This window comes from Macrobrachium nipponense, chromosome 27 (assembly GCF_015104395.2).
Source record: "Macrobrachium nipponense isolate FS-2020 chromosome 27, ASM1510439v2, whole genome shotgun sequence".
Lineage (NCBI taxonomy): Eukaryota > Metazoa > Arthropoda > Malacostraca > Decapoda > Palaemonidae > Macrobrachium > Macrobrachium nipponense.
The window spans coordinates 40,434,683-40,498,656 of NC_087216.1; the positions used below are offsets into that span (position 1 = coordinate 40,434,683).

The 63,974-nt window shown below is 37.8% G+C and overlaps 3 protein-coding genes across 4 annotated transcripts; 2 read left to right on the top strand and 1 right to left on the bottom strand.

The window, feature by feature from the left end:
- Nucleotides 1-14,234: 14,234 nt before the first annotated feature.
- Nucleotides 14,235-18,035, bottom strand: LOC135200681 (uncharacterized). The gene is made up of 3 exons (XM_064229289.1): nucleotides 18,018-18,035; nucleotides 15,616-15,805; nucleotides 14,235-14,869 (listed from the first exon to the last, which is right to left on the bottom strand). Exons 1-3 carry the CDS (start codon nucleotides 18,033-18,035, stop codon nucleotides 14,235-14,237), a joined length of 843 nt encoding a protein of 280 aa, XP_064085359.1.
- An 11,058-nt stretch (nucleotides 18,036-29,093) lies between these two features.
- On the top strand, nucleotides 29,094-45,466 carry LOC135201043 (uncharacterized). 2 transcript variants are annotated; one of them, XM_064229891.1, is made up of 5 exons: nucleotides 29,179-29,243; nucleotides 31,756-31,842; nucleotides 35,339-35,879; nucleotides 40,894-41,436; nucleotides 41,934-45,466. In XM_064229891.1, exons 3-5 carry the CDS (start codon nucleotides 35,348-35,350, stop codon nucleotides 43,742-43,744), a joined length of 2,886 nt encoding a protein of 961 aa, XP_064085961.1. In that variant the 5' UTR covers nucleotides 29,179-29,243; nucleotides 31,756-31,842; nucleotides 35,339-35,347; the 3' UTR covers nucleotides 43,745-45,466. The 2 variants fall into 2 exon arrangements, with proteins under 2 accessions (XP_064085960.1, XP_064085961.1); XM_064229890.1 differs by lacking the exon at nucleotides 31,756-31,842 and having other exon boundaries at nucleotides 29,094-29,243; nucleotides 41,934-45,465.
- A 1,839-nt stretch (nucleotides 45,467-47,305) lies between these two features.
- On the top strand, nucleotides 47,306-47,668 carry LOC135200682 (uncharacterized). The gene has a single exon (XM_064229290.1). The coding sequence runs from the start codon at nucleotides 47,306-47,308 to the stop codon at nucleotides 47,666-47,668; it is 363 nt and encodes a 120-aa protein (XP_064085360.1).
- Nucleotides 47,669-63,974: the final 16,306 nt, after the last annotated feature.

Sequence of the window (63,974 nt, forward strand, 5' to 3'; positions counted from 1 at the left end):
CTCAAAGAACAGGTAATCTTTGCAATTAAAAACATTAGTAACAGATTACATTTCAGAAGACTTAGAATATATTTTAGGCCTATAAATCATTTTGCTACATACAGCCAGCTTAAACGCAGTCTAAAACTTCAACATTCAAAGAAAACTGGTTGTAATTCATATTCTATCGTATTCATCAAAGAACAGGTAATCTCTACAAATAAATTCATTAGTAACAGATTAGGCTACATCTCAGAAGGCATAGATTATTTCTTTAGGCCTATGAAACATTTTGCAACATACAGGCAGCTTAAACACAGCATAAACTTCAACATTCAAAGAAAACTGGTTGTAATTCATATTCCTACTTTGAAAAGGTTGTCATGACTGTTGAGCTTATTAGGTCTACTGTCATAATGCTGCAGACGTACTAGCTATGTTGACCAGTCCGAGGAGCATGTTAAGTGTGCTTTCATTGATGGCACCGCTAACCTTATCACACCGCACTTTGAACTAAGCAACGTAAAAAAAATCAGTTCATATCACACAGATTACGAATCATACAAATGCATAAAAGGGATCATATTTATATAACCATAAGGAAAATAGGGCTAGCTGTAAATTCGCAAACTTGTTGACATGTATGACATTAGAAAAAAAAAGTTTAACACTACTTGGCAACGTCACGTTGAGTCTGAGAATCTGGACGATACAAAAAGAATCATGTCGCATGAGATTTGAGCCCCACTGTACATACGACCAAAATCCGGCCAAGATGCCATTCCGGGCCTTCCCTTTCTGGTCGACGCTTTTTACGATTTATGGTCCTTAGGCTAGGTCAGGAATTTCGTTCTTCACCTTCCTATTAATGACATTATCGAGGTTCATGGAAAATAAGTTGAAAGCTAAGTGTACAATTTTAAGTTTCAGTTGAAAATTTTGTTAGCTTATAATGTGGAACAATGATTTTAGTGTGAAAACCTTAAACCTCGTTTTTTGCCAGTGCTCGTCAGCACCAGCGATTTAGGAGCGTTATCTTAAAGAGTTTCGTTCTTCGTTTATTGATTTCATCATCGAAGTTCATGCAATCTTCCAACTTAAAAGTTGAGTATATAATTTCAAGTTCCATCTAAAAATATTTTAGTTTAGACCGTGGAACAATGATTTAATGTGTGTGTAAAGCCGTAAACAGGCTTTTTCGTCAGTACACGTCGGCACTTCATATAATCGGCGATCATTAGCAGTTTGTAGAATCAGAAGTTAGTAGGCTGTAGGCCTAGGCAGTAGCCAAAGTTTACACAAAAGACCTTACGATTAGATAAAAGGCTACAGTAATTTTCTCTATTTATATAACCTGTGTATTTAAGCATTGTCTTAATACTGTAGGCTATCATGTGCATACCCTTGAAAGGAAGTTAATAGATTTCAACAATAACCTAGGCTAGGTGATAGGCTAGCCTAGCTTTAGTAGACCAAAAACTGTTAATCGGGACTATACTGTTTTTTTCCATCTGTCCATCCGCCTGTGATGTTTTCGCATGGTAACACTGCGTCCGGGCTTTAAATATTTTTGCTATGTGTAAGTTTTAGGTAAATAAAAGGTATCTGGGTGTATATTTGCAACTGAAAAGTGTTTTAATAATTTACTGTATGCAAGTCACACTGTTAATATTCGAAATAGTATATTATTTAAAGCCCGGGGCGCAGTGTTACCATGCGCAAACACCACAGGCGGATGGACAGATGGAAAAAAAACAGATTTTTTTTTATAGACAATAACCTATATTAGGTCATAGGCTAACTATAAAGTTTCACATTAGTAATTTACTGTTTTATGTAGAACAAAAACAGTACATAGACTAACTGGACTATGAGGTAGTAGCCTATCAGGAAGGCATGTATTACCTATACTAGGTTATAGGCCAGCTATATAATTTCACATCAGCGAGTTTCATATTAGAAAGTTACTGTTTTATATAGGAGACCAAATAGCCTAGCGCTAGGTATAAACAATCTGTTAGACAAAAGTTGTTATCCTAACTATGAATTTACATGTAACTCTGTTTTTATATAGCCTTTATATATTAGCTAGAACAATCTGGCATAGGCAGTGCTGTGTACTGGGCTGAGAGAGAACAATTTAAGAAACATCACACTGTTGGTGTAGTAAGTGTTAGTTTAGCCCCAATAAGCCTAGGATGGGGTGCAAACAATAACGTAGACATAATTAAGTAACCAAAAGCCATTTTAAAACAGTGGCCTGGGCTAACAAACGAATTTGTCCATAGGATATTAGTCCAATTGGTATGACAATTCAAATTAAAATGTGCTATAGCTAGTACATGCACTGGGTCTTGGTTTTATTGTAAATTATATCAAAATCCTATGCAAATTGGCGACAAGTGTCGATGAGTCGTTGGAGACCTTGCGCTGATGGGGAAATCAGAACCATATCATCAGCATAACAGAGGTTGTTTATAGTTGTTTCATTGAGAGTGCATCCGATTGGGAGTGAGTTCAATTTGACATTCAAGGCAGCTGTGTATGCATTAAACAAGTATGGAGAGAGAATGCCCCCTTGCCGAAGCCCCTTTAGGGAGCCGAAGGTGTACGATAATACATTACCCCATTTGACACAGAACTGTTGTGTGGAGAACCAGCAATGTAAAATGCCAATTAGATATAGGGGTGTGCCTCTTTTATTCAGCTTCAGGTTTACTCTGTCAAATGCTTTTCTCACATCCACAAAACAAAGGAAAACAGGAGAGAATGATGATAGGTAGCAGTTCAGCAATTCTTTCAGTATGTAGATGCAGGTGTCGGTTGAGTGGTTTGCTTTAAACCCGAACTGGTTGTCGGTGGTGTGCAGAAAGGGGAGTAGTCTCACTAGAAGAACTGATTAAAGTATCTTTGATGTGATAATTGTGATTGCAATCAGCTGGTAGTTGCCAGGGTTAGCTGCATCCTTTAGCTTGTTTTTGATTAATGGTATCAAGTAAACTAAGAATAGGGAGTCTGGAAGAAACTGGTGAATTATGCACACATTGAATAGGGCAGCTAGCAAAATGTAAATTATCGGATGGCAGAATTTGAAAGCCTCTGCAGGAAGACCATCACAGCCGGGTGACTTATTATTAGGTAGGCTGTTTCTGGCATTGCTGATGTTACCTGGCGTAATACAGTCTGCAAAATGAAATTGAATGTTGTCAGTAAGGAGGTTATCTACATCCCTTCGGGAATCTTGATCATTTATGCAATTCAGGAAATTGTTGCAGTGATCGCCCCACATATTTGCGGTAACCTCGTCTCCGACCGCTTCCCCTGCTCTCTGTGATAGCTTTTTAGTTTTGAGATTTAAGGACTGGATATCTTTCCAAAGACGAGGATAATCACCAGATTCTAAGTTTCTAGACATTGCATCGGCTCTTAGTTGTTTTTCATTTAATCTGCAGTGCTTAAGAACAAGTTTGAACTGCGCTCACAGTAAAAACATTTCTCGTGAGTATGTATACATGTCTTTAACCAAGTCATTCCATCCATGTATATTATGAGAATTACCTTGACGAAATCTATAGGCAGCCCTGCCTGAAGCGAGCATAGCGGAGATTATGCTGGAATAGAATTCATTCAGATCCCTCCTGTGATGGTCATTTCTACAATTTGTGTCAGTACAAAGTAAGGTGTCTGCTGGTTGAACTATTGACTGCAACCTGGTTTCCGTGGTCGCCCTAAAGTATCTGGTTTTCTGTTGGTTTGTAAAATCCCAGTTTACCGCTAGTGGGCGGTCAGTTAGGGGGTTCACAGTAGGGAGGGATGGGGTACTGAATGACACCTGTAATGGGATGTGATCTTAGCCCATTGCAAGATCGCAGCGAATATTGCAAGTTATAATAGAATCATGTAGTTGTGGAGATGTGATGCAGTGATCCAGCCAGGAGGTTGTAATTGCATCCACTCTATTATGTACATATGAATAGGAGGAGGGAGGGAGGAGCATTACATAGGCAATTTGGAGAGCATGCCCCCTGATCCCAACTCCTTGACGAGGTGGGGGGCTTAGGGATCCACTGTAGAGAAAGTACGCCCCTTTATCCTTACGCTCTCTGCTGTGGATCCAACTGAACATTGGGACCTTTAACTCCTTTACTCCTCCTCCTCTAAATTTTCCCCCTTCCCTCCTTCTTCTTTCGTAGACGACCTTTGCGTGGTTTTGGAGTATTGAATTGACCACTCTTTTAACTTGCTTGATGGAAGGTGGAGTTGGACGGCATGCCACTCCACCCGTAAAACTAGAGTACCTGATGTGGTTGAGCGAGGGGAAATTTTTTGTCAAGCCATGCCCGCAGGGCTGGGTTCGAACTCATGGGACTGATGACCCTTAAGGCATTGTGGGTATGGCGTATATCCAGGGGAGTTAGCACTCTGTAACAGTATTGCTCCTCCCCCAGTTGGACCTTCCTAGTGAGAGGGACCTCATCCTGGACGAAATTTACACTTTTTATTATATGGAAAATTAAAAAAATATCCCCACGACTTCTGCCACAGATTTGGACCATTGTAAAGGATGCTCAACTCACAAATACCAGGTTGGTATTAAAACGTTAATACCATATACTAAACCTAGGAAACCTCAGTACCGTCATGACCCAACCTTGACTCACTTTGACTCCCTCTTTGGGAGTGGAAGTTGGTGAAAGTTTCTAACTATAGAAGCTGAACAAAATATTTCAGTCTTGAAATTAGAAAATTTTTTACTTAATAGACATCCAACGGCAGGAATGTCGTTCAGAAAAATAAAAGAGAAGACTTGGCTTATAGAAGCCACAACAAAAAGCCAGTCAGAAGACTGTTTGTCTCTAAAAATTATAGATACCATTAATGTAAAAGTGGAAAAGCATGATAATATGAACAGCATTCAGGGTACCATTGTACTTCCTGACAATAATGACGAACCAATTAACAGGAAAATGCTTTTAGACTCTCTCAAAAAGAGATACCCAAGGTTGAGGATTGCGAGGTGTATGATATGACAAGTAAAAGAGGCAGTAAACAAGTAGTAAAAATAACAAAAATAAAATTTGAGGGTTCAGATCTACCTCAAAAAAATAAAAATTTTAGGCCAAAATAGAGAGTTAAGACCCTATATTCCAAAACCACTATAGTGTCAGAATTGCAGGAATGAACCTGTATGTGCTTACTGTGGATCTACAGAACACACCACACAATGGAAGTGCGGTGAACCTAAGTGTGTAAACTGTGAGCAGAATCATCATGCAAGATCCAAAGAATGCATGTATTACATATACAACACTGAATTAAACATGTTAAAAGAAAGAACAAGCATGTCTATAACAGAGGCTAAATTAAAATTGAAAGTGAGAGGAATTCAAAATCCTGCTAAGAAGCATATGTATTCTATAACAGGAACCAATAATGAAACAAAAAAAACATACAGATAGAAGTAACAAGATGCAGCAAAGTAGGTCTCAAGAAGAAGTCAGTAATATACAGTCAAAAACTAAGATAGTAAAGAATCAGGAAATAGGTGCAAATGAATTGGATAATATTCTATCAAATTCATTTGAAGTGTTAATGCATATAGAAGCACAAGAAGATACTACCCCAGAGGTGGAAGGAGGAAGTTGTGATGTACCGGAAATTTAAAAAAAAAAAAAAAAAAAAAAAAACTTTAGAGAGAACACCACCCAAAACAAAGAAACCAACTATAATTAGAGAAACATCGGTCAAACCAAAAATCAAAGATATGAAGAAAGAACAAAAGCAAAATGAGAACATACATTTATCTCCTAAAATAATAATAAAACCTATAGATACAGAGATCCAAAGCACCAAAGAAGTGGGGGAGAACCATACCATGGATGATGGTGACTATGTCAAGGGTGAAGTGATTACTCCATCACCAATAATCGGTACAACAAGAACAAATAAGCAGTAGCTATACATAACACAAGTGGCTGCAATGATTGCTTCATTGCATTGTGCAATAGTAACAAAAATATAACAAAAGATTACTTAACAAACATCATCAGTAATTTTATGAAATATAAAAAGAAAGGCTACCGATTTAAACACCCAAGAATAAGGATGTATGTGTATTGAGCTCTTAAAATATTATGAAGATAAACAACTGAATGTGGTAAATAAAATTTTTGAAAAAATTCAAGTTGACTATAATACAAAAAAAAGAAGAAAACAAAACACGACCGATATAACATAATATTTTGAATATTTATATTATACAATGGAACATAATGGTCTACAGACCAGATTACACCTGGGAGAAGTACAAAGGTTATTAAAGGAATATGAACCAATGATAGTATATTTACATGTCAATAATACAATACCAACAATAGGTAAATATACCTTAATATCAACATCACAGGAAGAAGAAGGAAATTTAGGTACAGTGGGGCTCAAATCTCATGCGACATGATTCTTTTTGTATCGTCCAGATTCTCAGACTCAACGTGACGTTGCCAAGTAGTGTTAATTTTTTTTTCTAATGTCATACATGTCGACAAGTTTGCGAATTCACAGCTAGCCCTATTTTCCTTATGGTTATATAAATATGATCCCTTTTATGCATTTGAATGATTCGTAATCTGTGTGATTTGAACTGATTTTTTTGTTACGTTGCTTAGTTCAAAGTGCGGTGTGATAAGGTTAGCGGTGCCATCAATGAAAGCGCACTTAACGTGCTCCTCGGACTGGTCAATATAACTAGTACGTCTGCAGCATTATGACAGTAGACCTAATAAGCTCAGCAGTCATGACAACATTTTCAAAGTAGGAATATGAATTACAACCAGTTTTCTGTGGATGTTGAAGTTTATGCTGTGTTTAAGCTGCCTGTATGTTGCAAAATGTTTCATAGGCCTAAAGAAATAATCTATGCCTTCTGAGATGTAGCCAAATCTGTTACTAATGAATTTATTTGTAGAGATTACCTGTTCTTTGATGAATACGATAGAATATGAATTACAACCAGTTTTCTTTGAATGTTGAAGTTTTAGACTGTATGGTGCAAAATGATTTATAGGCCTAAAAGATATTCTAAGTCTTCTGAAATGTAATCTGTTACTAATGTTTTTATTTGCAAAGATTACCTGTTCTTTGAGTAATAAAAGATGCTGCTGATTTTGATTATATGGAGAAGATGGCTATTAATCGAAATATAAGTAATTATTAGCTGTCAAGACGTATGGGACACTCGTTTTTCAACTGGTTTAAAATATTATTTTCTTAAAATTCCTTCTGCTCGCTTTTGGTGTATAATTTATTCTTTCATAAGGTAACTTGAAGTGCAAGAATGTGTAGATAACCTCATTTGCTTTCTGGCCAGAAATTGTTAATAAAGAGATGCGACTGTTAAGTGTAAAGTAAAGAAATCTAACACCTAGGCCTAGGAACAATATCTTGGCTTTGACAAAAGAATACTTGCATATGCGAATATTTGCAAGTATGCCATCATTTTTGAAAAATTTAAGAATTATAACAAATAATTATGTATGAAAATCATAATATTCTTCTAAAACATATGAAGTAAATGTTTTCAAGATAATTTCATTGTCGCTAGTCAGTGTAGACCTACTTATGTTACACTGGGTGGTTGTTGTTGCACCTACATAATGATCCATCACACACGCTTCCTCACACGTTGATATCGGTGGGCGCATTCTACTTTTGTGTATACATTTTTACATTTTTTTCAGCACTGAGGTGTAAAAGCAGTCAAATAAGACTAGTTAAAATTTTATGCTTGCTTTTGAAACATTGTTAATGCTATGACAATTTTTTTTCATTTTTTTATTTAACATTTGAATTTTGGTCAAATGCTTCGGCGATGTGTGAACGAAAGTTTTGAAAATGTTTTGAAGAGAATTTTCTGAAATTTGCTACACGTAACATTTTCTTACAGTTTTGAAATATATGACAGATTTCACTCTTAAGAAGCATATTATGACCTCATTGTATTCAATAATCGCGTTTCCGCATTGAAATAATAAATAGATATAGAGTATGTTAGGTTGCCAGTTAGTGAATTTTGAACGAAATCCTATGGAAACATGTCGCATGAGATATGAGCATCACTGTACAGCCATATATGTACATAACAAAGTATGTTATGTTAAGAAATTCACAGTTTCGTGAAAACAAATTGTTTAAAAAATATCCACAATTATATATAAAAAAATTCAAATAGAATAAAAAGATTTATGTCACGACTTAATTAATAACGTTAACGTTTTATGTTAAAGCAGGCTCCTTATAATTTGCGTAAAGCCGTTACATAAAAAAACAATAGTATTTTGCACAACCTTAAGTACCTTTAACTACCAGTTATAATTTATAAACAATGATGGCAAAGGACAACGAGGGAGTATGATATGAAAAAGGATATATAAATATTTATTTGCAAAAGAGAGAGAAAAAAATTAAATAATATTGGACCGAGGTAAGTTTCAGGTCACTTCAGCGTAAACTTGATGCTCCGTTGTAGTGGAATGCTGTTAATTGCAGCTCTAAAAATGGAGGACAGTTATTAATACCAATACTTAACTCTTCGTAAAGTTTTATTAACGGCGCTGCAGTTGCAGTAATAAATATGAGAGACCAGGTGATAAATCTGAAGATCCTTTAAAGGCTGTCCAAGGCTGATATCCTCTCCCGTGTTCGTAATGTGTCCATCGCAGATTGACAGGTGTTTGAATCCTCCAAATAAGGAACAAGATTGGTATCGAGAACTTGATAAAAACACTTGATCACAGCTGCTCCTCGAAGACAAACATCCATGTATCAGCAGTGGTAGAAAGATCAAACGGGCGTGACAGTAGTATAAGGGGTTGAAAACTCAAAAGCAGGCGATGATGTCGAATTAAGGGCGCCAATAGATACACACCATTGCAGCGATCCAAGGCGAATCTGCTACTCTCAGCAGATAAGTACCTCTCATAGAAATATATTTTTTATATATAATTGTGGATATTTTTTAAACAAAGTATGTTATGACAAAGTACCTGTAAACATTGCTGAACCTCCAAATATCGGGTATTAAAATTCGAATTAAAAACGATAATTATATAATTTATAATGTATACAACCAACCAAATAAAAATTACGATATTGATAAACTTAGAGAATTAATTAAAAATGCCAAAGAACCAATATTAATATTAGGGGATTTTAATGCTCACAACCCAATATGGGATTGTAACTGTTCAAACTCAAATAGAGCAGGAAGTAAAGTAGAAGAACTTATAGATTCAAGTGACATGTCTTGTATAAATGATGATGAAGTTGGCACATATTATTCAAAAACACATGGAACATTTTCCTCTGTAGACTTAACTCTATGTTCAACAAGTATAGTTGACAGATTAGATTGGAACACAATTGATGACTTGTACACCAGTGACCATTTCTCAATATTAATTTCCTTTTTACAAAATAATCCAGCAAAATATGTTCCTCAATATAACATTTATAAAGCAGATTGGGAGCGATATGAAATGCATACTAGAAGTATACCACCATTTGAATATCTAAAAGACGATAATGAAACTAATAAGTTTCTTGTTAAATTCATCAAAAATGCTGCTGATAAAGCAATACCAAACTCAAAACCCCATCCAACAAAACACAAAGTTCCATGGTGGTCCAATAAGCTAACAGGATTAATAAATGTAAAACACTAAATACGGAGACGATTGGATAATTTGAATAGAAAAAATTACTATATTGTTGCTAGAAATTGATTCATTGATACAACAAAATATCTGCAAAATTTAAAAAGGAAGTAATTCAAGGAAGAATAATTTCATGGATGAAATATGTATCAGATCTCTCTAATAATACTCCCATACAAAAAATATTGGAAAAATTCAGGAAAATAAATGGTACCCATGTGAAATCACCCAGACATGCCATATTAAAAGATGGAAAAAGAATACTTGATCCAAAAGAAATAAGTAATATAATAGGAGAAAATGTAGCTAATGTAAGTAGTGATAGAAATTTAGATGACCACTTCCGCACAAAGAAAAGTAATAAAGTACCTAATAACAATAAATTTCGAAACAATAGAAGATATATATTATAATAGAAAATTTAAAATGGAAGAGTTGGAATATGCTCTCACGAACAGCAATAAATCTGCTCCTGGAGGTGACAATATTTGTTTTGAGATGATCTGCCACTTAGCACCTCTGGTGAAGACATACTTGTTGCAATTTTATAATCATTTATGGCTTAGAAATTTATTTCCTAATGAATGGCATAAAGCAATAATAATTCCTATCCCCAAACCTGGAAAAGATCCAAGTAATGCAAATAACTACAGACCAGTTTAACAAGTTGCTTATGCAAATTACTAGAAAAAATGATAAATGCTCGATTAACATGGCACATTCGAGAAAATAGAATCTTGACTCCCACTCAATTCGGGTCACAGTGCAACAGATCTACGTTAGATTCTCTCTCTAACCTCGAAGACCATATATGTAGAGGATTTGAGCGAAAACAAATAACTGTAGCAGTCTTTTTTGACATTGAAAAGGCTTATGATACTACATGGAGGTACCCTATATTAAAAACTTTACAAAATAACAACATCCATGGACATTTACCTAGGTTCATCCAAAACTTTTTAACAAATCGCAGTTTTCAAGTGAGAATTGATGATGTATTGTCCAGAACATTTCCACTTGAAAATGGTGTTCCACAGGGAAGTGTCCTTAGTGGCACACTGTTTACCCTAGCAATTAATGATATTAATAAAAATCTACCTATTGGAATTAAAAGCAACCTATATATGGATGATTTTACCATATATTATTCAGCCTCTCGTATTAAACATGCAGAACGCATCATTAATAAAAGTATAATAAAAATAAATGAATGGACCTCATCTGTAGGATTTAAGTTATCCATACATAAGACTCAACCAGTAGTGTTTTATAAAGATAAAACGTGGATGAATGGTGAAGTAATAGATTCAAAAATAAGAAATCATAGTATGCCAATTAGACAAACTGCAAATATTTTAGGTTTAGTGTTTGATACTCACTTAAACTGGAAACCCCACATAACATACTTGAAATCAAAATGTAAAAATCATTAAATCTAATTAGAAAATTATCAAACACTACTTGGGGATCCGATAGACAAACCCTTACAGTAGCGAAATATATGGCTCGGCGTCAGACGCAGCACTAAAAACGTTGGACCCAGTTCATAATGAGGATCTTAGAATACGTTCAGGAGCCTTTAAATCATCACCGACCTCCTCTTTACAGGTTGAGTGTTGTGAACTACCTCTCTCTCCATAGAGAGCCTGTAATATTGAAGTGCTCTGAGAATTAGGACAAGCGATTCTCCAACAAAAAAAATTATTTGAACTCAGAGATATATTTATAAACAATCATCCACCCCTTTCCCAATTAGAGCTAGAAGATTGTTTGAGTCACTAAATGTGAATATACAAATTCCTCCAATAATAAAATTACCTCCACCTTGGACAATGAATAAAATGAAAACTTGCACACAATTAAAATATTTATCAAAAAAATACTTATATACACCATCACACCATAGACAACATATATGGAGTGGGATATGCTGCAGTGTCCCAGGACAAATCATATCAATTCTCTCAACCCAATACAGCTTCAATATTCATAGCGGAGCTTTGCACATTGCCTCAGCCATAAAAATAATTAAAAAAACATGATTCAATAATTTTGTGATTTTTAGTGACTCAAGAAGTGCTGTGCCATAGAAGCCATCCAGAGTTCTAAACCAAAAAAGAATATTGTACAACAAATTAAATTATCACCTCATAAATTAGATATTATTGGGAAAAATGAAGAAATATGTTGGATCCCTGCCCATGTAGGAATCAAAGGAAATGAAGAGGCTGACAAAGCAGCCAAAGAAGCAAATCAAATGACAAGATCAAGTGTGAATCTCCCTATGAGTGATTATGTAACAGACATAAAGATGGGTATTATAAGGAAATGGCAACATATTTGGAATGAAGAATCAGAAAATAATATATTAAAGCAAATAAAACCTGATGTTGGAAAGTGGAGTTCATCATATCAGAGAGAGAGAGACATGAACAAGTAATTCTGACATGTTTCCATATAGGCCATACCCGTCCGATGCATGGACACTTAATGAGCAGCTCACGTGGCTCAGCTCCTGAGTGCGCAGAGTGCAAGGTGGTTATAACTCTCAAACGTGTTATGCGAATGCCCAAAGTACAACCACCAACGACTGTCGACATTTGGAAATAGATCTATGAAAGAAATCTTGTCAGAATACTCTGCATTTTCGGTCATGCCTATTTTTATGTTCTTGAAGAATTGTAATTTAGTTGATAAAATATAAACCTAAGTAAAATTTAAAAATAAGAAAATTATTAGACTAATGAATTTTAAAAGCAAAACTTTTAAATGTGACTTAACTTATTCTGATTTTGTTTTTTATGAAAGTATGGATACGTGAGTAAATGTATTTATAGTGTGCATGTGTTCTAGTGTGAGTGTGTGCCTTTGTGCAGTTTTTAGTTTAATTTTCACTCATTTGTCATCACACCGAATAAACAATTTGGTTCCAGAGGTTTGCCTCTGGCCTAGACATGATTTTTTTTATTTTAATCTAATCCTTCAGGCCAGCCCTATGAGAGCTGAAAGTCAGCTCAGTGGTCTGGTTAAACTACTTTAATAATAATTGGAGAGCATGATTTTGACAGAAGTAAGTTCATTATAAAATTGTTTTGTGGAGTGAGAATTGAGGTCCCCGATTATACAAATATGATCAGCAGAGAATCGTGAATAATACTGTGTAACTCCCCTAGGATCATGCAGTAATGATCAAAATTATTGTTATTTTCCCATGGCATATAAACATTAATTATTAGGATTTTAGAGTTCCCTACTGTCATTTGAAGCCCCAGCAATCTGTATTCCTGTAGGTCATCACCTTTATCATATTGTCTAACGATTTGTGCCACAGGAAAGAAGGCCCCCCTTTTGGGCGACTGGCTGTGATTTGATCTATAACTTGTATCAATGAAGTCGAGAAGGTTCTGAAGTCTTCATGTATTGAATCGCAGATGGCAAGGTCATGTGGCCAGAGGAGCGTTTCTTGTAATGCAGTGATGCCTTTGAAGTTTTTGCAGAACCTGTTTAGGAGAGGAATGTTCTGCTTGAGGCCAAAAATATTCCAAGAGATTATGTTTAATGTATCCATGGCTACACACGAAGATGGGAGATGAATGTGTTGATCATTTGGGTGGATGGGGGCGTTAGCCAGGGTGAGTGGGCAGTCACTCACTATGGGCTGGCATTTGCGGTGGAAATGACCCTGGTTGGGGTGTCAGTAAGTTCCCCTGGGGGGACCAACAGTCCCCTCAAAATGGTCTATAGGTGATGGGGGCACTCCCGTGTTGCTGGGAGGCGAGGAAAAACTGGATGCCGTATTCAAAGGAGTCTGTTGGCTATCTGTGTGATTGTCTATCGATTCCTGCACTCCTTTGATCGCATCCCAGATCCGTGCAAGATTATTTGTTTCCACAGTTTTAAGACTGTCTAGGGATTTCTGTAGTCCTTTGATCACGTCTCAGATTCTTGAGAATTTATCTTTTGGCCGGTCTGAACGTCTGGTGATTGTCCGAGACGATGAGTGAAGAAGTGCCATGGGTCGCACTGAATCATTGCAGAACCAGGATGAAGGTAACGGCTTCCAGATTGCCGCAAAACTCCAGGTATACTGCCCTGGTGGTCATACAGGTGATGAGCAGGATGTGTCCTGCTCCCTCTGTGGTGTGGATGGGACCCATGTGGTCCACTCCAATGTATTTGAATGGGCGACTCATGTTCGCTCTTTCTTTGGGTAGTGGAGGCGGTGGTGGCTGTGTCAGTAGGGGCTTGAAGGCGATTACACAGGCTCTAAACTGTAATATGCATTACGGTGTCAATAAACTCATGTGTCTTTTCTGTCAGGACAATTGGTCGCCCGGACTGAGTTGTTGTAGAAACAACTTTCCACTCACAAATAGAGAACTAACCAAGCCTAAGGGGTCGAAATTCGACACTAGAAGTGAGAGTATCCTGCGTTTCTACCCACCCTTCCCTCATCTCTTGGATCCCCCGACTCCCCTTCCCACGGATCTAATCCTCATCCCTGTTCCGTTCCACCCCCAACACGCTCACACACACAGGTTCATCTCAACTCATTCTCTCATCCAATTCTCTAACATTACTGGTCCAGCCAGTCAAGGGCATGTTGGCTCGTTCTAAGTTTTCTCTTGTGCACTTGTGTTCCTGCATCAGCGATTGCGTTTCATTGAAAGTTTGGATATAGTTATCTACATAAAACTGACTAAGCAAGTCCGGCCGTCCTTCCCTTTGCAAATGAGTCTGAAGGACTTGTCGCAGGAGGAAGGGGCTCACAGTGACGCTGAATACCACAAACTGAAAGGCGAAGGTAGCTGTACGATTAGGTGCCTCACACCAGAGGAATCCTGTGTACTTGGCATCACTGGGATCTAACAATATGCTATGGAATGCTTTGCTAATGTCTGCAGTTAGGGCATATCGACTAAATCTAAACTTCGATAACCAGTTATACAATGCCTCTACCAAGTTGGGGTCAGATAGAAGGCAATCATTTAATGACAGTCTGTCCTTGGACTTTACTGATGCATTGAACACAATGCATAAGGGGGTGGTACGGCTCTCCTTTTTAACCCCAAAGTGGGGCATGTAATATCCTTCAATTTTCAGGGCTTCTAACCTCTCGATGAATCCTGCCTCAAGTAAGATTGCAATACCCTTTCGTAATCGGCGCGGTATTGGGGTTCCTGATCAAATTGTGTTGTGATCGTGCACTACTAGCTGCGTGCGAATCACTCATTTTCCCATTTCGATCTTGCACGCCACCACATCGAATTGTCCCTTGATTTCTGCAGAGCCAAAGGGAGCTAGGTTTAATGCTACTCGACCTACGATGGGGAGATTTAATCTCTTGGCTAAGGAGGCTGATATGAAGCTGCGTTGGCTCCCAGTGTTGAGGAACAATCGGATGCGGTTGGTTTGTTCATGCACGCGTAACATGGCAGTGGCTGTTGGCAACAAGGAACAAGGTAGTTCTAGCGAGGGACTTTTCAACGTTACCTTAGCGTTTACACAAGGTTTCGATTCCTTCTCTTTGGTGTTTGGGTTGTTAGTGATCTTCTGGCTACCTTTTGGAGTCACAGTCTTCACCAGGCGAGAAGTTATATGCAATGCACTAGGAACATTATGAGAGGTGGCAAAAGAGGGTGAAGTTGAGGTCTTGGGGGGTGTCTGTTATCACAAATTAAATTATGGTGCTTAGCACCACACAACTTACACGAATTCTCACTTTGGCACTGTTCGCTTCTGTGCCCTACATTTAGACAATTGAAACACCTTCTCGTGGGGATCAACTGACGACATCTCGTGGCTATATCTAGCGGTCTGTTGCACTCGTGTGCTGAATGGCTGTCGTTACAAAACGGACAAGCTTTAACTTTAGGTTTCGGGTTTGTGTTCATTTCAGGTTTCACATCGGGTTTTAGGGACTCACCCTTTTGAAGCACATTGTCCTCGAGCATACAAATGATGAAATCAGTGGTGTTGAAGAACTCATCAAGATCATAGTTGCACTTGCGCAAGTGCTCCATGACTTTACGGTATAATTTACCCTCAGATGATTTTTTATTTATTAGGCTCATGATCATACCGTGACCAATATCATTCTTGCTCAAACGTTTAATCTGTTCGATCAAAATGGTCAATTCGAAACGGAATTTCTTAAGTTCCATGGGGTTTTATGAGGGTACAAGATATTGGCTAATCGCTGATGCAATATGACAAGCATTTGATGTTCATTCCCATACTGTTTATCAAGCAGACCTAGTGCAATTCGATAGTTAGCCATGGTTACGCTCAGAGATTTGACAACTCTGAGCAGATCCCTTCCCAAGGTACCGAGCAAGTACGTGAACTTGGTCACATCGTCCAAGTCACTTCTGTGATTAACATGAATTTCTAAAAATTCTCTATATGAAGCACATTTGCTCACTTCTCCTTTGTACGTAGGGAGGGGCAATGGTTTCAGCTTTGGCACACTGACGCTTTTAGTGGGAACGCTTAGCGTATCAATCCGGTGCGGTGAGTAACAACAAAACTGTTTTTTGTTGTTTCATTCAACAGCTGACGTAGCCTAGCCTCAATTCCGAATTCTAATTTAGCAACATTTGACATATACATCGAACGAAGCTGTTTCTCATCTCCATGAATATTGTCGACCAGATTCTGGTATACAGCCGCGGTATACATTTCTATTAGCTCGCGTTGAGGTTCTAGGATTAGGTCTGATAGAAGACCCATCGTTGCCTCAATTTGGATTACCATGGCAACCACCATGATGATTTTTTTTATTACAAGGGGTTAAAAAAGAAACAGAGTGATTTTACGGTACGAAGAGGGGGGAAGGTTAATACAAGATTGTGGCAACTACGAACTCCTACTTGGCTTGATGGTCGGTCTCTCCTCTTATCAGTCTCATCAAGCAGTTGAGGAACACTGCCTTTACTGGACTTGTAAAACAAACACTGTCAGATTTCTTGCCCAACTTATAAGCCTCTGTGTTCATGGAAAGATGCCTAACGCCATACTTATGTTGTTTCAAACAGTACTTTCTTAGATGGGCATTAAAATTTCATACTTTCGCTTTGTAGTCTTCTGAGGTCTTATGGAAACGATTTCCACTCGAGTATTCTCTTAATTCTGCATCACAGATTGCGATTACTTTGGTCCGGCTCCTCAATTGCTTGGCAAGCACTTTCAGGTTGTCCCAGACGGCTTTAGGAGCCTATTCAGCCAGGTCGTTCCCACCCAGATAGACCACCACCAAGTCGTACCGATTCTGCCAGAATTGCAAACTTTCATCTTTAAATTGGGCAGTAAGACTCTCTGGTTTACAGTAAATTTCTATATCTATGTCACTACATTGTGGCAGATTTGGCGGTAAACATCATTGCCTACTCAATGTCTTCCGAGCAGCAGAGTCCTTGTTATCTGGTTAATCGAAGGATCAAATGTCGCGAATTATTCGCTTTTGACTTACCTAGGTTCTAGCCTGGTGGTCTGGGCGATAACAAGGTCTGAAGGACTAGACTCTACAACTCGGTGGAGGGATTGAGGAAGCAAGGGTTGTAGTTTTACACTTTCATAAAAAAAAAAAACTGTAATTACACTCAAAACATTGCCCCACATATTATATACAAGTTAATTCCATGTGGAAAGGTCACAGGAAACATTTAATACGAAAACTCAATGAATTAAGATAGCACGTAGCCGTTGCAATTCTATGTCTGTGAGGCAGACCAAGAGATAAGAAAATCGAGAAATCTGACACAAAATCCATATACTCGGATTGCTCACTTTACGTTTGGCAATACAAACTCGAATTAGGTTTCATTATTCATAGGATGCATTGGATACCCTGTGATAAACTTACGTTATATCACGTTAATTGAATCAAAGTAACGACTCTAGCTGTGTGGGGAGGAGAAGATGATCCGCCTTACCTTTATCCCTTCTCTTCGGTACCTGGGAAGCGAATGCATGCTGTGCGTGGCGTTCCCCTCGAGCACAACTCTTGTGACGTCATGGTGTAACAATTCTTGACGCATGACGCTATACTCTATTTCGTCTCATCTTTATGGGTTAACTACAAGATATGGTAATTCATATTAAGGTGGATGACGAACTCTAGTTTTACATAATGTGTTGTAACTTAAGTAAACTCGAGGAATTCCCCCATAGACGAAGGTTTTCGCTAGATGCACTTCCTTTGTTTTTATCTTATATTCATGATTAATTTTGTTTCAGAGTTTTATAAGATATATAAAGTTTATAGCAGTTTATTTTGCTTTCCTTCCCCACAGAGTTTCATAATGATTAGTTACGTTTTTCACATACCTGTGACATAAGTCTCATAGTCGCTTGCAGTCGTCATTGATTCTTCTTACTCAAGTTAACCTGACGTTTGCGGCAGGTTTGTCACAAAAAGGGGATCCGTCCCTTTTTGCAACAGTGTGGCTTGGGGAAATTTGTAAGCCATAAGTGGTTAATGTAAATGTGGGAAGGTCTTGCTTGCTTTTGTTGTTTTAGCTTGTGATCCCACCACAGGACCATCAGTTCAAGTGTTCTGTATCAAATTGCTCAGGTCATTTTGTGCCTGTGGGTATGGTTCATACCAACTGGATGTAAGTTTTAATGATGAAACTTCATTATAAGCTATCCCAGTGATTCCTAGGGTTCAGTAGAACCAAGGAAAGGGAAAATTTATCTTTCTGGCAAAACTTTTTCTCAGACCAAGATTTATGTTTGGGTCAAACCCCAGTAACACCAGTCTCCAGTACCTCCCAAGTGTTTTATTTTTAGGCAAAAACCCAGTAAAATCAGTCCCCACTACCTACCAGGTTAAACCCACCGGGGAAATAGAGGGATTTTTACACGGGAGATATTCTTGCAATGAAATATGAAGGGGCATTACCACTGAAATGACCCTACTGAATCCAGATGGATCAGGGACACAAATTTCAGGTAGCCATGGGAGAACCCTTATAAAAGGAATTCTATCCCCATTTACAGCTATCAATGGATCCTAGTATCCCTAAAAGGGATATTAGGATCCATCTGACTCCAACTGATATTACGATATTTTCAGTGGGGTGTGGTAACTTACCCAAGACTTCTGCCCCTTTAGTAACAGGCAGTTACTTCTAGATGGAATTCTATCCCTTTTAGCAGCTATCTCTGCCCGAGAGGATTTTCCCCCAAAAGGGATATTAATATCCACCTGACTCAAAGTTTTAGAGGATACTGGGTGAGAGATTAAGAGAGATTGTAAAGATCAGGAAACAGCAGTATGGATTCATGAGAGGAAGAAGGACGGTGGATGCCATCTTCATAGTAAGACAGCTACAGGAAAAGAGGCTAGAGGGAAACCAGGAGCTTTATTGTGCATTTATAGACCTAGAGAAAGCATACAATAAAACCCAAAGAAAAGTGATGTTTTGGTGTTTGAGGTAGAGGAAAGTCTCAGAAAAGTTGGTTCAGATGGTCGAGATGATATATTAAAGAACGAGCACAAAAGTAATAACAGCAGTTTGGGAAACAGAAAACTGAAATTAGTGTTGGATTACACCAAGGGTCAGCATTAAGCCCACTTTTGTTTGTGCTGGTCATGGAAGTGTTGAGTGGAGAGATCAGGAATGAAGTGCTGTGGGAGCTGTTGTACACTGATGATCTGGTGATTATAGCTGAAGATGAGGTGGAGCTAAGGAGAAGGATTGGAGAGTGGCAGAAGTCTCTGGAAAGGGGTGGCTTAAAGGTGAAGGTGAATAAAACAGAGGTTATGGTGAGCAGTAGAGAAGATATTGCCAGAATAGTAATGCAAGAAAGAAAATGCTCGACTATAAAACAGATGGAAAAGTTTAAATACTTATGATGTACTATAAGCCAAGAGGGAGGATGTGAGGCTGAAGTTGACAGTAGGATAAAAGCAGTGGGGGGAAGTGGAGAGATGTAGCTGGAGTATTATGTGATAAGAAAATGCCAATCAAGTTAAGTCAAGATCTATAGCACAGTGATGAGACCAGTGTTAATGTACGGATCGGAAACATGGGCTCTAAGAAGAAGAGGAAGTAAAGCTTGAGAGAACCAAGATTAGAATACTGACGTGGATTGTGTGAGTATCGCTGCTTGAGAGATTGTAAAATGATGAACAGGCTTAGTAAAGATTTCAGAGGTGATAAGAGAGTAACGTTTGAGATGGTATGGGCATGTGTTAAGGGTGGATGATGAGGAGTGAAGAGGGCTTGGGAAGAACCTGTTAGAGGAAGAAGATTGAGAGGGGGACCAAGAATTAGACGGTGAGATAAGGTGAAGGAACGTATGGAGAGAAGAGGTTGGGTGAAGAATGATGCCTTTGATAGAAAAGGCAGTGGAGAAGGCGCATCAGGCAACCGACCCCGTAATGTAGGGATAATGGTGGGAAAGAAGATATATATATATATATATATATATATATATATATATTATATATATATATATAATATATATATATATATAATATAATATAGTATAATATATATATATGTGTGTGTGTGTGTGTGTGTGTGTGTGTGTGTATAAATCAAATATTCAACGTGAGATATAAAATCAATGAACTTCTAAAGATTATTTACTAACCGTAAATATTATGAGACTTGGGACTGAATTATGCATTGTACATACGCCAATAAACTGCTCATGCCTGAATGAGAGCACTTATTATCTCCAGATGTAATCTTTCATAATGTAGAGTTTTACGTTTTTAGTTCTGAATACACTGTGACAGCCATTTTCATACATGATTTTGATGTATCTTTTACCACTTTAATTTTACTGTTACTTGTTACATATTCTGACAAGGGGGATAGAAGAGTTTTTTAACCATAATGCGGACCTTTCTCTACAGAAAGGCTTCAAATGTGCCTAATGAATGGAGAAATCATATATATAACAGAAGGGATCGATAATCGAATGGAATAAATATCTTAATATATGAACAAGGGCATATAGAGGAATAAGTGATAATGATAGAAAGACACGACAGACGTTGGCGATGGCAACGACATATGAGATTACTTATTGTATTGTGCATAGCGTATTGAACCCAGAGCAAAGTGCAAAGGTTAAAAGTTGGGTCGAACTAATCTATTGAAGCCAGAGGTTAATAGTAGGTAGTGTCCGGTATACGGCTAATGGAATTCTCGACCTCACACACTGACCTCTTAAAAGATGTTACGAGTGATCATAACAGCCGTTGAACGAAACGCAATGAAAAGTAGAGCGTGAATAAAAATGGAAAAGAACTCTTTTAGACATAAGGTGAGAAATTTACATTTATTGTGAATAGGCACCTACTATGAGATTCAGGGTCTCTGTAACACGGTTTTTTGGACTTTGCTCCTTATCAAAGCATCGGATGTAGCTGAAAGTTGACATATGTATATTTTACAACCACACACAAATTTTGTCAGCATTATCAATAACCTAAACCCGATAGTTTTAATTTTTATAGAGTAAAAATGATCTAGCCGACGCCATGGCCAATGATTACAGCCAAGAGTCAAAAAACATTCATTACGTAAGCAAGGTAAACAAACACCTTTTGACTAAATGTTGCCCCGCCCATCCACCAGACAGAAATTCCATCGGCTCTGAAACCCAAAGACTTTATGAATGGCGGAACTATAAATAGATGTGGGTGGGGTATCAGTGCTAGCGTAGTAATACTACTGTAGCAGTAGTGCCGCAAAGTATAGCAGTAATATACATGAATTAAACGTTTAGACCAACTGCTGGGATCCTTGAGGATCATTTAGCACTTCTTACAACTACTCGAGAAATTAGTTTTTATAGCCAGAAGTTAAATTTTCTAATCCAACAATGCCCATGGTAGCCTTCAGTGTTATCCTGAATTATAACGAGGCGAAAGTGGGTGGAGCCTCATGAAGTCACCATTCTGACGATAATTATTGGTGAAGGTTTAAAGCCAATATACGGTACCGGCTATTTTTTTTTTCAGTAAATAGGTAGATAGCCAATAAATAAAAATTGCTTGACATTGGATATAGCAGTTATCAAATCAAGCTTGTCTACTATGTTTTTGGTAATTACCAACTATTCCCTACATCTTGTCAATCTGTTTGTGACCTATAAAGTAGACTGTAATTTCTTTGGAAACTTATTTTGGGAGTTAGACTAATAATCGAAGTGTTTTTGTATTTATTAACATATTTTGTTGGTTTGTTCATTATGACAATTATCAGTGGAGAGGTTCCAGAGTTCATAAAGGTGTACTGCTTTGCTTGTATTTAAATTTGTATGTCATTGTTGCCAGAGGTTTAGCCTTCGTTACGTATAGCCAATCATCCATCGAGAAAGAGGGAAGAAATGGTGTCATAAGTTACGTTTTATGTGCGTTCGAAACCTTTTCTCTGAGTAAGTTGGCCCGTCTTCAAAAAAGGTCACTTTTACATTATAAGTACCAAATTTATTCAACCTACGTAGTGCAGAATACACTCAAAATTTATGTGTTGATATAATATGTATTCTGAATAAGCGTTATATTTATGAAATGCATAGATAAAAAGTTATTGCGAAAAAAACCGTGTTACAGAGGCCCTGAATCTCATAGTAATCAAGAGTCCATATATACCAATCGTACGAAGAAACGAACGACAGCAGTAGACAAGACATTGTAAGAGAAGTGTCAAGAGTGAGACTGGGGCCCTCCATAGTGATTTGTGGACTTGTAAATTTCTTCACGAGTGCCCAGTGACTTTAAGAACGAACCTAAGTCCAAGTGTCGACTTATGAAAGTTACAAATATTAACATTGACTAGAGACTCGGTTCAATCACCGGAAACATATAAGTCTCAAGTGCCCTTTTAAGATAGACTGCTCAATTACCCAAATAATAAGGTGGAACTTTATAAACATTAAGAGAATAATAAATGTATTTAGGGAAAACAAAGTTTATTTAGCACCTGCAATTGAAATAGATATTGTTGATGCTAGCTAACATCTAAGTACAAGCGAGTTCAAGCACGAAGGTTCCTGAGAAATGAAGGCCAACTACCAACGAAAAACTCTTAAGACTTCTTCCCCATAACTATATATATATATATATATATATATATATATATATATATATATATATATATATATAATATATATATATATATATATATATATATATATATATATATATATATATATATATATATATATATATATATATATATATATATATATATATAAAATCGTGGTTTAAGATGACCTTGAAAATATAGAAAATATATTCATTGACATTCTGTGGTAAAGGATATATCCATTTCGCTGCTCTAGTGAATCATCATATTCACACTTGTTCACTCGTAGACTCTCTCTCTCTCTCTCTCTCTCTCTCTCTCTCTCTCTCTCTCTCTCTCTCTCTCTCTCTCTCTCTCTCTAAAATGAGACATAATCAGGTCACATTTGTCGCTGTCATCCGAATTTCTGTCGCAAGGTATGAGGAAAATTCGTACGCCGCGTGCTGTTATATCACAAGTAGTAACTGATTTTACGTGTTTGTTGGTTTTTAATTAATCGTGTCTATCATTGTTTTATCATTCCTGGTTGCTATTATTTATCTTCCATCATTTGGTGCCTGTGTATACGTGTATATTCGTTCTTCTCTCCCTTCTCAAATACTGAAATGACATATTTCCTCTGAAGTAATTAGTCTTTGGTTGTCTTTAGGGAATTTCAGTCGGTGTCCCACGCTGCTGCTCGTCAGTAACATTTGACGAATGACTTCGGAAAATTTCCCTCCGACTGGAATGGTTCTGTCCAAAGATGGTGGAGAACTACTATATCCTGGCCTTATAGTAGGTAACAGTACAATTAGCTGTTTTTTTAGCTCAAACCTCAGAATTTAGATTGACAACCTGAAACTTTGGGGATATGTAGAGGCGACCTGTAGTATCTTTATCCAGAAAGCTCCACAAAATCCCGTGAAGGGTTTTCGAGTTATGGTCACAAAATGGCGGCCATCTTTGATTTTTTTTATTTTCTCATTTATTGCTTCTGAAGGGTAAAATTTAGATTTGGTAATTCAAATATGCCTCATTTCTTATTGTATGATACTTGTAAAACCTATTCCAGCAAATTTTTTCAGTAATAAATACATCGATGTGAAATTGTGGGCCTTTCTTTAAGGAATTAGTCTTTCACCGACACTGAGAGGAATATTCCCATTCCTGTTACGGGAAAACTAACTGGTTTTTCAAAATGTTGACAGGAATAAACATTTCGCAGAATTTTATTCTCCTTCGAAGGAGACCAAAATTACTTTTCTAGGACAAATCAATACCGATTTATCCTTGTTAGAATATATTTACTTCATTTATTTTCCTACTGCACAGAATACAGCACACTAGTTTTACTTCTTGCTTATAAACACATTCATAGTTTGTGTTCCAACTGTTAAGCTTATAATTGTTATGTTATGTGCAGTATACTTAAATAAAATTCATTCATATAATTTCCTTAATTTTCACCTACACAGTATGTGCTTGCTTCGCTTAACCTTATAATTTTCACTGATACTATTCCTTCACACACGTGTATATATATATATATATATATATATATATATATATATTATATATATATGACAACCCCTCCTCAGACACTGGAGGGGTATATATAAAATTTACTTCTTCGAAGTATGTTGGTAGCCATGGCCTTAGAGCAGTAAGGCACTGAGTGACTCTCTCTCTCTCTCTCTCTCTCTCTCTCTCTCAACCAACTTCCTAGGGTAGCTAAATCTGACTCGTGAATTACAAAAATACATTTATTTAAGAATAAAAGGATTAACTAAATAAATCAAAATTCTCAAAGAAACAAATGTTTAACTGAATGAGTTAAACTTTAAAATCCAAATAATTCACCACTGTTATTCAAACAGAAAACCCAAATAACCCTGGGGATCCAACCAAACCCGTCCACCTCTTTCTCTACAATAACTAACATTAGTTTAGTCATAAAATAGGCAACTAGAAAAGTCATAGTCTCCCCACACCATTTCTACGGAACAATCAGGTAAGTTCCCATTGAAGTTGCCAGAAACGTCTGTTTCAAAAAAAGAAAGAAAAAAGTCATATGGAACAGGAAATCTCTGAAATAAAGGTTTAAAATATTAGAAGGCAAAGCCACACTCGGGCTTAAAAAGACGCTTACCCATTTCAGCTGTGAGCACTAGCACTTAACAAAATACAACTGTGTATGGCCATTCTTAACACAAGGCCTCTTCTCCCATTTGGGTGCTTCTCCGTCTTAGTTATCTTACCTTCCCATTATTTAAGGGAAGCAGCTTGTACGTACACAAGCACAAACTTTCTCACACGACACTCCCCACTATAGGATGTCATTGATTCGTCACAAGTTCATTGCACTGGAACAGATGTGTGATGTCATATACAACTCATTATCACAACCATAAAATCTACCCAAAGCCAGATCCTTGCTTCCGCTCATGCACGGACATAATCTGTGATCTGTCTTGCTAAGGCAGCAACTTGACACTTGGCGCCACCCCAAGTACTGCGTCAACATTTTCGGAGTTCGTTCTCTTTCTGTGGGAGCTAACCCTGAATCTATCGTTTTAAGACCCCGCTTGTTTCCATGGGAGTCAAAATGATGATATTTATCGTTTCAAAGAATGTCATTGCTCATCACATCCGCTTATCAACCATCGGTCAACAAAAACGTAATTTAAAAATATAATGTTTACATATATATTACATACATACTTATATATATATATATATATATATATATATATATATATATATATATATATATATATAATATATGTATGTATACATTATATTTTTAAATTACGTTTTTGTTGACCGATGGTTGATAAGCGGATGTGATGAGCAATGACATTCTTTGAAACGATAGATTCAGGGTTAGCTCCCACAGGTGTTTGTAGCTATAGGCCAACAAGGCGATTGCTTAGGGCCCCCAAGCCACCAGGGGCCCCCAGGGTAGTTTGGAAAATTTTAATTTCCCAAGCCACTCGGGGGCCCTGATGAAAATTTGAAATTTCCCTTTGCTTACTAAATTTGATGCTGTCATGAAGCACCACATGAGCGTGTTGAGGGTGGCCAGTTCAGTTATTCCAGTTATTTTGGAAATATCATCCAAAATGAACTTATTGCCTCAATCAGTGGGAAAATAATGGACACAGTGGTGACTGAGATTAAATAGTCCTAATATTATTAAGTTATTTTGGAGTGTACTCCTGATGTATGCCACCAAGTACAGATGTCAGTCATCATAAGAATTGTTAAAATGGAGAAAGCACCAGAAATCAAGGAACACTTTATGGGATTTCTTGTAGCTTCTGAAACAACAGGTCTTGATTTTGTCATTATTGATTTTGAAGAAACTGTTGGAGCTGAATATTCCCTTTGATTATTGCAGAGGACAATCATATGATAATGGTGCCAACATGAAAGGGCGAAACAAAGGAGTTCCAGCCAGACTTCTTGAGAAGAACCCTCGTGCACTTTATGTTCCATGTTGGGCAAATTCCCTAAACTTGCTGGTATCTGATACAGCAACAGCTTCAACAGATGCCATCAGTTATTTTGGCAATGTACAGAAACTGTACAGCCTTTTTTCAGCATCACCACAATGATGGGCAATCCTAAGGGTAAATGTCACTGTTGCAAACAAGACTTGGAGTGACACAAGGTGGGAGAGCCATATTAACAGTATAGAGGCTGTGCAGTTCCAGGCCTCTAATATAAGGGAAGCTTTGCTGAAGATCAGGGAAGTGATGGATCCTCTGACCAAGGTTGAAGCCCAAAGTTTGGCAGAAGAGGTGGGTTCATACCGATTATCATTGGCACAATCATATGGTATGGCATTCTACACTATGTGAACCATGTCAGCAAGCTCCTGCAGTTTCCCAAAATGCAGCTTGATATGGCAGTTGACCTCCTCACTAAAACAAAAACATTACTAACTACAGAAGAACTGGCTTTGCTTCAGCTCAGGCCTCTGCTAAAGATATGTGTGTGGAAATGAATTTAGAGTCCATTTTTGAAACACTGGGTGAAGTGAGGGACAGATTTGAAGTGCCTGCTCAACTTCCAAAAACTGGATGATCAGGCATTGAGTAACCAATGTGACAACCTCTGCATGAAATTAACCACTGAAAATGAAAGTGACATTGATGGAAGGAACTGGCTGTGGAAGTCAAAAACTTGCCAAGCTTACACCTCAGATGACATGACTGCTCTTGAGGTCCTCAGTCCTCACCTTTATCCACAAAAAACATTTGGAGGAACTGTATCCCAATCTGTGGGTTGCCATGATAATCACCTGCACTCTGCCTGTGACTATGGCAGCCTCAGCACAGAGGAGCTTCTCAAAGCTGTTCTCATCAAGACATATCTAAGGTCTTCCATGGGACAGGATCTACTCACTGGTCTTCCAATAATCATTATCAACCATGAGGTGGCCAAGCATTATTGATGAATTTGCTAGTAAAAAAGCCAGGAAGCAGAAATTTTGAGGGCAGTGCATTGTTACTGTGAATGATGTGAATTATTAGTTGTTTTTCTGGTAAGTGTGTGACTGCTGTTATATAAGCATTATTTTAAGTGTTGTTTTTTTTATTCTCTTTGCACTTTGAAATAGATGTGAAATAAATAAATATGAAGTGTAATAGTTTCTTGCATCTTAGCAGACCATCTAAATGGCTAGGAATCGCTTCATCACAGTTTGACAAACCCCTCAGGGATAAATGAAGTACCTGCCTATCTATCTATCTGGGGCCCCCAAAACAGCATCTTGCCTTGGGCCCCCCAAACAGCATCTTGCCTAGGGCCCCAACAGAGCTAGAAACAGCCCTTTACATATATATATATATATATCTATATATATATATATATATATATATATATATATATATATATATATATATATATATATATACATCTTGGTTTAAAGCTAAGGACTGTATTTTGGTGGACTAACCTCCACCCTTATCAAGCAGTGAATGACAAGGAGTTACATTAGCGAAGTATATGGTGGGAGATATGCCCATAGGTGATGCCTGGGGTAACTGTTAAGCCAACGTTGGTTCTGTTAATTGTCTTAATCTGCTTCATTGTTGCCTTAAGGAAGATATTGTCTATATGGTCAGAGTCCCAGGCGCCATTGGAATGGTTGATCCTATTATCTTGTTTTATCAGTGAAGATTCTGCCTTCTGACTTTTGTATCAACAGCTGCTCTTGTATAAAATTCGGGATGAGTTCCAATCCATGCTATGATTAGTGTTATTTATGAGATGGAAAATTGCTGAACTATGTTGTCCATATCTAACTGATCGTTTATGTTGAGTTAATCTTTCCGAGAGAGGTTTTCCTGTTTAACCACAGTATGACTTACCACAATCCCTACAGGTGATTTCATAAACCCTTATTTCTCTGGAAACTGGTTTCTGCTGAACATAATATTAAGTATTTGCTTTATGTATGGCTTTTTCTATTGTGTTTGGGATATTTTAACAAGATGAGTTGATTTTTCATTGTTTCAAGTTCTTTGTTAAGAAAATCTGTGGAGCAAATTCTCAGGGCTCTAAGAAATAAGTTACTTGGTATGCCGTATTTAACTGAAATGTCATGATAGCTGTAAAGATGTAAGAGAGTTACGCGGCATAATTATAACGTACGGGTTGCAAACAGTTCAAGAGCCGTCTTTTGTCGCGTAAGAGACTCTGATCACCCTATGGATTGGAATTCAGCAAGAGTACTTTTCAGTTCATCAATGCATGACAGATTGTTAGTTGAAGGATGCCTCATTAGTTCTTTTAGCAACATGAATATGGGCGATGGTCTTTTTAAAAGTTAAACCAATAGTTAGATATTTTACAAACAGATAGTTTTGTTCTGCGATTTGTAGTAACTGCATATTTCCTTAAGAATTTTTTAACAATATTTATTTACGTACTTAAGTAGCTTGTTGGCTTATTTGATTGTTATCTGTGACCTCATATTGCTTTCTTGTGTAAGTTGTTTTCTTAAAGTTGTTTAATACCCTGAAGATCTATCTATCTATCTATCTATCTATCTATCTATATATATATCTATATATATATATATATATATATATATATATATATATATATTATATATATATATATATATATATATATAGAGAGAGAGAGAGAGAGAGAGAGAGAGAGAGAGAGAGAGAGAGATAGAGAGAGAGAGAGAGACTGTAAAAACTCATTTATGAGAAATGTAGGTAACTTCGCCTCTCACATTGCTGGGATTACGGATATTTATAAAGCATAAACTGATAGAAGTATCATGTCATCCCCACCTGAAAAATGACTCAGAAAAGAAGTTAGTAACTGAAGTGTGTTCGTGCATGCCATCACCTGTTCCCTTTTCTGGACAGTTGTATCAACACTACTCTCTCGCATCTGCGGGTGAATCAGTAGATAGGGCCGTCGGGGCTGCAGCAGAGCAAGAGAGACGAGCTGGGACGCACAGTCGGATCTCTTCTGAACTGGTTTATCGAAGGTGAGCTCTTTATTCCAAGACATTTAGAAAGCATACGTAAGCCGCAGAATCCTCGTCCGAAAGGCATTTATTACAGCGTATATTTTTTACGCATTTTTCCCATTTCTCATGGTTCCGGGAATTCTGTAACTATAAGTCATTCAATGAAAGTACTACTTTTAGATAGATGTTCAATTTTATGTATCAGAAAAAAAAATAGGCCGAAGTCAGTATCAGCCAAAACCGTAATCATGCATTCTAGGTTATGATAATCGTTATTCTGTAGATATCTTCAATTTTGCATTTATATTAGTGAAACTGGAAGACGTTTTTTCTAGAACCACCAACAAGAATATATACCATCCACCAGCCAAAGATTACGAAAGAAATCTCACAAAGAAGAAGACCAGGCCTGTTTTGCCTTCACTGCAAGACTTGGGTGCTTCGTTCAGGTCACAAGAGCACCTCGTAATAAAATTGCCGCTTCACAGCCGCCGGGAGAATGGGTGGCGGCAGCAGCAGCTGTGCTGGGATGCGTCAAGCGAAAATTCTAAAATTTGATTAATATATAGAATATATTGAATACAAAATTTAGGCCAAAGGCCAAGCACTGGAACTTATAAGGTCATTCAGCGCTGAAATGGAAATTGACAGTAATAGGTTTGAAAGGTGTAACAGGAGGAAAACCTCAGAGCAGTTGCACTATCAATCAAGTGTTAGGAGAGGGTGGAAAGTAAGATGAAGAAAGAGAATATGAAAGCAGGTACAGTAAAAGGAATGGAAGTGGTTGCAGCTAGGGGCCGAAGGCACGCTGCAAAAAACCTTAAGTAATTCCTACAGTGCACCGCATGAGGTCCACTGACGGCACTAACCTCCCTACGAAGTTTTAAGTTAAAGAGCTGACTTACCTGCGGAAGAGAAAGTTCTAACGATAGCGGAAGAAGAGTTTGCAGGTAATGAATTTTATTAAATAGAAAAAAGTTCAGAGTTGCTGAACGATTTTGTTTAGAGCGAGTGTCCGGACTCCAAAGCTTCAGAAATAAAATTTGACGTTACGTTTGGTTTAGTCGACAGTTAACCAATTATTCAAATAAGTCACATTAAGCGTAGCTTATCTCAGAGGCTTTGTGTTTTGGTGACGGGAAGTGTTCGTAGCAGCCTCTGGTCATGGCACCCTGCTCTGGCTGGCCAGACTATTGAGGTAAAGAGTAAATACTACATCTCTAGATATTTTTTCAAGCGCGTATCATTATGATGAAGACCCAAAAATATCATCCTGACACGACGAACTTGTACAAGTTTTTTAAATTAACGAGACAATATAATCAACGATTGCTTACTTTATGAATAAAAACAAAACAAACAAAAAATGGCGCATAAACATTCCAGCGACGAGCGATTCAATTTCCAGGACTTTAATATATTACTGTATTAAAACAAATGAAACATACAAATTCGGGGGTGGGGGTTACTATAAGGTTACATAATTTTCTAGAGTGTGTCTGGAAATTTGTCATGAGGCGTGTCAAGGTGGAGAAGGGGGTCAAAAATGACCAACGAGTGTTACATAATTTTTGAACGGCCCCAATGATGAAAGGAATATTCTCTGATTCTTACATTGTCGTTGATATGAGTGCTTGTGAAAATGTATGAAATTTACCTTTTATTCGAACAATAAATGATCCTTTCAGGTATATATATATATATATATATATATATATATATATATATATATATATGTGTGTGTGTGTGTGTGTGTGTGTGTGTATATATATATATATATATAAACAGAAGTTATGAATCTTTATAACCATTTGACGTAAAGCTACTTATTAATTGTTATGTGCACAAACCCCTATTAATTTTGACAGACATAAGTGTTTTTTTCTGAAAATACGAATGAAGATAAATGTTTAAGTACCAACTAGAGATCAGTGATGTCTAGGTTGAAAAGAAAATTTGATGAAAGCTTCGGTGGGCTAATTCCCTTAAACAAATACATCAGCAACTCATGATAAAAATAATTTATTCATTTTACTTTCAAGGATGGAGAAAAAGCTTACTAATGTGTGAATATGATATAGGCAAGAAGTAGGCTTTCCTGGCAACTGATATAATCAGCTTACATAACCAGACGAATATTTACACAGACATCAAGGGGCGGCATCCATCGATGGCAATGAAATTAGTTGTCACAGCAATCATATAAAAGGTCTCATACAGGAAATTTGCAATTTACACGGGGAATGACAAGTGAGACTAATATTCACTCCTCTTCCAAAGCTTTCATTCTTTCTTTCGATAGAATTTTATTTAATTATTATAAGAGACACACGCGACGTGACTTAATGATAAAGCTTTTGTGTCAGTGGCTAGGATTTGATTGCCCTAAGTCGTACATTTTGACACTAGATTTGCCCATAGCGGATCATTTAAAAAAACAAATAGAATCAGTAGTCATTTGCGACGACTCTTCTAATCACACGACATTTCCGCCGTTTCAATGCTGTTCTCCTCTCCGGTCGCCTACTAGACCCAGTAAGAGTTGCAGAGACCTGGATGACGCATCTTCACGTTGTACGCTGTAGAGTAGTGGTTAGAGTTCAACGCAACACTTAAGGTATTTAGTAATTATTTCCTTTAGATATTAATCATTTTATAACATAAGACCCTTTTCAAATACATTATGTTTTCCAACCTTTTGATTACCTGTCCGTCTGTCTCGTTTTCTGTCTATCGTTCGGCACAGATGTTCAGCAGTTGTTGAACGAATCCAGGACTAAATGTATATATAGTATTCATCTTGGACCGAATCAAGGTCCAAAGAATTGGACCGAATGACGATTGTAAGAGATTTCACAGTTGAGGCTAGGATAGTGCGGCGATGATAACTTCATTTAAGCTTTGGCTTTAGTTCTACCTCTCCATCTCTCCCTTTATGTCTTATTTATCTTTTTCATGTTAAGATATTTAAATGTCACTTTTCTTCTCTCTTTCTCTACATATCTTTTCAAAAATCAAATCAATCGCGTTTCAAGTGTAAATATCACATACGTAGATAAGCATTAATTGCTGATATCAGTATATAAAAACATTTATGTTTATCTTGACAAAGCAAACATTTTTTAAGTAGCCCAAGTATAACAAATGCTGAGGGAAAAGTCATATGCTCTAACACGCAAGCTCATATATATGATATATATATATATATATATTATATATATATATATATATATATATATATATATAATATATATGTGTGTGTGTGTGTGTGTGTGTGTGTGTGTGTGTGTGTGTGTGTATGTGTGTGTGTGTGTGTGTGTGTGTAGTTACTCGTGTTAGGCTTCAAGAAGACGTGATGGTTTTGATTCCTGTCCAGATTCTTTAATTCAGTGGTTCCCAAACGAGACCATACCAAGGACTCCCAGATATGAGAGTCCGAGCCGAGGACCCCAGCCAATCAAAGTTATCATTACCAAGGTCTTGGACCTTGATCATACCACACTTAATATTTGCATATTGTTGCACAAAGTAAGTATAAGTATAAGCTGCTTGCACAGCCAAGTATCGCTAACACCGACTCTAGGATGATACAGAATCAGTAAAGTATATTGTTTATTGTAATATACACACATACACACACACACACACACACACACACACACACATATATATATATATATATATATATATATATAATATATATATATACATATTTTTTATTTTTTCTGAGGTTGAAAAAATATTAATTTCTTCAATGTGTCGCAGACCTACCTAGGGCCTTCTCTGGACCCCTAGGGGTTCCGCGGACCCCAGTTTGGAACCACTGCTCTCATTCACAAAGTACTATTAAACTATTCCGTATTGAGGCCTAATAAGAGTAATATGAATGAATATACACAGTGAAGTTGTGTGGTTATTTTAGTTGTGTCATAGATATGATATATATGTATATATATGTGTGTGTGTGGTTGTAAACCTTAAATTCACATAAGGGAAGGAAATGAACATCTACCCCTTTACATAAGACTATGCATATGTTCAATGAGATATAAGACTGCATCAAATAATCAAGAATTACTGGAACAGAATTTGACATGGTTTATGATTACAGTACAAGTATTAGTACTGGTTTTACGTATCCACGCACAAATAAACACTATCTCGTGCACAATAAAACCCAGGGGAACATGCATGAGCGTCTGCAGCATATTTTCTAAGAGGGGCAAATTATATATATATATATATATATATATATATATATATATTATATATTTATATATAGATATATATATATGGTACATATATATATATATATATATATCTACTATATATATATATACATATATATATATTACATACATATTATATATATATGTATCTGTGTAATATGCAGTGGAACTGCGATACCAGTAATTTAAGTGAAGCAAGATGCGATAAAGAAAAAATACAATGTTACATTGACTTTTACCAATCGTTCCATATAGTGTTCAGCTGAATTTAAATATTTCTGGAGAGAACAACGCAATATTATACAATACATAATGCTACCTTTAATTTACTTAAACTGAAAGGATATAATGTAAAATGGAAGAAAAACCAAGTGATGTAGTTAAATAATAATATATATATATATCAATCTTTTTCAGGATTTCAAGGGGGGGAGCAAATGCCCCCTCTTGCCTCTATGTGCGGACGCCCATGGGAACATGTGCCTTGTAGTATTTAGTCTTAGTTTTCACATAAACCCAAAGTCCATTCTGAATTAGGAGGAGTGTTCACAAAACATCCAATTTAATTAAAATATGGTCCATTTCTAATGAAAATAATTTCTGATCTCTAATGGTCAACCAATCTTGAAATTTACAGCTTATTCTAAGTCCAGTTTACGGTCTACTGAATAGATTTCAACAGCATGTGTGTGTTCTCACCCCTACACACCCCCAATGCGTGTGTAATAAACTACCATGTATATCATGGAGCACTTTTAATGGGGATTAGGTACTTTAGTAAGCTAGCTCAGCTAGGGTAAAGTAACGTTATGTAAGATTAGTTCGGCGATATGCTGCTTGGTGCAATGTTGTTGAAAGCCGTCTCTCCATTTCCTTCCTCTCCCTGGCTGTTTACCAGTCTCCCCTACAGAAACTTAACAAGTTTCATTTTCTGGTGGACAGAGTCCGGAGGTTCACTCCAGGCATCCTACTCCCTTTCACACCCTAGGGCCGGACGAGGGCTGTGCTGGCATAAGGTCGGCATAATCTAAACCAACCATACAACGTGAACTTTGCCCTACGACTGGGATAAGTTAGTAAACCCCAAGAGAAGGTCGAGAGGAAATGGGAACTTTATAATTGTTATTACAAAAATATACCCTCATTTACCTTACAATTTACAAGTAAATGATTGCAAGGCACTTTAGCAAAACACTGATGGAATTCTAGACCAAATAAGACCACATGGTAACTACTGAACATATGAAAAAACTCAAAAATGCAATATATGAACTATTTGAAAAATTTACTACATTACGGAGATGAATCACACGAACGGGTTTCCTGAAGTTACATAACACTGCGAATGAAATAACACATACCCTGACTAACTCAGACTAATGAAAGCTACACTTGAATTAAGCGCACGATATTGAGTTTACGAATCTGGACCCAAAGTAATGCGGATTGTCCTGGACGAGGCTCTCAAGAGGAAAGCCGAATTTCGGTCTGCAAGCCTCATTGTTACCTCTAATGGACTTTTCTTTTTTGTACTCCAAGGACGCTAAAAGTCGTGGTTATTTCATCAATACTAGGACATATGCATTCCAAAACAAGACTACTTTTTTTTTTTTTTTAGTAACGTAGTTCATGTGATTCAGCAGCCTCAGAGGACTACTTTTACATATAATGATTCACACATTAAGTAGAACCAACACTTCGCCAGCTAAATCGGGACAACTATCGGCACGATTTCATCTTGTCAGTGGGGCTACTTCTGACAGTTTGCTTGTGAATACTCATTCGGTCTATTTCGTGGATCTCTTTCTCTGGCATCATAGCGAGGGTAGCGAAACAAAGTTCAGGTACTTGCGCCAAATTATTAGAATTTGTCCTATTTTTCAGATTTTCGGTATGACATCGCAGGCTGTTCATCCGGAATACCTCATCAGTCAGTTGACACACACCTGTCTAACTGTCATCAGTGGAACAAGTATTCATGATGCCGTTATTGGAATGGCAAACTGTAGCGGCAGCTCAAAACAGCAGTGGTTTCAGAGCGGTGGCCTTTGGCGGTGGGGAGGTGACCAGAACCTCTGCCTTTTCAAGAGTGAGGAAGAAGGTAAACTGTGTTTAGCATTGAGTGATGATATTTCAGAGTACTGGGTTTTTGACGAAGACATGAGGCTAACTTTGGGAACACAAGCTCTCACTGTGTCTGGACAAGGAGCGCAGAGTCAAGTGATTGTTGAGAAAATGTCTTCTGGACTCAAACAGAAATGGTGGACTCTCTCCCAGTTGGAGGCCACCATGGAGGGTCACTACCTAGCAGGGGAACATTCATTGACTCCATCTCTATTGGAAATGTGCAAGAAAGAAATTGATAAGTCTGCTGCACGGAAGAGGTCAATAAATCATAGGCGCCAAGTGCAAGATCAGTGCCAAGGTACGGTATTGTAATTTTTACTTGATTCTTATTTCTCAGTTTTATCGATTAATTAATTGTTTCAATCATTCTAATAAAATGGATGATTTTCGCCAGAATATCTGGATTACCATCTTATCTAAGCTGTATAAAGACTAAACTGGGAAAGGCTCCTATGTTAGATTTCTGCTACATTTTCTGTTGTGCAAAATAATCATATAAACCAATGTAGGCAATACAGTAGAAACAATCTACAAAGCTAGATATATACAATATCGTTTAGACGATTCTCTTCTCCTGTAAATAAAACGAATATCTTCCCATCGTGAGTATACCTTGAAAAACAGCAATAAGCCATTAAACAACAATATCGTCTTTGGAGGATGTTTTTGTGTCTGTAGCTCTTCAGATTTGTCTGTGTCACCTGCGTATTTATATATTTGATTTAATTGGGTACTTCCTGGACGGTTACGCAGAGAAATAGTAGGTACCAGTGGGGTTATTTGTTGATGTAACGTTCCATTTTAGGGGATACCTCAATGGTGGTTTGATATTTGCAAGTCATCATCAGAGCTTCCTGAAGTTTAATGAAAGTTTTTTTGTGCATTCGATATTCTTAACAGAAATCTTCATCTTTGATATATCAGACTACATACATGGATATATATATATATAATTTATATATATATATATATATATATATATATAATATATATATATAAAATTATATATATATATATATATATTATATATATATATATATATAGGTATTATATAATTAGATATATATATATATATAATATAGATATATATATATATATATATGATATATATAGAATATTGTATAAATATATATTATATATATATTATAATATAGATATATATATATTATATATATATATCTGGTAAAATGTTCTGTTACAACAGAATTCCATCTAATAAAATGAGCCCATAAAAACGGCAAAGTATAGAAAGTAAAGTTAATATATTTAGAGACTGCTGTTTTCCCTCTTCAGGTAGGTAGTGAATGCAAAAAGTTACAGAAAAGGCGATATTTATACCAAGAGGCCCATCCAGCTGTTTTCACTAGGTCACTCCAGTTATAATTTCTCTTTAATCTTCTTAAGGATTGGTTGGTGGAAGATTTTATCTATGATATCCGAATCTCGGGTCTCTTTGCGATGTTCATTACCTTTCTCTGTTTAATCGAGGCCAACTCCCCCATTTGGCTTTTGTACCGACATTTGCTGCTAGAAATATATATATATATATATTATATATATATATATAGATATATATATGATATACATATATTAATATATATATATATATATATATTGTATATATATATATATATATATATATATAAATATATATACATATATATATATATATATATATTATATAGTAATAATATATATATATATATATATATATATATATATGATCGAAGTCGGAGAAGGACAGGCAAGTCGAAATCAGATGGCTTTATTATGATTGCTGACGTTCCTGAACAACAAGTCCCATTTTCAAGGCTAAAAAGACAAACTATCTTTAAAATGACTCAGGCAAAAGACGAAAATTACAATTAGCATAAAATGATTAAAACAGAATAGAAGGCACACGTATACTTCAAGAAGAAAGACAGTCGAGCGACAACGAAGAACAACTGGGGGTTCCAGGAACACTCACGACAGGTACAGAGGCGTGGCAGAGGATTGGGAGTTTAATTAACTGTGGAACAAACTATTTAATAAACAACGATTCCAGAACCGTTAGAAGTTCGTCATTCTAGGATCTACCCAAAATATCAAAATCATTGTATTTTAATTCATGTTTAGATTTCATCACGAGGTCACGTATATTGAAGAATTCAGGGTTCGATAGTTTAACCCTTGTTCTATTGCTAACACCACGTTGAGAATCTATTCTCACCTTCAGCAACCTCCGTGTGCAACCAACATACGTAGGTCCCCAGGTCACATCTGGGCCTTCTATTGTTTTAATCATTTTATGTCAATTGTAATTTTTTATTTTCGTCTTTTGCCTGAGTCATTTGAAAGATTGTTTGTCTTTTTAGCCATGAAAATAAGACTTGTTGTCCAGAAACGTCAGCAATCATAATAAAGACTTCGGCTTTCGACTTTGCCTGTCCTTCTCTGATTTCGATTGTTTGATGAAGTTTTTAGCAACTACCTGCCTCCTGTGGTATATATATATATATATATATATATATATATATATATATATATATATATATATATATATATATATTTATTATCACCAATCAGGCAGATTCGATGCACATATACAAATTGCAGTCAAGGGCAGGAAAACGATGGGGACTCACACTTCTTTTATTGCTTCCTACGTTTCGTGATTCATAATCACATCATCAGGGAATTCTATGGAAAATTTAATAAATTTATAGTAGTCAAAGGCAGTTAAAAATTATACCCACTAGGGCACACTTAAATACATACACACCAGGCACAAAATTACGGCACACATGGTTACACAAGAGCACATTAAAATTTGTTAAGAGGTTTTGTGATTTTGCTTATTTTAATATGCTCCTGTGTAACCATGTGTCATAATTTTGTGCTGGTGTGTATGTATTTAAGCGTGCTCTAGTGGGTATGATTTTGAACTGCCTTTGTAACTTTTAATGATTAATATTATAACATAGTTCAGTTTTAGCCTTTCAGTACTTTTATTAATTTATTAAATTTTCCATAGAATTCCCTGATGATGTGATAGGAATCACGAAACGTAGGAAGCAATAAAAGAAGTTTGAGTCCTCAGCGTATTCCTGCCCTTTGACTGCAATTTGAGTATATATATATATATATATATATATATATATATATATATATATATATATATATATATATATGCAATATAAAACACCGTATCGTACTTCTAAGAAATCAATAGAAGGATCCACAGTTAATATCCTTGTTTATCAAGATAAAATATATTTATGGAAATATATACAAAGCTTAAAGCTTTCGTCCATCCTCCCTATGGACTTGATCACTAAGTGATCAAGTCCACAGGAAGATGGACGAAAGCTTTAAGCTTTGTATATATTTCCATAAATATATTTTATCTTGATAAACAAGGATATTACTGTGGATCCTTCCTATATATATATATATATATATATATATATATATATATATATATATATATATATATATATTAGTATACAGATACAAAATATTTACAGTAAAAAAGCACAAATTTTATAAATCCTGGATGAGTCTACATTTAAATTAGGTTTTAGTTTTCTTGTATACTAGGATTTTGCAAATCTAATTTCAAGTTCAGAATTCAAAGGTGGCAGATTTTCTTTGTTTGACAATCTTCCTAATTTTATGGTTGTTATAGAAAATCACTGAAGGGGAAGTTTGCAGGAAATATTTGCAAAAAATTGAATGCATCTTTCTTGGACGATGCGTGCGTTTCGTCGTTCGAGAATGGCATCTTGAGGTAGAATTTCATATTTTTAGGACCAAATAGTTTTGGAGTCTGAGTACATATTCTATTTAAAAAGACCCTTCGTTTGTTAAAAAACAATTTATCAGTAAAACCATTATCACTAAAGATAAAAATGGGGGAATTGTTCTAACCCTTCTCTTTCGTAATAGCAGAGAAAAAATTATAACGTTTTTATTCGATGGGCATATTATGAACAACGGGGTTTCTTTCAACAGGCAATATTCTTTCTGCCATTTAAAAGAAGATGGCCGAAACAATGCTTTATTGACTTTAAACCTAAATTCTATCAGTATTATGTGGATGATACTTTTTCCATATTCGAGAGTGAACAGCGAGCTAACTTGTTTCTGAACTACAAGATGCAAAACATAATACCACAAATTTCACCTGAATTAGAACAAAACAGCCACTTATCTTTTTTGGATGTACTCGTTTCTCGACAAAGTATTGGTTTTAACATTACGGCCTACAGGAATCCAACATTTACCCGCCTAGAAGTGAATTTTCTCAATGCTTGTTATATGTCTTTTAAACTCAACACTTTTGACCATTTATTTCGAGCTGTCAGACTAACTGGTACGTATGAATATTCCATAAATTGTTATTTTAAAAAAATTAGTGGTAATGGTTATACGTACTTATAAGATGTTCTTTGACAAACTAAGGGACTTTTTAAACAGTATGTGCACTCAGCCTCCAAAACTATTTGATCCTAAAAAGATGAAATTCTATCTCAAGATGCCATTCTTGAACGACGAAACGCACGAGTCGTTCAAGAAAGAGATGCAGTCAACTTTTAGCAAATATTTTCCACAAAGTTCCCTTCAGTGGTTTTCTATAACTATAAAATCAGAAATTTTGTCAAGAAAAGAAAAACTACCAACTCCATATGAACCGGGAATCGTATATAAATATCTCTCCAGTGTTATCTTATGTCTGTTGGTTCTTTATCAAAACTATATTTCAGATTCCATGATCATAAGGGAGTTAATTGTCTAACTGGGAGACTGCTGAAAAAGCCTTTATACTTAACCATTAAAAGCACCACTGCCTTGAGGTCTGTAAAATTCATGTGAAGGTTGAAGATTTTAAAGTCATATCCTGAGGGAACTTTAGACATGAAATCAGAATAGCAGAATCCTTGTATATAACAAGAAAATAAAAACCTAACCTAAATATAGACTCCTCCAGCTTCCGTGTGAAGTTCTGATGTTATTAGTTTTTTTTATTAAATTTGCATTTTTATGGCAAATTTTATATATATATATATATATATATATATATATATATATATATATATATATATATATATATATATATAATATATATATATTATATATGATATATATATAATATATATATATATATATATATATATATATATATATATATATCTATTATATATATAAATATGTATATATATATATATATATATATATATATATATATATATATATATATATACTTGTGTGTGTATACATATAAAGTCCGAAAATGAGTTTGATATAAGACTAGCATATGCTCTTTTCAGGTGGAGAGGACCTCGTGGCAAGGTCTTGTGAGGGGGAAGTCATCTGCAGTGAGGAATGTACAGCTAGTCCAGAATACCTTATCAACCAACACACTCTTACATGTCTGACTGTGATGGATAGCAATGGCCCTGATGATGCGACTATTGAACTGTCCCCTTTTACTGGCGGCATCAACCAGCAATGGCTTGTCAATGGCAAGCAGTGGCACTGGATGGGAAATCGTTCTTATTGTCTTTTGGCTAATGAAAAGAAAGGTGCTGTGAGGCTAGGGGAGTTAAAAAAGAACGTAACATCTTGGAATTTTAACGAATCAGGCTTCCTGAAGACCAAGTCCAAAGTGTTGCAGGCGTCTTTAGAAGAGCCACAGACACGAGTAACACTCGCCGCCAAGAGCGGGGGTCAGCACCAAAAGTGGTGGAAACTCTCCGAGGTCAGGGCTGCGCTGAAGGTCACACAACTAACAGACGCGCGTTATCCCGAGGCTCTGGTGAAAATAGCTGAACAAATTTCCCCTGGAGATGAAAGCTGCAGTCTTTTCCATGGTAGGAAATCCTTCAATCAAAAGATTAGTATACTAGCTTAATTTATTTCACACAAGGTAGGCAAGCGTAACTTATAATATATATATATATATATATATATATATATATATATATATATATATATATATATATATATATATATATATGTGTGTGTGTGTGTGTGTGTGTGTGTGTGTGTATATATACACACACACACACACACACACACACACACAGATATATATATATATATATATATATATATATATATATATATATATATACTACATAAATATTTATATATATATATGTGTGTGTATATATGTATTTACAAACGCACACAGGCATATATAATAAGAATATTTATTTCCTTCTTGGTAACGTGTGATTGCTGTTTAGCTGTGATAGTTGCATCAAGTCGAATTTTAGGCAAATGTTTAGCAGATTAAATGGCAAGCACTTAAACGGATACATTTTGAGATTTAATAAACTAATATTTTTCTCTTTTTTTCCATCAGAAGAGGATGGCGTTAGCTCATTCCTTCATGAAGGACAAGGCATTCTTACAGAAGACAAGGAATATCTGGTTAATCAGAGCACGCATACTTGCTTAGCAGTACTTAGTGGACCATTGGATGCTGTCATAGGTCTGGCACCATATAATGGCAATTCTAACCAGCAATGGCTTGTCTGTGATGGGACATGGCGGTGGGCTCACAATCACTCTCTCTGTTTAGCTCCCGACTTTGACGAGAACTGTTTACGCCTTGTGTCAACCGGTGATGAGGATCCAAAATGGGATTTGGATAAGGAAGGCTTTTTCATGAATGGATCACACGCTGTGGGGATATCAGAGGACGATGACCCATCAAGACTTTCCTTACAGCCAAAACTGGGAGTTAAAACTCAAAAATGGTGGACACTTTCTGGCTTGAAGTCATATGTTGGACTTCAGTTGTATCCACTCCCAGTAAATGACATCGAAACTTATAGACAGGAGATCAATCGGGGAATAATTAACAGTTTAACTCCCTTGATAAAACCCTTACCACACCCAAGAGACGTTGGTCACTATCCAGGATCTGTGCCCGCTGCAGTACCCAGAACTAACTTTTTGTGTGTTTTAAAGGCCAACACAGTGCAACAACGTGAGAACATCCGAATGAGGGCGCCTAAAGATTGGCAGGCCACCAATATGTATGTGGTTGCTGGTGATATATTCATAATCGTTCTGCCCGATGACCTTCCTTCAAGTCAAGCAAAGCAAATATCTGTAAAAGTTGGAGCTCAAACTGATCGCCTGAAGCCTACATTACCAAAAATACAGAACCACGGTTTCAAGCGAATGCCAATTGTGTCAGAGGATTTTTATGTCAATCCGGGGATCAATTTCTTCCGCAGTCAGTATGGGGGTAACCTGATTTTCTTATATGAGGGAGAAGAAAGCTTCACTGTGACAGCGGAAGTGCAAAATGTCGTTGAATCTCCTCATTACATACTGGGAGTAACAAACGAAGAGGAATGGGAGAGAATGAGAACTTTAAATACCCCTTTCTGTGTACTCGAGAGCAACAAAGTAGTGTTAGTAGTTCCGACATCCAGGGCTACTGAAATTCCAGACATTGATGTATTACTCCAACGCTACGATGACATTATTGAGAAAATGGAAGATTTGTCCGGATTTTCCGAGGGCGATCCTCCACCCCAGGGAAAGCAATGGCTAGTAGACGACATTCAGATTACTGCTGGAAGTGCCCATGCAGGTTTTCCTATAATGTTTCAGCATCAGTTTAATGACCTCACCTTAACAAAAACGCCATATTCTTGGGCTGTTTGGCATGAAATTGGCCACAATTACCAGCAAAGGCAGTTCTGGTCCCATGCTTATGGGAGTGAGTCAACAGTTAACCTCTTTTCACTGTACATCCAAGAGAAGCTAGAAGCCGATGACCGCCTTAAAAGTCAAAACAAATACAAGCCAACGAGCAGAGCCGTAGACGACGGCCTCACTTTGGAAGGTGCCGATTGCTGGCAGAAGCTCATTTTCATGATGGAGATCAAACACGCTTTCCCAGACCACGGATGGGATATTTTCCGGCATCTGAATCGTGTAACCCGAACGTTAGAGAAAAAGGAAGCAGACTCCTTGAAGGCGCGCCGTCAGAGGCAGTACGACCACGCTTACAGGACCATGAGCAAACAGGTGGGCTCTGATTTGATCCGCCATTACGAGAGATGGAGTGTACCCGTTTCTGAAAATGCCCGAGAAGAAATCGAGTCTCTCGGACTTCCAAAGGCTCCTGCAAATTTGTCAGCTTATTGTCCTTGAGACTTCTGAGGATATATAAAATATTAGTATTAGCCAATTACAATAATGAGGATCTTTTGCAAGACAAGTAACTGGTTACCTCATGGAGACAAATTTGATGTTAATTACGGCTATCACGCCTACACGAGTTTCTTTCCTTCCAAATACTTATTTTCTATCAGTGTTTCATGCATTTTTCTTATATGCAAATCATAATCATGTGTGTTTTCGGCGACCACATAATGTTTCCGAGATATTACTTTAGAACAAAAAAAAACAAAAAAAAAACAATAAATTTCGCTTTGTGAAGGGAATACTGTGAAATCCAAGATTTTTAATACCTACTCATGTGACAGCAGAGAAATGATATTACTTTAACAGGCGCCTTTTTTCAGAAAAATGAGGAAATAGTTTTTCAGATTTATTGGATTTTATTCGAACCATTTTCTACTCGGTGTGGCATTGTTAACAGGCCATCATTTTTTTCAGGTAATTTACCTTTTCTCCCACGAGCTCTGTTGATTTTACTTTTTGTTTGTCAAGATTTTCTTTCATCAGTTTCTTAACGCATTTGAACTTCATTCGCCCAATACCCATCCTCTTGTTGTTAGTACACTATTTAAATGATTTTAATTTTTCATTAATTTAGCGTACACCCCCTCCCCTTTTTTCCACCTACGCTTGCTCTCATTTTCGAACTAATTAACAAAATATACACAATTTCTTTCTCATATAGGTCTTGGTGACTGCCGTCTTCAGTGTTTCTTCTCCCTCTGCTGTTAAACCACCTAGACATCATCCACATTCAAAGGTGGGAAAAATAATTTAGATGAACACAAAGGAAAATAAGCAAAAGTAATACTTAATATTATAACAGAAAATTTTATATGGAAGAGCTGGAATATGCTCTTTTGAAGAGCAACAAATCTGCTCCTGGAGATGATAATATTTGTTTTGGGATATCGGCCGCTTAGCACCTTTGGCAAAGTCATATTTATTATATTTTTATAATTCATTATGGCCTTGAAATTTTATATCCTGATAAATGGCGTCACTGTAATAATCCCTATCCCTAAACCAGGAAACGATCCCAGTATAAATAATTACAGACCAATTTCTTTAACAACTTGCTTAGGCAAATTGTTAGAGAAAATGGTAAATGCTCGACTAACATGGCCCATTCAAGAAATGTTATTTGACTCCCACTCAATTCGGGTCACAGAGTAACAGATTTACATTAGATTCTCTAACTTGGAAGACCGTGTGCGTAGAGGATTTGAACGAAAACAAATTACTGTAGCTGTCTTTTTTTTACCCTGAAAAGGCATGCGATAGTGGAGGTCTGCTATATTAAAAACTACAAAACAACAACATCCGTGGACATCTACCTAGGTTTATCCAAAACTTTTTGACAAATCGCAATTGTCAGGTGAGAATTGATGATGTTTTGTTCAGAACATTTCCACTTGAGAATGGTGTTCCACAGGGAAGTGTCCTTAGTGGCACTGTTTACTTTAGGAATTAATTGTACCTATTTGAATTAAAAGTAACCGTATATGGATGATTTTGCCATTTATCATTCAGCATCTTGAACAAAACATGCAGAACGAATCATTAATAAAAGCATAATAAAAATAGATGAATGGACCTCATCTGTAGGCTTTCAATTTTTCATAGATGGAACTCAAGCAACCATGTTTTATATATTATAAAGAAAAAAAGCGGAAAAAGGGTGAAGAAATAGATTTAGAAATCAGAAACTATAGTATAACAATTGTTCAAACAGCAAATTTTTTGGGATTATGTTTGATACTAACTTGAATTGGAAAGCCCACAAAACATGCATGAAATCAAAATGTAAAAGAGAATAAAATTTAATTTAAAAAAAATATCCAACACTACTTGGGGAGCCGATAGACATATCTTTCCTGTAGTTACTGTATAAAGCAGCAGTGCTGTCTGTCACCGATTCTGGAAGAGAAATACTACATGGCTCAGCATCAGACGCGGTGCTGAAAATGTTAGACCCTGTTTCCAATGAAGGCCTTAGAATAAGCTCGGGAGCCTATAGACTATCACCAAAGTGATCTCTCCCCCAGAAAGCTAGTAGCTAATAATGACAATTGCTCTGAGAATTCAGAGAACACCTTGCCCAATTAGAGCTAGAAGATTGTTTGAGTCACTGAATATGAATATAGAAGTGCCTTGAATAGTAAAATTACCTCCTTTTTGGACAATGAATAAAATGTCAACTTTCACACACCTAAAACATTCATCAAAAAGTTATGCATATACCCCAGAACGCCATGGAAAATATGCAATACAGTCAGTGAAACTCTTACGGTGTAATACTTAAGGTTCTTGGTAGCGTCCCTTCGTCTTCTAGCTGCAACCCTGTTTCATTCCTTTTACTGTACCACCTTTCATATTCTCTTTCTTCCAACCCTCTCGTAACGATTCAAAGTGCAACTGCGAGGTTTTCCTCCTGTTACACCTTTCAAACCTTGTCTGTTCATTTCCCTTTCAGCTCTGAATGGCCTTAGTGCTTGGCATGCATGCCAAAAGTCCATAAATCAATCTATCAATAGAGCATATAAGCCGAAAAGGTCCACATTACGTAATATACGCAGATGGCTCTAAACCAGAGCACGGAGTGGGATATGCTGCAGTGTCCCTAGACAAAACGTATCAGTTCTCTCCACCTAATAATGCTTCAGTATTCACAGCAGAGTTGTGTGTAGTTGCATCAGACAAAATTAATTAAAGAACCATTATTCAATAATTTTCTGATTTTTAGTGACTCGAGAAGCGCTATAGAAGCTATTCCTAGTTACAAAGCAAAAAAAATATTGTACAACAAATTGAGTTATATCTCCATAAGCTATATAAAATGGGAAAAATGTAGAAATGTGCTGAATCCTTGCCCATGGAGGGATCAAAGGAAATGAAGAGGCTGACAAAGCAGCCAAAGAAGCAACCCATTTGACAAGATCAAATGTGACTATCCAAGTTACTGATTATGTAACACACATAAAGGTGGATATCATAAATAAATGGCAATATATATAGTATGGAATGAAGAATCTGGCAAAAATTGTGATTGGAATTTGGAGAAGGGAAGAAATGCCTGAAGAATGGGAGGAGGGACTGTTTGTGCCAATTCACAAGAAGGGTGATAGAACGGAATGTGGGAATTATAGAAGCATTTGTGTCCTAACTGTGGGGTATAAAATTGTAGGTAAACTATTATATAATAGACTGAAGAGACACGGTGAGACCATAGTAAGTGATTATCAAGCTGGGTTTAGAGTCTAGATCAACCATAGACCAAATATTTACTGCACGGCAGATCCTCGAAAAATACTGGGAATATGATAAAGAGTCCTAACATGCCTTTATAGATTTTAAACAGGCATATGACAGTATCCAACCAGAGAAGCTTATACGCCTAATAGAAATGTGTTACAGAAATAAGAGGGGCAGAGTACGGAGTGGAGGGGAAGTAACAGATCCTTTTGAAATTGACAGCGGTGTAAAGCAGGGATGCGCACTGTCTACGATTCTTTTTAACCTAGTGCTGGGATGGGTCATGAAACAACACCACAGGGTAATGGAGTACATCTTGGGGAGGCTATGTGTGATAGATTAGCTTATGCAGATGATATTGACTTTTGTGGTGAAAACATCCAGGAAATTGACAGAAAAATAAGCATTTTCAAAGAAGCTGCAAATCAAGTTGGCCTGGAAATAAATGAGGCTAAAACCAAAATCTTGAAAGTTTCAAGGCAAGAGAGGATACTGGGTAACATCACGTGTGAAAACATGGAGTTGGAAGCTGTCGAAAATTTCAAATACCTTAGATCAACGATTACAGCTGAAAATAGAGTAGAGGAAGAGGTAAAACTAAGAATAGTAGCGGCAGCCAGATGTGTAGTTGGGCTTTAGCCAAAGTTTTCAATAGCAATATCTTACCAAGGAGAACAAAGGTGAAGGTGAAGGCCTACACAACCATTATTAGACCCGTGTTAACGTACTGGTTGTGAAACCTGGAGACTGACAAAGGATCTGGAACGAAGGTTGGAAGTGCTTGAGAACGGAATCTTGAGAAGGATATGTGGACCAGTCTTTGATGCGGAGATGGAGCAACAGAGAAGAAGGCATAATAATGAACCGAGGAAAATGACACAAGTACCCCTGATAACAAGCACAATTATGGCTCAAACAAAGACTGAGGTGGGCAGGGCATGTGGCCAGGGGTCATGAAGATAGACTGAGAGCCAAATTACAAGAGGACAACCAGAGGGCAGACGACCTCCAGGAAGACCCCGCATGAGACGGTCTGATAACATAAAAAGGGACATGACAAAGTTTGGAGTAGGTGGTCCAGGGGATTGGTGGGATGCTGCGCAGGACCGTGGGCGTTGGAAGCTTCTTGTAGTGGCGGCAAAGAGCCATGGAGGCCCGCAACTAGTGGAGTGAGTGAATGAAGAATCTGAAAATAATAAATTAAAACAAATAAAACCTGATGTGAATAAATGGAGTTCATCATATCAGAAAGAGTTGTTTGCAAGTAATTCTGACACGTCTCTGAATAGGCCATACTCGTCGGACACATGGACACTCAATAAGAAGCACAAGTGGCCCGACTCCCGAGTGTTCAGAATGCAAGGTGATAATAATGGTCAGGCGTGTTGTGTGAGTGTCCAAAGTATGACCAGCAACGACTGTCAACTTTTGGAAATAAATCAACGAAAGAAATTTTATCAGGAACTTTTGCATTTTGAGTCGTTCCAATTTTGATGTTCATGAAGAGGTGCAATTTAGTTGATGAAATATAGTAGATACTGTATAAGTAAATGATGAAAATACGAAAATCCTTAAGTCATTTAATTAATTCTAAAAACAAAGTTTTAAAATGTTACTGAACTTATTCTGATTTCATTTTTTATTTATGTATGGAAACTTGAGTAAATGTATTTATTTTGTGTGTGTGTTCCAGCGTGGAATCATATGCCTTTGAGCAGTTTTTAGTTCAATTTTCACTTATTCATCATCACACTGAATGAACTCCTATTCGGTTCCCGAGCTTGGCCGCAGGCCTAGACCTGGTATTTTATTCTAATCCTTCCCTTCAGGCCATTCCCGTGTGAGTTGAAAGTCAGCTCAGTGGTCTGGTTAAACTGGTTTAATAATAATAATATTCTCCTTCTTCCATATATCAGATTCTAAGCCTTTGTCATTTTTGTCTGTACCAACTTAGTCCTAATGATCTTATGTAATGTATGAAGCAGGGCTTGACCTGATCTGAAGTCGTTATTCATGAACTTCAGCCATCATTATGAAGCATGTCAAATGTCAATAAAACCACAAACCTGTTTGACAAACCTCAAAGAAACTGAATGCCACAGGACACACACACACATACATTTTGACCAATCATTTTACAGTCGGCCTTAAAGATTTTAGGATGATCTCGTATATTAGACCGATCTTGGTTAAGCAGTCTACTCCCAGTATGGAGAGTGACTCTCCTATGGGAGTCGATTGGAACCCTTAGAAGACGTCTAGTGGAACTAATCTGTCAGGTTACCCTGATCCCAAGAAACCCTCTAACGATTTTATCACTTTTAAATAAAAAGAATGGTTGTCATCCCTTATGATGTGGTGTTAATACAACTAATCTTGCACCAAAAGTAGAATGGGGTCTTCTATTGGTTCCTTCAGACATCTAAGGATTCAAATCGACTCTCATAGAGGATCAGTTTCAGTTACCGTTCTGGAGCAGATTGTCCAACCTGGATCACTCTTAACACACGAAATCATTCTAAAAGCTGTTAGACTCATATTGATAATAAAGACTGAAATTATTGGCCAAAATTGCAATGCAAATGAACTTTTGATATTGTAAATACTTATAGTAAATATACACATAAAAACATATTGTAAAGACAACGTCTTTACGAGATATATTTCTCTTTACAAAAATTGCCTGTTCTAAACTTATATAATTAGTTTCGAATCCTCTAGCCTTTCTGCCAATGTAAATATCATTTATGTGCACAGACTACATCTGCATTTATTCTTATCTATATATATGTAAAGAAAACAAATTGTCGATCTCTGTGCGCGGATCTCTATAGCCCTAGGTCATGTACTACATGTCTGTCCGCATCTGTCAATGTATACCCCACTCTCGGGCAAATAAGGATCAGTACCCAGATACCTGTCTTAATCTCTTGTCCTCACAATATATATATATATATATATATATATATATATATATATATATATATATATATACTATATATATATATATATATCCAACACGAAGTCGTTTTCCTTAACAGGTTAAAAGTTCCCTAGATTCACCTATATTTCACTGTCGATATATATATATATATATATATATATATATATATATATATATATATATATATATAATATATATATATATATATTTATATATATAAGTCACGGAAACACAATGTAGCAAAATCTACTTACATTCTTTAAAAGATTACATCTGGAGATAGCTTTCAGAGAATGTGTTTGAGACAAGAGGTGGAGAGGAAGTCTGAGTTACAATTCATTTACAAATCATAGGCGAGCAAACCTAATCAAAAGATACAGGTATACGAATGAACATAACTTATCTAGGCTAATCCACGTCAGCCCATGAGACTAAGTAGGTTCTCACGGATGGAGGTTGTTGATGTTTTTTCATACATTTGCTTAGCTAAGGTTCACATGCTCACACGCATCCTGGGCTGTAGTTTTTGGCAGACTTTTTTCCATGACTTCCTGACCTGATTACATGACATCTATGTTTCTCAAGTAATGTTTTCACATTACCATATAAAATGTAATTATCCATTACATTACTGCTCGGTCACGATAACAAAATCAAATATAAAAGAACAGTCAGGTCGGAAAGATGCCTTGCCACAGGGTGTGTGCGAATGTTATTTCAGATATAGATAACACAAAGTTATGGTAAACATTTAACCAATCCAAAACATACTGATAATGGTATATATGCTAAGGAAAAATATATGTAAAAATCATATAATAAAAGATAAATGGATATATACGTAGAGTAGGTATGATATATAGATATCCACATACAAGACATATGCACATGAATTGATTTTAAATTCCAAGGGTTATATATGTGATATATTGATACATTTATATAAATGCAAGTCATATTGCATTTATATAAATGCAATATGATACATATTCCACAAAAATACTGACGTATTTCTGATAGTTACATGACACACAAAGATTATATTCATTGATATAAGGATATAAATTGATAAAAATTAATGGTACCAAAATGTGATAAGATATAAGATAATAGGTATCACCTCATAGATAATATACTATAGGTAACCTAATATATGTATTTATGTATATATTGATTCAAATTACTGATTCAAATAAATGTGATTAAAAATATGTGCACTTTATATAGATTCCTAGTGCGTACACACACAGATATATTGATTCATTGTTTAAATTCTATATGCTTCACATAGATGAGCACTAATAGATTTTATAGATGAGTGTGTGCTGATTGCTTTGTATACTGATACTTTTACACATGGAATGCATTGTCAATGAGGTTCTTTACTTCACAATTAGCAGTGACCTGATCAACATTTCGCGCATTTCACAATTCCAAACAAGCCACCTCACGTCAAATGAAATGGCAGGTTTCAAATGACACAGATGTCAAATGCCTTGAGGGCATGGGGAAGATTGTTCGGACGGTCTCTGACGTTCTGTTGGTGAGCCATTCTTGTTCTCCTCATCCTACACCAAACGAACACATTCACGACGACCAAGATCGCCACCGTCACCAGAACCGTGGCTAACAGGATATAGTAACGAAGGTCCTCAGTGACATCGTAAGCTGGGGGAGTCCGCTCCATGGTAGCTAAACGTGTCAGCTGCTGGGCTACCTTTCCGTTATATGGAAGAGGAAGTGCTGGGATATTCGTATTACCCCAGGAGAAATTTGCGAAGTAGGCTCTCTCCCTGATTATGGTGCTTATTCTGTGGACGGTGTAATTGGTCGTTGCTCCACTGCAGCCGTCTGCAGCGACGAACAGATGGGAAGATGCAGCTGATCCATCCAGACAGTCGACTTTAAATTCCTCTAGGGAGGATCTCAGCCAGGTTCCATTGTTCAACCTGTGAGCGAACTTATACTTGTCAAAAGGGTAAAGATGATCCAAGCAGTGTTCTGCGTGTGGGGCAGAGTTCCATTAAAGGCTAGGTCTAACTCTCATGAATCCTCAGATACATGTGGAATTCAAAGGAGTCAGCTGTACAAACCTTATTACCCATGGCTGTGTAACAGTTAGTGAATGAATCAAGGTCTCTGACGACCGTAAGAGTTTCCTTATCAGGGGAAATTAATACGTAGCCAGACGGATTCGATGTTACTGGTAATGAGCTATTTGACATGTAAGTAGGAAACGGAGCTACTTTGTAAGATTTCCATGCATCAGAAGGATCAAAGGGGATATTAATCAGGATTCTATAAGTTTCCACACTTACTAAGATTAGGCTATAATGGAACTCAATCTTATGTGCTTCTAACAAAAAAGTATAACCAAGTTTGTCACGTGCATTCTCTAAGGTTAATGTTAAATATTTGATTGGTAACAAATGCGGCGACAGGACTCCCTTTGTAGCTAAAGTGATTGCTTCAACATAGTCTTTGGATTTTATTTTTCAATAAAATGAGAAGTCCTTATATGTATATGATCCATCTTCGTATTGTAATATGCTACAGTCGCGAGCAAAGATTGCACATTTTTTATCTGATTTATGTTACTGGAATGTTTGTTCACCAACGTCATAAGCTGATTTATTGACTCTAACTGCCTGTGAAGTTCAGAGAAAATTAATTCATGTTCGTGTAAAAATTCAATTCTCTTATTTTGATAATTTTAAGACGATTGGAAACTCCAAGACCTAAGCTTGCTACGGATCCGAATAGATTAAGTGCAGCAAAGATAAAGGGATTATGCCTTTCTACGTTAGTGTGTCTGACGGTCCACATAAGGAGGTCACTGACTAAGCATTCTGTTTCAGCCATCTTGTTTTACAAATCAAAAGACAATAACTCGGCGATACCCAAGGTCTGAGCAAGCGTATTTTCGTCCCTGTAAGGAAAGTAAAGTTCAGTGACTCAGCAAATCGCGATAAGTCGGTTTTTGAATTAATGACATCATTCTCTGGCAAGAAAATCGCATGCATATCAACTTCCAAAATTACATTGCTTGACGTAAGGAATAAGTCCTCGGTCCTTTCAATGATTAAGCCATAACTGAATTGAATATCGTTTGTTTTGGAACCAGTCCCACACGAGAAAAATGCCAGTTCAAACAAGATAAGCTTCATGTTGGAAACCTGCAAATAGTTAATTACATGTAATTACTCATGTTTAAATTAGCTACTTCTTGATTCAATGATATACAGATAAAAATATGTGACAAAAACATATTTTTCCATACAAGTTTTATATATACAAGTTTATTATGTAAGTTTATATATAGGTATAAATATATTCCTCTCCCTTTTTCCTTTCATCTCCCCTACCACTAGATTCGAACATAAGCCAGCGGTACTACTTGTATGTCAGTAGGCTGTGCTACGTTCTGAACCTTTAGCCTATTTGCCGTTAGTATTTCGAGGATACTGAACGGTCCTTTGAATTTAGGCGTTAGTTTATAGTTCAGACCCTTGTGCACATATATTTGTATATGTAATGACTTACATGATAAAAAGGAATGTGTGAACATTCTTTAGAAGTAATGCATATAACGTAATGAGGTCAGGGGCCAAAGAGGCCATAGCGGAAAGTCTGCCCGAAATCCAATGTAGAGTGTGAGAACCTACCGAAGCAAAATGTATGTAGAACATCAACAACCACTTCCTTGGGAATCACTTTGGCTCTCATGAGAAAGAGAAGGCTTACGTTTCGTAACCTTGATAAGTATGTTTGTTCATATGCCTGTATCTTTGATTAGATTTGCTCGCCTATGATTTGTAAACGTATTGTAACTCAGACTTCCTCTACTCCTCTTAGTTCAAACATCTATTCAGAAACCTTCTCTGCATCTATCCCAAGATGTAATCTGGAACAATATATTATATTTTGGATACTTTGTGTTTCCATGACTCTACCCACGGAAGAAGTAAGAAATGAATATCAAGTTAAGAGAATATCTTCACAGTTCAACGGAGACATAGACTGAGATGGAGAGAGAGATACCCAACGAAGTTTGTTATGTGAACCAAAATTACAACTCTGTGGCTTGTTTGGTAATATGACGAAGCCACTAACATATGTAGATTCGATCACCTACTGCATATGGTTTTGTTTGTTTGGCAGTTTTATCATGGTTCCTTTTCATTATTATTTGAGCTTCTTCTAGATTCTTATGAAGTATACTGTATCTGCTTACGCTTGCATTCATAACATCCCTTAGGGAATTTGTTAAATTGTTTGTGGGCATAATAATATGGAAAGGCGTCCTAGCGGGAGTGCCATAAAGAGCTTCATGTGGCGACATTTTTATAGAGGTATGATAGCTATGTAAGAGTGCTTAGAACTGCGGGGATGGCAATATCCCAATTGGGATCCATAACCCCAAGTGTGACTCGTAGGACATTTAACACCTTCCTATTTACCCTTTCTACTAACCCATTTGACTCTGGGTGATAAATCATGGTATTGATTTTCTTAATGCAAAGGAATTCGCACAATGAGTTAAGAAAATTATTAGTGAATTCTCCACCAGAGTCGGAGAGTATCATGTGTGGAATTCCGTGTTTACAGATGTAGGATTCATAGAATTTCCTAGCGCATTCAATTGCGGTTTTTGTTTTCAACGGTATTAATTCTGTGTATCTGATCAAGGCATCGATTAACACTAAGAGGTGCTTATTTCCTCTGTCAGACTCGTAAAACCCTGTTAATAAATCTAAGTGTACTCTTTCAAAAGGTTGGTTTGGCATGGGGTAGGCCCCCAGGCTGGCAGGTGTCTTAGTGTGCTCTTTGTTTTCGTGGCAAATAGGACAGTTAGCTATGTGTTTTTTATATCTGTAAGCATTGTAGACCAGTAGAATAGTGATTTGGCTTTCTGTGACATGATAGAGAACCCGGGATGACCATGTAAGGGACTGGAATGCAACCAGTTTAGGACAATTGGTATAAGAGAGATTGGTACTACTACCTGGTCGTTAGTCACCTGCAGTGTTCTTCGGGTTTTCCTCGTCACGGACCTACACAGAATATTATCTTTGATTATATAATTCTGCTGCACATACTTTAAATATTCTTTTTCTTTAGAATTTCCGTTCAAAGCATCTATTATTTTACTTAACTGCTGATCTTTCTTTTGTTCAGTCTGTACCAGTTCAGCGCTCCAACCCGGGCTTTCAATGTGCATAATTGTTTGGATTAATGAATTTTCTTGTTCCGTTACTATTTTAACAATGGTGCGGATGTTGCGATATCTTCTAGTTCAGCTAATGGTTCCGTGCACATGGGCGCGGGGTTGTGGGATAATGCGTCAGTGAGGATATTTGCTTTCCCAGGTAAATATCCTGTCTTTGCGCCAAAGTCCTGAATGATCATATGCCACCGAGTTATTTTGGGACTGTGATTAAAGCCTTTGAAGTAGTTGGTGAGGGGCTTATGGTCAGTAAGGACCTTAACAGGATAGCCGTAGATTACGAACTTATCTATTACTGAATACTTACTTTCAGAGGGCTTCAGTTTACATGAATAAAAAGCTATTGGGAAAAACTGTTTATCATATTGCTGAAGTAGTACCCCTCCTCACCCTATTCTGAGGCGTCAGTTGCAATAAAGAATTCCTTACTGAAATCAGGGAATTTTAAGATAGGTGAACTGCACAATTTTTCTTTCAAGGTATCGAACGCCTGTTGATGCGTTTCAGACCATATAAAATCTATGCCCTTCTTCATAAGATCAGTTAAAGGAGCTGCTATAATTAGATAGTTGTGCACGAACCTACGATAGTACCCGCTACAGCCCAGAAATTGTTGTATGCCCTTAACGTTAGTAGGTACCGGAAAGTTACGGATAGCCGACACCTTATTGTGGGCTACCTTAAGACCTTGACTAGATGCCGTAAAACCTAAATAGACTAATTCTGATTTTAAAAACTCGCATTTAGATATTTTTACTCTTAAATTGTGTTGTCTTAATCCCTGTAGTACTAGTTCGAGTTTATGCAAATGTTCTTCTAAGGTATGAGAAAAGATTACAAGATTGTCCATATAGGCATGAAGCGTATCTCTCAGCAAGTCTCCAAACACTATATTAATAATTCTGGTAAATGTAATCGGGGTGCAACGTAAGCCAAAAGGCATACGCAAAAATTCAGTGTCCCCTGGCTGTGCTGAAGGCTGTATATACGGTACTTTCCTTAGACTAAGGGTATCTGGTGAATGCCTGTAAGTAAATCCAAGCTAGTGAAATATCTATTCTGTCCTAACAAGGATAAGATATCGTCGGTACATGGCACCAGAAAACGATAGGGAATCGTTTCCTCGTTTAAGCAACGGAAATCTACGCAAATTCGCCAAGTCCGATCTTTTTTGGGTACAACAATTAAACGAAAGTTATAAGGACTATTCGATTTCCTAATGGACTCCTTCTAACATCTTTTCTACTTCATCATTGATTTCATTCTGAAATTTCATAGGGAGTCGATACAAAGGTACGTAAATCACTTTATGCTCGTCTTTTAACCGTATATGGTGTTCAGTGAGATCCGTTTTCCCTAGAGATCCCTCGCTAGTGGAGAAAACATCATGATATTTAGATAAAAGTTCAAAAAATTCTTTCTTGATCCCCACATCTTGAATGTCTTTATCGATTTTACTTTTGATAGATTGTAAGAATGCGGTATTTACTACACTTCCATATCCACGATATGCTGATTTTGTTTGATTACTAGATTGGTATTCAAGTTGTTACAGACTTCAATGTTAACCTGATGCTGTGAGTCAACAGTGTATAATGCTTGTGTCACGGAAAGTCCGTTAATTTTCAGAGTGTCAGGGAGGATTCAAATTTCAGATCCCGGCAAGGTTTTCTTAACACGCACTGAGAGATACGAGGGTGCATTAGGCCAGAGAGATTGTGTGCAAGCTGCCAGTATGGGTGTGCAAGAATTCTGTTGGGTCACTTGAATAATGTCATGGTTCATGAGTTCATGAGACAGGTGATTGGTTCTTCAATATACGTTACTGTTTGATTGTCAGTCTCCTTTTTGTCCAAAACGGATTTTAATGTATTGGAAGATTTGTAGAATTTTCCTTTGATAAACATGCCATTTTTGGCAGGAACTAAGATAATATTTTGAATGCACATGGATGGATATCCTACAATTACAACTGGATACATATCAATGTGTTGTACAACTATAAAGGTATTGGTAAGCGTGCGCTTACCCACCTTGTACTGAATCTGGGTTAAGCCTACAACACTTAGTTCGTTATTGCTGATGCAATATAATAGGGAAATTCGAAAGCAACAAGTGATGAGTCCATAAGTCCATGATATTACGTGGACAACTGGAATCGAAAAACAATGTAAAAGGTTGATATTCTAGATTTACGACGTGTAAAGTAGGGTGTAATTCACCATAACTGATTATAGCGGGAATTCTATGAAAATCTACGGGATCCTGCACAGATTTTTTGGATACAGCCGTGTGATTCATAGGAGAATTCTGTGTTTCACATAAGTCTTCTAGATGATTAAATTTATTTTTTAATTCAAAAGATGTTGATGCGGATGACCCAACATCACTCTTGCCGCCGCTGGAGTTAGTTACGTGGTATTTGCTTTGCTTTGGACACTCGGAAAATTTGACTGACTTTGATTGTTTTGGCTAGATGGGTTAGGAACCGAGTTCCCTGAAGCCCGATTTGCTTGTTTCTGATTCTGAGCAGAGTTACTGTTCGATTGTTTCATTTTGTGATTATGTGGATGTTTCTTCTTATTATTATTGGCGATGTGCTGTGTATTTTTAGTCTTACTCTGCGCCTGGTTGCGCGAAAAACAACCAGCGTATGCATGACTTGAACTATTATGAATGGAGCAAAAACGCATACAGTAATTGGCAATCATATGTCCCATGCGTTTGCAGTTAAAACAAGTTATCCCTGCCATGTTACTGTTAACTACGTTTACATACTGTGGTTTGTTTTCATTCTTTGCAAAAACTTGGACAAGTGAGGGATCTAAAGCTGCACATTTAGACTTATGTTTCTTAATTTGTTTGTAGATATCAAGTTCCATACTATCTGATGTTAGCTCTTCATCAAAACACCATACCAAGGCTTTTGGCAACATAGCTGTGATAAAAGTTAAGTATATGGGCCTGATAAAATCCTTTGCAGCCATATCCTTGCCACTAACCCAATTGAATTGATTCAATTGATCCAGATATTCATTCAGACAGTCTGCAATAAGTGCTGCTCTATCAACCGAGCTAAGATGAGTTATAGAGACCAGATTAAAAATGTTTCTTAAAGCTAAAATCTCGTCTTTGCCTCTGAAAGGAAACACCCCTAAGGTAAGACCCAGCATCCCCTTTGCAAAATCAATGAAGCTTTTAGCTTCCTGTAGCTGTAGGGACAGCAAAGTGATACATTTAGCTTTCAAATGAGTATCCACGGATGAAATCCAGGATTTCACTCCCTGAGGCAAAAACCCATTAATGCGGCCTTGGAAAGGAACAATTGCAGATCTAGCATTAACTAAAGTAACTACCGGGTTGACTGGGTGAAACCAGTGCAGATGTCCCCGAGGGAACTGCGTGGCCATCCTTGACTTCGATTTCTTATTATCACTACGTCTACTGGCAACCCTATCAAAGTACCTATAAGAGTACACGAACGTCCACCTGGCGGTTAAACGCCATATGCTATATAAACACAATGTGGCACAGAAATAATAATGTGTCCCCCAAAATGATAAAGTTAGGCACATAAGATATGATAAAATATTTCAGTAAAACCTCTGAAAAAGAAGGGTTGGCATGAATGACAAAGATGAAATCCTGCAAGGAACGATTAACCAAATGATAAAGATAGATTCCTGCAAGAAAAGTGAGATTAGATTATATCTCATAACTCACCCAGAACAGCGATCTCACGACCTGCGTAGAATACTTGGACACTAATGTTACACACCAAATGAATAAAGAAGGTTTACTAAGCTGGTTATATGGGAGAAGCCCGTGGTGTTTTATGACATCATGGATCAGCTGGCTTCTGTCCTTGCTCCGATTGATAAAGATTGAAGATTCGTGTGGTGTGTTTGTTTGTAGAACGTCTGATTTTCGTTCCATTGGTATGTCGATGATACTCTGCGGAAGTTACGTACGGTGGAAGTTCTCGAAGTTCCATGCTGTCTATGAAGGCCAGATTATGATGAAGAAGTCATTATATATGCATATGACTAAATATATTTTAATAAAGATGGACTTGCTCCAAGGTTAACGCCGTAAGATTAGCTGAAGTTTCGTGGTGCTTGAATGCAGCTGCCTGAGACATGATGCCGACATTTGTGGTTGTTTGTAGATTCTTCCGTTCCGACATCATAGAAAGATTCCATTATATGATAAAGTTTAAGTTTTGCTACTGTCGATATTCCCTCATTAGCTTCTGATTTTAGTTTCCTGTGATAGCTGCGACCATTTATTAGTGGTAGCCGTGTTTACAAACGGACTACCTATTTGGGTAATTTTGGTTCACATAGCGAATATCAGTGGGTGATGATCTCTCTCTCTCTCTCAGTCTCTTTCTTCCTCAGTTGAACTGCGAAAATATTCTCTGAACTTGATATTCATATTCTTCAGTGGGTAAGTCGGGGAAACACAGAGTAGCAAAATATACTTATATTCTTTAAAAGATTACATCTTGAGATAGCTTGCAGAGAAGGATGTTAAATGTGTGTTTGAGACATGAGATGGAGAGGAAGTCTGAGTTACAATTCATTTACAAATCATAGGTGAGCAAACCTAATCAAAAGATATAGGTATATCGAACCGAAAACCTAACTTATCTAGGCTAATCCACGTCAGCCCATGAGACTAAGTAGGTTCTCACGGAAGGAGGTTGTTGATGTTTTTTCATACATTTGCTTAGCTAAGGTTCACATGCTCACACACATCCTGGGCTGTGGTTTTTGGCAGACTTTCCTCCATGACTTCCTGACCTGATTATGTGACATTTACATTTCTCTAGTAATGTTTTAACATTACTATTTAAAATGTAATTATCCATTACATATATACAGGGTGTTTCAAAATTAGAGCGCCCCCCCAAAAAAAAATTGATATGGAAAAAAACAAAAGTAAGTCAGAGCAGGTATTTATTTAAATTTCTCTCTGAGTATTTAATATTTTGTGTGGCCACCATTTGCCTGTAGCTCAGCCTGCATTCTTGATGGGTATGATTTCAGCAAATCACAAAAAAGCTGAGACTCAAAATCCATTTCCCTGAGCACTTCGGTCACCTCTCTTCGCAGGTCATCGAGGCTTGGTATACCATCATAGTTTATTGTGCACGCTCCAACACGATTCTTTAAGATACTACCAATGTTTTCACATACATTAGGGTCAGGAGAGCTACCTGGAAATTCGCTTGACAAGAAGAAATCGATACCAGTTTTCGAAGCAGTTCCTGTGTCTAAGAGCCTTGAAACATGATGCCTTATCATGCAAAAATATGACTTCTTCAACAGATAACATATTTTCAGGATCTTTGAGGAAAGGAAATACTCCACCAGTAAGCACAGTTTCTCTGAAGTATTCTCCATTCCATGACTGTCCTTTTTCTTTGATGATCCACATTAACTGTTTGGCTGTGAAACAGAGAAAAATTCCCAAACAACTTGGCGATACCACACGTCATTGCTGATATCATGCCAACTTTTGCTGCCCAAATGATGAATTTTTATGATGTTTGGCTTCCTGACTGTGTAAATGGAGAATTCATCTGGCACGCGATGCAGATTCTAGCCCACTCCCGAGCGTACTTCCTGATGCCATGCCACATGAACTTCTTCGTCAGGTGGTTGTCGTGCGGGGCGACGGGTGCAAGAGGCCGTGAATGAGGTCGAACACCTGTTTCCTGTGGTAGTCGGGTATCAGGGGACAAGGGCATCCTGTGCTGGTATTGTAGAGTAGCATCGTCCTGGAGGGGCTGAAGGGGATGTCCTCCCAGCGAAGGGTGGTGATGGCGGTCCGGTAGGCTGGTACTTCAGGGTCGGAGGCTTGTTCATGTCCTAGGTCTTCGTAGCCGATGCTGAGGTGAAGGGAGTTGATCTCGACCCTCGAGAGGGCATTGGCTACAGGATTTCTTCCGCCGGGATGGAGCATCCGAACTCGGAGATAGCCGCGAGATAGCGTTGCTTCCTTATGGACCAGGCGTTGCCTGCCTTGACGAAGGCGTGGACCAGCGGCTGGTGGTCCATCCTTAGGGTAAAGGGGACGCCCTCCAGAAGATATTTGAAGTGGCGGACGGCCTGGTAGACGGCAAGGAGCTCATGGTCAAATGTGCTGTAGCGAGTCTGGGCGGGTTTGAGCTTCTTGCTGAAAAAGGCTTGCAGTTTGGGGACTCCATTGACCAGCTGTTCTAGGACGGCGCTGCACATGATGTTGCTGGCATTAGTGGTGAGCGTCAGGGGTGTGTCAGGATTCTGGTGAGCCAGGGTGGTGGCCCTGCTGAGGGAAGACTTGGTTCAGGCGAAGGCGAGCTGCTGGTCTTCTCCCCATGTCAGCTTCTTAGGTTTGCTCTTCAGGACCACGGTCAAAGGGCACATGGTGCGGGTGACCTCCAGGACGAACCTTCGATGATAATTCACCATCCTGATGAATTCTTGGAGGGCCTTGACAGTCGTCGGTGTCGGGAACTTCTCCACTGCAGCCACCTTTGATGCTATAGGATGAACTGCTGCTGTAATTTCGTGGCCAAGGAAATCCACCTTCTCAGCACCGAAGGTGCATTTGTCAAAATGGACGACAAGCCCATTCTCCTGTAGGTGCTTGAGGATGACCTGGACGTGGTTCAGGTGCTCCTCTAGTGATCTGGAAAAGATAAGAATATCGTCTACGTAGCAGACGCAGAAGGGTAAGTCACCGAGGATGCTGTCCATGAGGTGTTGAAAGTTGGCCCCAGCGTTCTGCAGGCCGAAGGTGGAGAAGGCGAACATGAAGGATCCAAAGGGTGTTATGTTCACCGTCTTCGGAGTATCATCGGGATGGATGGGGACTTGAAAATATGACTTTAATAAGTTGATCTTGGAGAGTACTTTGGCACCGTGGAGGGGCCTGTTGAAGTCCTGCATGTTTGGCAGGAGGTAGCTGTCGGGCGTGGTAATGAGGCTCAAGTGTTGGTAGTCACCGCAGGCCATCCATGTGCTATTTGCCTTCTTCACCATATGGAGGATGGATGCCCACAGACTTGCTGCCTTTTTTACAAATCCCCATCTTCTCCATTTCTTTGAACACAGTCTTGGCTTCCTAGAGGAGCTTTGGCGGTAGGTGGCAGAACTTGGCATGTGTCGAGGGGCCCTTGGTCTCAATATGGTGGAAGACACCATGCTTGGGCGCTGCCCCAGCCACCTGGTGAAGCTCGGGGAGGAAGACATCCAGAAACTCCTGTAGAAGGGAGGCGTATCTGTGGTGGGGAAGGATGGAGCAGATGGAAGGCGTCTTTGGTCCTCTGGCAAGAGGTCAGGAGAGACAGGTCTCGGTATTGAGAAGGTGCTGGCAGGCCACGTCCACCAAGAGGCCATGGTGGGCGAGGAAGTCCGCCCTCAGGAAAGGGGTCTGTACTTCAGCGAGGACGAAGGGCCAGGTGTAGGTCCGGCCCAGGAACATGATGGTCTGGGCCCTGGTGCCATAGGTGAGGATGGGCGTGCCGTTTGCAGCTACGAGGACGGTCGGGTCGTCAGGGGCATGGCTGCAATCCTCTGCAGACAAAGGGAACACCGACTGCATAGAACCAGTGTCAGCCAGCATCCTGAGGCTGGAGATACTGTCCTGGGGGCTTGCTTTGGGTGTTGCCATGGGGCTTGTTTTGTGTGTTGCCTACATCATATGTTGAAGGACGGAAGGAGTAAGGGTGCTCACACTTCTGTGCCTTGCTGCCGAACTGGCAGTAGAAGCGGCACCACCCAACGTCTGGGAGGGGATATGCTGCACCAACCATGTCCTCCTGCTGTAGGCTGTTGGCTGACAGAGGAGAGGAGAGTTTTGCAGCTTAGGTGGTCTCGGCATTAGGGATCTGGCTTCGGACTTCGGGCGCTAGCTGGTGAAGGAAGAGTTGACAGAGGATGCTCACCTCCTGCCTTCGTCCTTAGTGGTCCACCTCTGGCAGGAGGACCAGGTCCTGGAGCTTGTGCCAGGCTAGTCTGGGATCCAAGGTGGTCATGGGGTTGACCACGAGGTCGAAAATTTGGCCGGCTTCCTGGGGAATGGAAGGAGAAGACCTGGATGAGCTCCCTCTTCAGGCCTTCGTAGGGCAGCTCCCTGGGATGGCTGCACATCCATGGGCCAAGGCATTTGAAGGCATCTGCTGTGAGGGTCCCAGCAATGAGGTCCACCTTGGTGCTGTCCCGGGTGATGCTGTGGGTCCGGAACTGTATTTCTGCCCATTGGAACCATGTTGCGGCGTCCTCACTGCAGAAGGGTGGCAGCTTGATGTGGTGGGGCTCTGATGGTGCAGTCGTCCGGGGCGCTGGCACGGGCATTGAGGAGGACTTGAGCATGAAGAAGGATCATCTCATAGATCATGGGATCAAGGCGGACACAGAGGAGTCTAGTGAATGCACTGAACTCTCCATTGTCTTGTCAGACTCACGCTTACATTTGATGAGAAGTCGTGAGTGGCGGGCCAAACCATAAGACTGAACGCCAAAACACTTCTGTGAAGAAATGCCGTTGCGAATCCGCTAATGGCATTGAGGAGTACCAGAGAACCTAGACTAGGCATCGTATGGGTCCATTAAAGGTTCTCTGATGGTGAGCAGCAGTAATTAGTCCCTTAATGGCAAAGCCAAAACCGCTTGAGTCCCTACTCCTGGGTCACCAATTGTGCGGACTGAGTAAGACAAGGAGAGCAAGCAAACTAATTTTATTCGCAAAAGAGGCTGTACATATGGCGGTGTGCAGATGGAAGC

Excerpts from the sequence above, each read along its gene's own strand:
- LOC135200681 (XM_064229289.1), bottom strand. Across the intron at positions 14,870-15,615 it reads GGACAATGTGCTTCAAAAGG|GAACCCCAATACCGCGCCGA; the intron begins GTGAGTCCCTAA and ends CAATTTGATCAG.
- LOC135201043 (XM_064229890.1), top strand. The coding sequence starts at position 35,348 with ATGACATCGCAGGCTGTTCATCCGGAATACCTCATCAGTCAGTTGACA. Across the intron at positions 35,880-40,893 it reads AGTGCAAGATCAGTGCCAAG|GTGGAGAGGACCTCGTGGCA; the intron begins GTACGGTATTGT and ends TGCTCTTTTCAG. Across the intron at positions 41,437-41,933 it reads AAGCTGCAGTCTTTTCCATG|AAGAGGATGGCGTTAGCTCA; the intron begins GTAGGAAATCCT and ends TTTTTCCATCAG.
- LOC135200682 (XM_064229290.1), top strand. The coding sequence starts at position 47,306 with ATGGGTCATGAAACAACACCACAGGGTAATGGAGTACATCTTGGGGAG.